This window comes from Leptodactylus fuscus, chromosome 1 (assembly GCF_031893055.1).
Source record: "Leptodactylus fuscus isolate aLepFus1 chromosome 1, aLepFus1.hap2, whole genome shotgun sequence".
Taxonomy (NCBI): Eukaryota; Metazoa; Chordata; class Amphibia; order Anura; family Leptodactylidae; genus Leptodactylus; species Leptodactylus fuscus.
Genome location: NC_134265.1, coordinates 281,500,878 through 281,572,966, shown reverse-complemented (window position 1 = coordinate 281,572,966; position 72,089 = coordinate 281,500,878). Strand labels below are relative to the sequence as shown.

At 40.8% G+C, this 72,089-nt stretch overlaps 1 protein-coding gene across 1 annotated transcript; it reads right to left on the bottom strand.

The window, feature by feature from the left end:
- Positions 1–26,771: 26,771 nt before the first annotated feature.
- Positions 26,772–66,127, bottom strand: EDNRA (endothelin receptor type A). Its single transcript, XM_075257632.1, has 8 exons — positions 65,941–66,127; positions 62,096–62,536; positions 42,603–42,730; positions 38,659–38,857; positions 31,862–32,014; positions 31,217–31,350; positions 30,114–30,222; positions 26,772–28,355 (listed from the first exon to the last, which is right to left on the bottom strand). Exons 2-8 carry the CDS (start codon positions 62,474–62,476, stop codon positions 28,218–28,220), a joined length of 1,242 nt encoding a protein of 413 aa, XP_075113733.1. The 5' UTR covers positions 62,477–62,536; positions 65,941–66,127; the 3' UTR covers positions 26,772–28,217.
- Positions 66,128–72,089: the final 5,962 nt, after the last annotated feature.

Here is a 72,089-nt window from a genome sequence, read left to right as displayed (position 1 = left end):
CTGGGGCTCTTCTTTCCTGGCCTCTTCCAGACTCCTAAGTCACATAAGGAGCCCTGGAGGAACCTTTTTTAGGTCTCAATTGTCACAAGGTACATGTCAGTGTCATGAAGCTTTGATGCAAATTTGGTCTAAACGAGAACTTGCGACTAAGCCTTGTGAAGATGAATCTTGTGAAGTTCACTCATCACTAATGACAACCTTCATAAATTAACTGTGGATAATAAGTTGTGCACAACATGGTTGTCTGAAATCACTAATATACAGCCAGTTTTAGTTTCTGGCTTCATGATTGAAGCTTTATTGGATACATTAGCAATAGTGGTGCTCACTGTAGCAGTGGTGGTGTAACAGAGTTGATACAGTGGAGGCTGGTGTAGTGGAGTTGACATAGCACATCTGATATTGGAGATTGGAAAAAACACAATATATAAGGCCACAGTTACTGTGCAGATGGCTGATCCTTGTTTTGGCAGTTTTAAAACAAAAAAGGTTGTATGTTAGGAATATCCTTTTAAAGATAACATTTCATGTCCTCAGGCACACGTGGTTTTATATACACTAGAAAGCTGACTTCAGTGCACTATGGTTTTTCCATTATGTGCCCCTGGTGAAGAGCTATTGGTGCCATTACCATAGCTCTTCAGTGTCAGAAGGGCATTTCTGACAGTCTGTGAGGAACTCCCCTCCTAACAGTAAATTCCATAGCGCTGTACTGTCAGAGAGGGACTTCTTTACCGCCCAGCAATGACGCTGAGCGGTGAGGACCCCCCCCCCCCCGCCTCCTGACAGTACTCGTCCATAGACTAATACTGAAGGGATGTTCCTCATTGCTCAGTATCATCGCTAGGCAGCACTATGGACTCTACTTTCAGGGGGGAGTTCCTGACGTAGTTTTGTTGTCAGGACTGTGGGTTCCTGACGTAGTTTTGTTTCAGTTAACAAAACTAAATGAATTCATAAAAGAGAATTCAAATCAATTTGGCATGACGACCCTTTGGAGGAGTCCTGGAATTAATGTTATGGCCCCCACAGAGCCCTGAGTTCAACATCTTCCAGTCTGCCTGGGATTACATGAAGAGACAGAAGGATGAGCAAACCTACATCTACAGCATTTTTGAAGGCAAAGGATGGTCACACCAAATTTTCATTTGATGTACATTTCTCTTTTTGCTCATTTGCTTCATTTTGTTAATTGCCAAAACTAAAATGTTAACACTTCCCTTTTTGAAAGAATTCTCACCTTGCAGATTTTCCACACCTGCCTAAAACTTTGGCACAGAATTGTATGTCTTAAAGTAATTAGTTACATTTTTGAGTAGTGAAGGAATTATACTCCTGTCATAGGTGATGCATCATCCGAGGCAAACATTGTTGATGAATTATACTGTACACAGCACTTCTAAATTCAATGAGTTATTTCCTGAGTTGCGAGTGTGCCAATCTAAACATGATTTCAAAATAAGCCTACAAGTCTGGCATGGAAGCCCTTCACGTGTTTCCTAATCAGGACGAGGTAGAGCTCATGCTATATATTCATATGGAAAATGAGTAGGTGGGCACAACCATTTATAATGTTACTGCAATTAGCAAACTTCTACAACTTATTACAATAAGTTAATTATATACAACACAAAAGTTGATGCACATCCAAAATATAATTATTGAGTTAAAATGTTGCATACTTTATTGGAAAAACCAAAGCTATACATCAAGGTTGGGGCCTGCTGCGTTTTACATTATCTGCAAAGGGAATGGGTTTCTGGCTAATCCCATCCACACATTGCTGAAAAAATGTGCAGCGAAAATGCTGCTATTTCAAAAATGGTCGTGACACTCAGTCCATGTTTTTGGCCGGATTTACCAGCCTGAACATCATGCCGGGATAGGAACTCCAAGCATAGTTATCTATGATGTCCCAGTGTCAAACTATTCCATACTATAATCACATGTACATGTGGACATATATGGGCTAGTTCACACGGGGATTCCATGTGTGCATATTCCGTCGCGGCTGCCGCGTTGGGATACCAGTGTGGTGCACGGCATCCCATTGTGTCTTTCCACTACGGATTAGGCCCAAATGAATGAGTGAGCTGTCGCGAGGTGGACGCCATGGCTGAATCAGCTGCAGAATCCGCCTGTAGAAAGGGCAGCAGCTTCTTTTCTCCACTAGCGGGAACAAACCGCTAGCGGAAAAAAGAACGCTAGTGATCTACATAGACCTCTATTGTGAGGGGGCAGATTTTGCTGCGAATTCCACGCCAAAATCCGCCCCTCTTTCCCCATGTGAACAAACCCTAAGACCTGTTCGAACAACTGTACCAACTAATAATGACTGAAATGTTGGTGACTGTCACTACAATGATTGTTTGCGACACAATAATTTCTTGAATGGTTGTTCAACCATCAATCTACTTATATCTGATGTGTATGGCCACATTAGTTCTGCATCTTGACATTTTTTATTTTTTTTTTATCTCTTAGTGTCCAATAGTGGCAGTGCCTTTTTTGTAAGACTAAATCACAAATAAGATATATTGGCACTGAGTTCTATAAATATGCAGAAAATGTCAAGACCCTTAGCCATGTGTGGAGGTAATAGCTCTGTGAGAGAGGAAGGCTTAAATTAGGAATGTATAATGTGTTTACTGTTAATTAAAGGAACGCTCGTCTGATTTTTGGGTGTTCCTCTTCCTGATGTCTGATTGGATATCCTGGCAGTGATTCAAATAGCCTGGGTTATTGCAGTAAAGCACAGCTAGCTGGATGCCTGCCAACATATAAACTCTATTAGAAAACTTGGTCTAGGATCGGATTGGCAGGAGTTAGGAATGATGCTGGTCTCTTAATTCCGGCTGTAAAGTTTTACTTCTTGTGTCATCACAGATCCAAAATTTTATGACTTTATGATTACTTTTTATGTTTGTTCTTGGGAGGTAGTTAATAGGAATTAGCAATTTTGTTATTATCTTGTATTTGTTTTACGCCATTTACCATGAGAGGACAAGTGTATTCATTTCAAAGTACTGGTAATAACAGATGCAGAAATACCAATTATTTTTAAATACACTGTCTACCAATAAGCATTTGGACACCTGTGGTAGAATAGAAAAACAACATTTATTCATATTGAATAGTTGGTAGACCCCAGCAGATGCTTCCTTATGGATGGTATTATTTATAAGTAGGGACTATTATTTATAAGGTGGCACTATAATAATTGATGACTGGGTGAAAAAATCTATTAGTCGATACAAAGGTGCTTATTTGAATTGTGTGGGGGGAAATGGCGTTTGTTATTCCATTTTTGTTGGCAGAAAGGAGACATTATTATAGGGGCTGCCACTGGAAGATGATGGTGTTGTCACCATCAGCATATGGGGCCCCGCTTTTAATATGACCTAGGGCCACACTTTGACTAAAACCGACCCTGCTCTTGGATTATAATTTTGTACTGCATTGCTCGAATGTTACCAAACCCTTGGCTAGCTGACCTCTCTTTGTTGCTGATAATCTTGTCTGCATTCTGTGTCATCACATATATCTAGGAAGAGCTTGTGGACCAGTTATCGCCTGCCACTTAGGACAGGACAGATAAGCAGGAAGGGACGGGGGGAAAGGGGTGTTCAGCTTAGGTCTTACTCTCTTTTCGTGCCTTTCCCCCAGGGTTCACCAGCAACTACTAAGGAATTGATCCTCTAGCAATTCCCTTACAATCTCTCTACGTTTCTGGAAATAAGTAATAGAGATGAGCGAACACTAAAATGTTCGAGGTTCGAAATTCGATTCGAACAGCCGCTCAATGTTCGTGTGTTCGAACGGGTTTCGAACCCCATTATAGTCTATGGGGAACAGATACTCGTTAAGGGGGAAACCCAAATCCGTGTCTGGAGGGTCACCAAGTCCACTATGACACCCCAGGAAATGATGCCAACACCTCTGGAATCACACTGGGACAGCAGGGGAAGCATGTCTGGGGGCATCTAACACACCAAAGACCCTCTATTACCCCAACATCACAGCCTAACAACTACACACTTTACACACTCAATACCACCTCTCTGACAGTAGGAAAACACCTTGAAACATGTGTATTTGGCACTTGCAGTGAGGAGAGCTTGTCACCAGCAGTGAATTTGGCCCTTGTAGTAAGTTGAGGTTGGCACCAACATTTGTTTTGAAAATCAGGGTGGATTGAGCCTCTAACCAGCAGAGTTTGGGCAAATTCATGGTGGAGGGAGCCTCTAAAAACCCCAGTTTGGACCAATTCATGGTGGAGGGAGACTCTAAAAACCCCAGTTTGGACCAATTCATGGTGGAGGGAGCCTCTAAAAACCCCAGTTTGGACCAATTCATGGTGGAGGGAGCCTCTAACCAGCCCAGTTTGGGCAAATTCATGGTGGAGGGAGCCTCTAACCAGCCCAGTTTGGACCAATTAATGGTGGAGGGAGCCTCTAACCAGCCCAGTTTGGACCAATTAATGGTGGAGGGAGCCTCTAACCACCCCAGTTTGGACCAATTCATGGTGGAGGGAGCCTCTAACCAGCCCAGTTTGGACCAATTCATGGTGGAGGGAGCCTCTAAAAAACCCAGTTTGGACCAATTCATGGTGGAGGGAGCCTCTAAACAGCCCAGTTTGGGCAAATTCATGGTGGAGGGAGCCTCTAACCACCCCAGTTTGGACCAATTCATGGTGGAGGGAGCCTCTAAACAGCCAAGTTTGGACCAATTCATGGTGAAGGGAGCCTCTAAAAACCCGTTTGGACCAATTCATGGTGGAGGGAGCCTCTAACCAGCCCAGTTTGGGCAAATTCATGGTGGAGGGAGCCTCTAAACAGCCCAGTTTGGGCAAATTCATGGTGGAGGGAGCCTCTAACCAGCCCAGTTTGGACCAATTCATGGTGGAGGGAGCCTCTAACCAGCCCAGTTTGGGCAAATTCATGGTGGAGGGAGCCTCTAAACAGCCCAGTTTGGGCAAATTCATGGTGGAGGGAGCCTCTAACCAGCCCAGTTTGGACCAATTCATGGTGGAGGGAGCCTCTAACCAGCCCAGTTTGGGCAAATTCATGGTGGAGGGAGCCTCTAAACAGCCCAGTTTGGGCAAATTCATGGTGGAGGGAGCCTCTAACCAGCCCAGTTTGGACCAATTAATGGTGGAGGGAGCCTCTAAACAGCCAAGTTTTGGGAAATTCATGGTGGAGGGAGCCTCTAACCAGCCCAGTTTGGACCAATTCATGGTGGAGGGAGCCTCTAACCAGCCCAGTTTGGACCAATTCATGGTGGAGGGAGCCTCTAAACAGCCCAGTTTGGGCAAATTCATGGTGGAGGGAGCCTCTAAAAAACCCAGTTTGGACCAATTCATGGTGGAGGGAGCCTCTAATTAGCCCAGTTTGGACCAATTAATTGTGGAGGGAGCCTCTAACCAGCCCAGTTTGGACCAATTAATGGTGGAGGGAGCCTCTAACCACCCCAGTTTGGGCAAATTCATGGTGGAGGGAGCCTCTAACCAGCCCAGTTTGGACCAATTAATGGTGGAGGGAGCCTCTAAACAGCCAAGTTTTGGGAAATTCATGGTGGAGGGAGCCTCTAACCAGCCCAGTTTGGACCAATTCATGGTGGAGGGAGCCTCTAAACAGCCCAGTTTGGGCAAATTCATGGTGGAGGGAGCCTCTAACCAGCCAAGTTTGGACCAATTCATGGTGAAGGGAGCCTCTAAAAACCCGTTTGGACCAATTCATGGTGGAGGGAGCCTCTAACCAGCCCAGTTTGGGCAAATTCATGGTGGAGGGAGCCTCTAAACAGCCCAGTTTGGGCAAATTCATGGTGGAGGGAGCCTCTAACCAGCACAGTTTGGACCAATTCATGGTGGAGGGAGCCTCTAACCAGCCCAGTTTGGGCAAATTCATGGTGGAGGGAGCCTCTAAACAGCCCAGTTTGGGCAAATTCATGGTGGAGGGAGCCTCTAACCAGCCCAGTTTGGACCAATTAATGGTGGAGGGAGCCTCTAACCAGCCCAGTTTGGGCAAATTCATGGTGGAGGGAGCCTCTAAACAGCCCAGTTTGGGCAAATTCATGGTGGAGGGAGCCTCTAACCAGCCCAGTTTGGACCAATTCATGGTGGAGGGAGCCTCTAACCAGCCCAGTTTGGGCAAATTCATGGTGGAGGGAGCCTCTAAACAGCCCAGTTTGGGCAAATTCATGGTGGAGGGAGCCTCTAACCAGCCCAGTTTGGACCAATTAATGGTGGAGGGAGCCTCTAAACAGCCAAGTTTTGGGAAATTCATGGTGGAGGGAGCCTCTAACCAGCCCAGTTTGGACCAATTCATGGTGGAGGGAGCCTCTAAACAGCCCAGTTTGGGCAAATTCATGGTGGAGGGAGCCTCTAAACAGCCAAGTTTGGACCAATTCATGGTGAAGGGAGCCTCTAAAAACCCGTTTGGACCAATTCATGGTGGAGGGAGCCTCTAACCAGCCCAGTTTGGGCAAATTCATGGTGGAGGGAGCCTCTAAACAGCCCAGTTTGGGCAAATTCATGGTGGAGGGAGCCTCTAACCAGCCCAGTTTGGACCAATTCATGGTGGAGGGAGCCTCTAACCAGCCCAGTTTGGGCAAATTCATGGTGGAGGGAGCCTCTAAACAGCCCAGTTTGGGCAAATTCATGGTGGAGGGAGCCTCTAACCAGCCCAGTTTGGACCAATTAATGGTGGAGGGAGCCTCTAAACAGCCAAGTTTTGGGAAATTCATGGTGGAGGGAGCCTCTAACCAGCCCAGTTTGGACCAATTCATGGTGGAGGGAGCCTCTAACCAGCCCAGTTTGGACCAATTCATGGTGGAGGGAGCCTCTAAACAGCCCAGTTTGGGCAAATTCATGGTGGAGGGAGCCTCTAAAAAACCCAGTTTGGACCAATTCATGGTGGAGGGAGCCTCTAATTAGCCCAGTTTGGACCAATTAATTGTGGAGGGAGCCTCTAACCAGCCCAGTTTGGACCAATTAATGGTGGAGGGAGCCTCTAACCACCCCAGTTTGGGCAAATTCATGGTGGAGGGAGCCTCTAACCAGCCCAGTTTGGACCAATTAATGGTGGAGGGAGCCTCTAAACAGCCAAGTTTTGGGAAATTCATGGTGGAGGGAGCCTCTAACCAGCCCAGTTTGGACCAATTCATGGTGGAGGGAGCCTCTAAACAGCCCAGTTTGGGCAAATTCATGGTGGAGGGAGCCTCTAAAAAACCCAGTTTGGACCAATTCATGGTGGAGGGAGCCTCTAATTAGCCCAGTTTGGACCAATTAATTGTGGAGGGAGCCTCTAACCAGCCCAGTTTGGACCAATTCATGGTGGAGGGAGCCTCTAACCAGCCCAGTTTGGGCAAATTCATGGTGGAGGGAGCCTCTAAACAGCCCAGTTTGGGCAAATTCATGGTGGAGGGAGCCTCTAACCAGCCCAGTTTGGACCAATTAATGGTGGAGGGAGCCTCTAAACAGCCAAGTTTTGGGAAATTCATGGTGGAGGGAGCCTCTAACCAGCCCAGTTTGGACCAATTCATGGTGGAGGGAGCCTCTAAACAGCCCAGTTTGGGCAAATTCATGGTGGAGGGAGCCTCTAAACAGCCAAGTTTGGACCAATTCATGGTGAAGGGAGCCTCTAAAAACCCGTTTGGACCAATTCATGGTGGAGGGAGCCTCTAACCAGCCCAGTTTGGGCAAATTCATGGTGGAGGGAGCCTCTAAACAGCCCAGTTTGGGCAAATTCATGGTGGAGGGAGCCTCTAACCAGCCCAGTTTGGACCAATTCATGGTGGAGGGAGCCTCTAACCAGCCCAGTTTGGGCAAATTCATGGTGGAGGGAGCCTCTAAACAGCCCAGTTTGGGCAAATTCATGGTGGAGGGAGCCTCTAACCAGCCCAGTTTGGACCAATTAATGGTGGAGGGAGCCTCTAAACAGCCAAGTTTTGGGAAATTCATGGTGGAGGGAGCCTCTAACCAGCCCAGTTTGGACCAATTCATGGTGGAGGGAGCCTCTAACCAGCCCAGTTTGGACCAATTCATGGTGGAGGGAGCCTCTAAACAGCCCAGTTTGGGCAAATTCATGGTGGAGGGAGCCTCTAAAAAACCCAGTTTGGACCAATTCATGGTGGAGGGAGCCTCTAATTAGCCCAGTTTGGACCAATTAATTGTGGAGGGAGCCTCTAACCAGCCCAGTTTGGACCAATTAATGGTGGAGGGAGCCTCTAACCACCCCAGTTTGGGCAAATTCATGGTGGAGGGAGCCTCTAACCAGCCCAGTTTGGACCAATTAATGGTGGAGGGAGCCTCTAAACAGCCAAGTTTTGGGAAATTCATGGTGGAGGGAGCCTCTAACCAGCCCAGTTTGGACCAATTCATGGTGGAGGGAGCCTCTAAACAGCCCAGTTTGGGCAAATTCATGGTGGAGGGAGCCTCTAAAAAACCCAGTTTGGACCAATTCATGGTGGAGGGAGCCTCTAATTAGCCCAGTTTGGACCAATTAATTGTGGAGGGAGCCTCTAACCAGCCCAGTTTGGGCAAATTCATGGTGGAGGGAGCCTCTAACCAGCCCAGTTTGGACCAATTCATGGTGGAGGGAGCCTCTAACCAGCCCAGTTTGGACCAATTCATGGTGGAGGGAGCCTCTAAAAAACCCAGTTTGGACCAATTCATGGTGGAGGGAGCCTCTAAACAGCCCAGTTTGGGCAAATTCATGGTGGAAGGAGCCTCTAACCAGCAGAGTTGTGGGAAAGCAGGGTGGAGGGAGCCTCTAACCAGCAGAGTTGGTGGAAATCAGGGTGGAGGGAGCCTCTAACCAGCAGAGTTGGGGGAAATCATGTTGGAGGGAGCCTAGTATTAGCAGAATTGTGCAACGCTTATGGTGGATGAGTATGAGGATGCGGAGGAATTGGAGAGGTTGAGTACAGACATGGAGTTTCATGTTGGGGTGCTTTACACAGGTGGGCACAAAAATGAAGGCTCTATCCAGTGGTGGTTCATTTTTATCAAAGTGAGCCGGTCGGCACTCTCAGCTGACAGACGGGTGCGCTTGTCAGTGATGATGCCACCGGCTGCACTGAACACCCTCTCAGATAGGACGCTGGCGGCAGGACAGGACAGCACCTCCAAGGCATATAGGGCAAGTTCAAGCCACAGGTCCAACTTCGACACCCAATACGTGTAGGGCGCAGAGGGGTCGGAGAGGACAGGGCTGTGGTCGGAAAGGTATTCCCGCAACATGCGCCTATACTTCTCACGCCTGGTGACACTAGGACCCTCCGTGGCGGCACTTTGGCGAGGGGGTGCCATCAAGGTGTCCCAGACCTTAGACAGTGTGCCCCTCGTTTGTGTGGACCGGTGAGAACTTGGTTGCCTACTGGAGGAACTGCCCTCCCTGCCGCCAACGTCACATGCTGGAAACATCTCCATCATATTCTGCACCAATTGCCTGTGGCAAGCATTGATGCGATTGGCCCTCCCCTCTACCGGAATAAAAGACGAGATGTTGTTTTTATACCGGGGGTCAAGGATAGCAAAGATCCAGTACTGGTTGTCCTCCATGATTTTGACAATACGCTTGTCGGTTGTAAAGCACCCCAACATGAACTCAGCCATGTCTGCCACAGTGTTAGTTGGCATGACTCCTCTGGCCCCACCGGAAAGTTCAATCTCCATTTCCTCCTCATCCTCCATGTCTACCCATCCGCGCTGCAACAATGGGACGATTCGAAGTTGCCCGGAAGCCTCCTGTATCACCATCACATCATCGGACAACTCTTCTTCCTCCTCCTCCTCCTCCTCCATTAAACGCAGTGAAGCGGACAGATGTGTGGACCTACTCTCCAGCTGTGACGGATCGGATGCTATCCCTAACTCCTCTGTGTGATCTGAGTTATCCCTGATGTCAATCAGGGATTCTCTCAGAACACACAAGAGCGGGATTGTAAGGCTCACCATCGCATCCTCAGAGCTCACCCTCCTTGTGGACTCCTCAAAGACCCGTAGGATGTCACAAAGGTCTCTCATCCATGGCCACTCATGGATGTGAAACTGAGGCAGCTGACTTTGTGGCACCCTAGGGTTTTGTAGCTGGTATTCCATCAAAGGTCTCTGCTGCTCAACCACTCTATTCAACATCTGAAACGTTGAGTTCCAGCGTGTGGGGACGTCGCACAAAAGCCGGTGTTGTGGCACATGCAGGCGTTGCTGGAGAGATTTTAAGCTAGCAGCGGCTACTGTCGACTTGCGAAAGTGGGCGCACATGCGCCGCACTTTCACCAGTAGCTCTGGAACATTGGGGTAGCTCTTTAGGAAACGTTGCACCACTAGGTTGAAGACGTGGGCCAGGCATGGAACATGTTGGAGTCCGGCAAGCTCCAGAGCTGCTACCAGGTTCCGGCCGTTATCACAAACGACCATGCCTGGGCCCAGGTGCAGCGGCTCAAACCATATTGCCGTCTCATCGAGGAGGGCATCCCTCACCTCGGAGGCAGTGTGCTGTCTGTCCCCCAAGCTGATCAGCTTCAGCACAGCCTGCTGACGTCTACCAACGCCAGTGCTGCAACGTTTCCAACTCGTAGCTGGGGTCAATCTAACAGCGGAGGAGGAGGCGGTGGCGGAGGAGGAGGCGGTGGCGGAGGAGGAGGCGGTAGAGGAGGAGGAGGAGGGGGGTGTTCTTCTCGTGTCCCTGCCAGGAATGTTAGGCGGGGAGACGAGGTACACCGGGCCAGTTTGGGAAGCAGTCCCAGCCTCAACTACATTCACCCAATGTGCCGTCAGTGAAATGTAGCGTCCCTGTCCGCATGCACTTGTCCACGCGTCGGTGGTCAAGTGGACCTTTGTGCAAAGCGCGGAACTAAGGGCCCGCCTGATGTTGAGTGACACGTGCTGGTGCAAGGCGGGGACGGCACACCGGGAGAAGTAGTGACGGCTAGGGACGGCATAGCGAGGTGCCGCAGTTGCCATCAGGTCCAGGAAGGCGGGAGTTTCAACAAGCCGGAACGCCAACATCTCCTGGGCCAGCAGTTTAGCGATGTTGGCGTTCAAGGCTTGCGCGTGTGGGTGGTTAGCAGTGTATTTCTGCCGCCGCTCCAATGTCTGAGAGATGGTGGGTTGTTGTAAAGAAACGCCTGATGGTGCCTTTGATGGTGCAGGAGAAGGAGATAAGACAGGACCAGGGGAGGATGAGGTAGAAGTCAACAAAGTGGCGGAGGCAGATGAAGTGGTGTCCTGGCTCGTCCTCTGGAGTGCATCGCCAGCACAGTCAGCAGTGGCAGTGGCAGAGGCAGAGGCAGTGGCAGTGGCGTGAACGGCAGGCGGCCTTTGTCCTGCCGTTGCTGCCTGCCACTGATTCCAGTGCTTGGATTCCAAATGACGGCGCATTGAAGTGGTGGACAGGTTGCTCTTCTCAGAGCCCCTAATCAATTTCGAGAGGCAAATTGTGCAGACAACACTATATCTGTCCTCGGCGCATTCCTTGAAAAAACTCCACACCTTCGAGAAACGTGCCCTCGAGGTCGAAGTTTTTCGGGGCTGGGTACGAACTGGAACATCTTGGGAGATTCCGGGTGTGGCCTGGCTTCGCCTAAGCTGCTGACCTCTGCCTCTGCCTCTAGCTACCCTTTTTGGTGCTGCACCTGCCTCAACATCCACACTACTTTCCCCGCTTGACATCCCCCCTGTCCAGGTCGGGTCAGTGTCCTCATCATCCACCACTTCCTCTTCCAACTCCTGTCTCATCTCCTCCTCCCGCACAATGCGCCGGTCAACTGGATGCCCTGACGGCAACTGCGTCACATCATCGTCGATGAGGGTGGGTTGCTGGTCATCCACCACCAAATCGAACGGAGATGGAGGAGACTCTAGTGTTTGAGCATCTGGACACAGATGCTCCTCTGTTAGGTTCGTGGAATCGTGACGTGGAGAGGCAGGTTGAGGGACAATGAAAGGAGCGGAGAACAGCTCTGGGGAGCAGGGACAGTTTGGGTTATTGTTCTGTAAAGCTTCGGAATTTTGGGAGGAAGGAAGACAAGACTGTTGGGTAATAGGAGGAGAGGAGGCAGAGTCTGACTGGCTGCTGGACAATGTGCTGTAAGCGTTCTCTGACAGCCATTGCAAGACCTGTTCCTGGTTCTCGGGCCTACTAAGGTTTGTACCCTGCAGTTTAGTTAATGTGGCAAGCAACCCTGGCACTGTGGAGTGGCGCAATGCTTGCTGCCCCACAGGAGTAGGCACGGGACGCCCTGTGGCTTCACTGCTACCTTGCTCCCCAGAACCATTCCCCCGACCTCGCCCACGGCCTCGTCCACGTCCCTTTCCGGGAGCCTTGCGCATTTTGAATTCCTAGTTAGAAATTGGCACTGTATACCAGTAGTAAAAATTGTGGGTGCACGTAACCCCAATATATTCTTTGAATTCCCAGTCAGAAACTGGCACTATATGGCAGTAGCAAGAAATGAGGGTATTTGTATTCCCAATATACTCTTTGAATTCCCAGTCAGACAATGGCACTGTATACCAGTAGTAAAAATTGTGGGTGCACGTAACCCCAATATATTCTTTGAATTCCCAGTCAGAAACTGGCACTATATGGCAGTAGCAAGAAATGAGGGTATTTGTATTCCCAATATACTCTTTGAATTCCCAGTCAGACAATGGCACTGTATACCAGTAGTAAAAATTGTGGGTGCACGTAACCCCAATATATTCTTTGAATTCCCAGTCAGAAACTGGCACTATATGGCAGTAGCAAGAAATGAGGGTATTTGTATTCCCAATATACTCTTTGAATTCCCAGTCAGACAATGGCACTGTATACCAGTAGTAAAAATTGTGGGTGCACGTAACCCCAATATATTCTTTGAATTCCCAGTCAGAAACTGGCACTATATGGCAGTAGCAAGAAATGAGGGTATTTGTATTCCCAATATACTCTTTGAATTCCCAGTCAGACAATGGCACTGTATACCAGTAGTAAAAATTGTGGGTGCACGTAACCCCAATATATTCTTTGAATTCCCAGTCAGAAACTGGCACTATATGGCAGTAGCAAGAAATGAGGGTATTTGTATTCCCAATATACTCTTTGAATTCCCAGTCAGACAATGGCACTGTATACCAGTAGTAAAAATTGTGGGTGCACGTAACCCCAATATATTCTTTGAATTCCCAGTCAGAAACTGGCACTATATGGCAGTAGCAAGAAATGAGGGTATTTGTATTCCCAATATACTCTTTGAATTCCCAGTCAGACAATGGCACTGTATACCAGTAGTAAAAATTGTGGGTGCACGTAACCCCAATATATTCTTTGAATTCCCAGTCAGAAACTGGCACTATATGGCAGTAGCAAGAAATGAGGGTATTTGTATTCCCAATATACTCTTTGAATTCCCAGTCAGACAATGGCACTGTATACCAGTAGTAAAAATTGTGGGTGCACGTAACCCCAATATATTCTTTGAATTACCAGTCAGAAACTGGCACTATATGGCAGTAGCAAGAAATGAGGGTATTTGTATTCCCAATATACTCTTTGAATTCCCAGTCAGACAATGGCACTGTATACCAGTAGTAAAAATTGTGGGTGCACGTAACCCCAATATATTCTTTGAATTCCCAGTCAGAAACTGGCACTATATGGCAGTAGCAAGAAATGAGGGTATTTGTATTCCCAATATACTCTTTGAATTCCCAGTCAGACAATGGCACTGTATACCAGTAGTAAAAATTGTGGGTGCACGTAACCCCAATATATTCTTTGAATTCCCAGTCAGAAACTGGCACTATATGGCAGTAGCAAGAAATGAGGGTATTTGTATTCCCAATATACTCTTTGAATTCCCAGTCAGACAATGGCACTGTATACCAGTAGTAAAAATTGTGGGTGCACGTAACCCCAATATATTCTTTGAATTCCCAGTCAGAAACTGGCACTATATGGCAGTAGCAAGAAATGAGGGTATTTGTATTCCCAATATACTCTTTGAATTCCCAGTCAGACAATGGCACTGTATACCAGTAGTAAAAATTGTGGGTGCACGTAACCCCAATATATTCTTTGAATTCCCAGTCAGAAACTGGCACTATATGGCAGTAGCAAGAAATGAGGGTATTTGTATTCCCAATATACTCTTTGAATTCCCAGTCAGACAATGGCACTGTATACCAGTAGTAAAAATTGTGGGTGCACGTAACCCCAATATATTCTTTGAATTCCCAGTCAGAAACTGGCACTATATGGCAGTAGCAAGAAATGAGGGTATTTGTATTCCCAATATACTCTTTGAATTCCCAGTCAGACAATGGCACTGTATACCAGTAGTAAAAAATGTGGGTGCACGTAACCCCAATATATTCTTTGAATTACCAGTCAGAAACTGGCACTATATGGCAGTAGCAAGAAATGAGGGTATTTATAACCCCAATATATTCTTTGAATTCCCAGTCAGACAATGGCACTGTATACCAGTAGTAAAAATTGTGGGTGCACGTAACCCCAATATATTCTTTGAATTCCCAGTCAGAAACTGGCACTATATGGCAGTAGCAAGAAATGAGGGTATTTGTATTCCCAATATACTCTTTGAATTCCCAGTCAGACAATGGCACTGTATACCAGTAGTAAAAATTGTGGGTGCACGTAACCCCAATATATTCTTTGAATTCCCAGTCAGAAACTGGCACTATATGGCAGTAGCAAGAAATGAGGGTATTTGTATTCCCAATATACTCTTTGAATTCCCAGTCAGACAATGGCACTGTATACCAGTAGTAAAAATTGTGGGTGCACGTAACCCCAATATATTCTTTGAATTCCCAGTCAGAAACTGGCACTATATGGCAGTAGCAAGAAATGAGGGTATTTGTATTCCCAATATACTCTTTGAATTCCCAGTCAGACAATGGCACTGTATACCAGTAGTAAAAATTGTGGGTGCACGTAACCCCAATATATTCTTTGAATTACCAGTCAGAAACTGGCACTATATGGCAGTAGCAAGAAATGAGGGTATTTATAACCCCAATATATTCTTTGAATTCCCAGTCAGACAATGGCACTGTATACCAGTAGTAAAAATTGTGGGTGCACGTAACCCCAATATATTCTTTGAATTCCCAGTCAGAAACTGGCACTATATGGCAGTAGCAAGAAATGAGGGTATTTGTATTCCCAATATACTCTTTGAATTCCCAGTCAGACAATGGCACTGTATACCAGTAGTAAAAATTGTGGGTGCACGTAACCCCAATATATTCTTTGAATTCCCAGTCAGAAACTGGCACTATATGGCAGTAGCAAGAAATGAGGGTATTTGTATTCCCAATATACTCTTTGAATTCCCAGTCAGACAATGGCACTGTATACCAGTAGTAAAAATTGTGGGTGCACGTAACCCCAATATATTCTTTGAATTCCCAGTCAGAAACTGGCACTATATGGCAGTAGCAAGAAATGAGGGTATTTGTATTCCCAATATACTCTTTGAATTCCCAGTCAGACAATGGCACTGTATACCAGTAGTAAAAATTGTGGGTGCACGTAACCCCAATATATTCTTTGAATTCCCAGTCAGAAACTGGCACTATATGGCAGTAGCAAGAAATGAGGGTATTTGTATTCCCAATATACTCTTTGAATTCCCAGTCAGACAATGGCACTGTATACCAGTAGTAAAAATTGTGGGTGCACGTAACCCCAATATATTCTTTGAATTCCCAGTCAGAAACTGGCACTATATGGCAGTAGCAAGAAATGAGGGTATTTGTATTCCCAATATACTCTTTGAATTCCCAGTCAGACAATGGCACTGTATACCAGTAGTAAAAATTGTGGGTGCACGTAACCCCAATATATTCTTTGAATTACCAGTCAGAAACTGGCACTATATGGCAGTAGCAAGAAATGAGGGTATTTATAACCCCAATATATTCTTTGAATTCCCAGTCAGACAATGGCACTGTATACCAGTAGTAAAAATTGTGGGTGCACGTAACCCCAATATATTCTTTGAATTCCCAGTCAGAAACTGGCACTATATGGCAGTAGCAAGAAATGAGGGTATTTGTATTCCCAATATACTCTTTGAATTCCCAGTCAGACAATGGCACTGTATACCAGTAGTAAAAATTGTGGGTGCACGTAACCCCAATATATTCTTTGAATTACCAGTCAGAAACTGGCACTATATGGCAGTAGCAAGAAATGAGGGTATTTGTATTCCCAATATACTCTTTGAATTCCCAGTCAGACAATGGCACTGTATACCAGTAGTAAAAATTGTGGGTGCACGTAACCCCAATATATTCTTTGAATTCCCAGTCAGAAACTGGCACTATATGGCAGTAGCAAGAAATGAGGGTATTTGTATTCCCAATATACTCTTTGAATTCCCAGTCAGACAATGGCACTGTATACCAGTAGTAAAAATTGTGGGTGCACGTAACCCCAATATATTCTTTGAATTCCCAGTCAGAAACTGGCACTATATGGCAGTAGCAAGAAATGAGGGTATTTGTATTCCCAATATACTCTTTGAATTCCCAGTCAGACAATGGCACTGTATACCAGTAGTAAAAATTGTGGGTGCACGTAACCCCAATATATTCTTTGAATTCCCAGTCAGAAACTGGCATTATATGGCAGTAGCAAGAAATGAGGGTATTTGTATTCCCAATATACTCTTTGAATTCCCAGTCAGACAATGGCACTGTATACCAGTAGTAAAAATTGTGGGTGCACGTAACCCCAATATATTCTTTGAATTACCAGTCAGAAACTGGCACTATATGGCAGTAGCAAGAAATGAGGGTATTTATAACCCCAATATATTCTTTGAATTCCCAGTCAGACAATGGCACTGTATACCAGTAGTAAAAATTGTGGGTGCACGTAACCCCAATATATTCTTTGAATTCCCAGTCAGAAACTGGCACTATATGGCAGTAGCAAGAAATGAGGGTATTTGTATTCCCAATATACTCTTTGAATTCCCAGTCAGACAATGGCACTGTATACCAGTAGTAAAAATTGTGGGTGCACGTAACCCCAATATATTCTTTGAATTCCCAGTCAGACACTGGCACTATATGGCAGTAGCAAGAAATGAGGGTATTTGTATTCCCAATATATTCTTTGAATTCCCAGTCAGACAATGGCACTGTATACCAGTAGTAAAAATTGTGGGTGCACGTAACCCCAATATATTCTTTGAATTACCAGTCAGAAACTGGCACTATATGGCAGTAGCAAGAAATGAGGGTATTTGTATTCCCAATATATTCTTTGAATTCCCAGTCAGACAATGGCACTGTATACCAGTAGTAAAAATTGTGGGTGTATATAGCCCCAATTCTATTGCTAGGGGACTTGCAGGGTATTTCTGGGGTGAAGGTGGGGGGGCACACCGTTGGAACGGGTATCGGGGTATATATCGGGTATACGGGAATACACTGACAGTGTATTCCATTCAGGATCCTGGGAAAGCTGGGTTGCGGCGATTGAGCCCGTCAGTGCCACGTTACACTGACAAGCTTCTCCCTGGAATTTAGCTCTTACAAGAGCTGTTGGTTGTCTTCTCCTTCCTATCCTAGCCTGTCCCTGCCTACCCAGAATCTAAGCCCTAGCTAGCTGGACGGAAACCTCCGTCCTCGGTGAATTGCAAGCTCAGAATGACGCGAAGCTGGGCGTCGCTGTTCTTTTAAATTAGAGGTCACATGTTTTCGGCAGCCAATGGGTTTTGCCTACTTTTTTCAACGTCACCGGTGTCGTAGTTCCTGTCCCACCTACCCTGCGCTGTTATTGGAGCAAAAAAGGCGCCAGGGAAGGTGGGAGGGGAATCGAGTAATGGCGCACTTTACCACGCGGTGTTCGATTCGATTCGAACATGCCGAACAGCCTAATATCCGATCGAACATGAGTTCGATAGAACACTGTTCGCTCATCTCTAATAAGTAACCAAATATGTGACAATTAGAGACTATGTTCTGTAATTCATAATGTAGATGTTGCCCTTTCCCATGGGGACATCTAGATTTTACAGGCAAAGAAGGATGGTGTCACGGGATGGTTAGAGTCCGGCAATAGGCAATGTGTAATATATATTTCATGTGGAATGTATTCTCTAACCTGTTGTAAACATCAGTGTGTAGTTGGCTGATTCGGGTCTAGTGTGTTAGCACATTGTATGCAAATACCTCTAACTAGTGAGGACCAGTGAGGACAATGGGTGGAGATAATCTGATCAGTGTCTCCAAGAAGATGTTGGATGGTGCATTGTCCATAGTAGACAGGGAGTCTGCTCTCCTTGGTATAGGTGAGGGGGGAAGGATCTGTGACTCAGCCCTTCCCACCCACAGATATAGGTGTAACAGTTTTAGTATATAGTTGTAGCTGGAGTTAGTATGTGTTAGCCGGCCTGTGCACAGCTCTGCAGAGAGCCAGGATATAGTTACAGGACCAAGGAACCAAAGTTATCATTGGATTGTGACTTCTGTGGACTTATTGTTATTACGGTTGATGTGACCGCTGCCGGCTACTAACTTTGTGGATTACAATAAATTGCTGTTGTCTCCCGACCTCTTGCGTCCGTGTTGATTCAAAAGACCATCCGGAGGAAGACGTATACCTTTGCTCCGTGACAACTGGTTGGCAGCAGTGGGATCAACAGCGGACAGCGAGATGGACTACAGCAGCTCAGCGATTAATGGAGCCACAACCTCAGAATACAGGAACTGGACTATGGCAAGTCTACAAGTAAGGGCCCGGGAACTAAACCTGAGTTACCAGGGAAGAACGAAAGATCAACTGATCGAGGCACTGGAGGAGATGACCCTGCAAAGCGACCATGAGGAGGGCTGCCCCCAGGAGACTGGAGAGATACGGGAGTGGCAGGTACAGACCCAAAAGAGCAGATGGGTTGTTTTGTATGAGGAGGAATTGGCAGTGCTGGGGCTAGGAGCAACTGCAGAGCAAAGGAGTAGAGCATTACAGAGGGCTCAGGAAACGGAGAAGGAGGAACAGAGAATGGCGCATGAAAAGGAAAGAATGGCGCATGAAAGGCGAATGGCTGAGATAACTACGAGGAATTATAATCAAACGCCGACCCCCAGCCCAACAGTGAGAGAACCACCATATGTCTCCCATAAACACTTCAAGACCTTTGATGAAGCGGCTGGGGATGTTGATGGATATTTTCAGGACTTCGAACACCAGTGCCACCTGATGGAAGTCCCAGAGAAGGATTGGGTCCGGTATCTGGTGGGGCACCTACGAGATGGGGCTGCGGAAGCTCTCAGAGCTATGGACCCTAGTGATCAGCGGGACTATGAGGCCATTAAAAGAGCGGTGCAGAAGTATTATGCAGTCACTCCAGAGACCTACCGAGTTCAGTTCCGCTCTTTGTCTTACAATGGGGGAAGCTCCTTCCACATGTTCGCCCACAAGTTGAAGCAAGCATGCAAGCGCTGGCTAGAAGGAGAGGAGGCTGTCACAGTCGATAAGATCCTCCAAGTCATACTTAAGGAACAGTTCTTTTCCCAGTGCCCCGCTGAGATCCGTGAGTGGGTGCTGGAACGGAACCCAGCCACAGTTGAGCAAGCTGCTTCTCTTGCAGATGAGGGCCTGACCATCAAGCCGCAGTGGAAGAGGTTGTTTGCAGAGGAGCGGAAAACTACCACAGTCCGCCAGACACCCTTCAGCCAGCCACCCACCTTTCGTGTCCGGCCTCAGGATTACAATTCCCCCTCTACCCCTGCCCCAGCCCATCGGCCTCCAGCTATGAACAACCCTGTCCCTAGACAACGACCCACTGGAAGAATGCTAGAGCGCAGATGTTTTGGGTGCGGGCGGCCTGGACATTTGCAAGCTAGTTGCCCTGCTAACATGGGGGCACGGGCCACCGTGGCATCCCGGCCTATTCACTACCTGGGAACCACCCCTAGGACAGAAAGTTTGGCCCCATTTCCAGATGACTCCATGAATGACCCATCTGTTCCACCTCCAGGGGTCTATGGGATTCAGCCTTCCGCCACACATCCCGCAAACCTTCAGAGGAAGCACTTGCAGGAGGTCCTACTGGATGGCCGAACAGTTGTTGGATTCCGGGACTCGGGAGCTTTCCTAACGGTAGCGGACCCCCGAGTTGTGCGACCCGAGGCCCTAGAGGAGGGCCCTGGCATTTCTATCAAGTTGGCAGGGGGTACTCAAAGACGTATTCCTAAAGCTACCGTGGAACTCGACTATGGTTATGGACCAAAACGATGCACAATTGGTGTGATGAGCGGGCTGCCGGCCGATGTTCTGTTAGGCAACGATGTTGGAAATCTACAGTGCCACTTTGTGGGAGCAGTGACCAGAAGCCAAGCTCAGAGAGACGCCAACATGGATCGACCGGATTTTCTGCCAGATGCCAGCCCTTCAAACCTACAACTTTACCATTCAGTACCGCCGAGGGAACCAACACCAGAACGCAGATGGGTTATCCCGGCAGGAGGACATATGAGCTATAGAGACTGATGTGCATTCCCCAATTTACCTGTGTAGGCCAATTGTGTCATGCACATGTTTTGAGAGGGGGAGGGGTTGTCACGGGATGGTTAGAGTCGGCAATAGGCAATGTGTAATATATATTTCATGTGGAATGTATTCTCTAACCTGTTGTAAACATCAGTGTGTAGTTGGCTGATTCGGGTCTAGTGTGTTAGCACATTGTATGCAAATACCTCTAACTAGTGAGGACCAGTGAGGACAATGGGTGGAGATAATCTGATCAGTGTCTCCAAGAAGATGTTGGATGGTGCATTGTCCATAGTAGACAGGGAGTCTGCTCTCCTTGGTATAGGTGAGGGGGGAAGGATCTGTGACTCAGCCCTTCCCACCCACAGATATAGGTGTAACAGTTTTAGTATATAGTTGTAGCTGGAGTTAGTATGTGTTAGCCGGCCTGTGCACAGCTCTGCAGAGAGCCAGGATATAGTTACAGGACCAAGGAACCAAAGTTATCATTGGATTGTGACTTCTGTGGACTTATTGTTATTACGGTTGATGTGACCGCTGCCGGCTACTAACTTTGTGGATTACAATAAATTGCTGTTGTCTCCCGACCTCTTGCGTCCGTGTTGATTCAAAAGACCATCCGGAGGAAGACGTATACCTTTGCTCCGTGACAGATGGTCTCAGATATTCCTCCATACCCTGCACACCCTTGCCACCAGGTCCCCTCCTCACCGAAGTAGACTGCAGTGCGAGCTTTGAGTAGAGTATTTGTAGCTCAACAACCTTTATTGCTGCAATCCAGCTACAATTAGAAGCCTTTAGTAGTGGAGCTTCTGTAGTCAATGTCCCATTACCCAGTGCACACTGTGTAGTAGCAGGTCCTCATCTGGTTAAACCAGCACAATTTGGGACATTCAGTAGGGCAATGAGTAGCTCAATTCAGTCGTCTATTTTGCCTTCAGAATAGCTGACATGCAGAATGGCATGTACTCCACGTGTACTCAGAATTTTATAGCAGGGATGTTCTAGCATGCCAACATGATAGCACAGGACTGCTACTGAAACTGTGATAATGGCAAGAAAAAATATGCACATCTCATTCACCTTGAACCGCCATGGTCATAGAGATCTAAAAGTGGACATTCCATCATGACTTGGCCAAGAGGGGCCATAAATGGATGAACCATAGTAATAGCAATTTTAGATCCTGTGTAATTCAGAAATAAATTGATATTAGAGATGCTTAAACAACAGAAAACCATTTTTTACCAACACTACCACTACCTTTTCTTCAGAAAGAAAGAATATGATATATATTTGATCCAAATGCTGGCCATCCTTCAGCAAAAAACAGTAACTATACCCATGCATTCATCCTTTCTCATCTGCTGGCACAATGCATTTGTAGACACCTTGTATATTTGTTTCTGTATGTAAAACTTTATAGAATTTCAATAAAAATTCAGTTTATTAAGAAAAAAAACATTATTTATGATGGTCAGTATGTGGTCTAAATAAAAAAGAATGCAATTTTCTGTTGTAGCATTTAAATAAATCTAAAGTAAACACTTGCTTATGTATATAACAAAATGGTGCCTAAAAATATAGCTCACGTCAGAGAGCAAAACCTAATATAACTATGTTGCTGTGAAAATCAAAACATGTGGCTTTTATAGCTGGAAATGTGGAAAGTCAGAAACAAAAAAAAAACCTTCTATTTGTAAAAGGATTAAATTACTAATCTTGATCGATATTTTGGCCTCTCTCATATTTACTGGTTTTATTTAGCGATTATGTAATTTTTACAAAACCCACCATCAAAAAATGCAGCAAATCCATTACAAAAACATAAAACTGGTACCATTACTGGCATATAGTATGCACGATGAATGAAAGAATCCGCCTGCAAAAATGCCTCCCATTCATTTCAATGGGAGTTACTCGCAGTTTTCTTCCGCTAGCAATTTTTATCAGCTAGCGGAAAAAAAATATGACATGCACTATTTTCACATGGATTCCTCGGATAAGTCAGCTGCGGTGTCTGCAGACCGGCGTAATCAGGAGTGGTATGCCGCGATGGGATGTCAGTGCACTGCATTAGCATCCCGTCGCGGCTGGCAACACGAAAAAGCCAGCAGGGGAATGTGATCTTCTTCACTTTCCACCATGTGAACTTACCCTAACTCTATGACCCAAGGGCCCATGTATGCTTGGAACTGGCCCTGCATTGGTGCCTGTATTTTACCACCTTCTGTCACACAATATAAACTTTGTGAATATTAAACCGAAAATATATGACTAATAAATGTTTGGGTACTGCTTTTCCTAAATATGTTCTGCCTCAAAAAATCCTATTTTCCTTGAAGAATGTGAATCTTTAAGGAGTTATTGAATTGCAGACTATGCATTGCTAAGCAGACCAAACATAATGTAATAATACAAAGCAGACCCTGGAATCGCATTACTGTAACACATAGAACTGAAAAATAACATACCACAGGCTATAGTTTCATTTTATTATTGAAGCAAAATACTTTCTAAAAGGCCACAGATCCATGGAAACATACACAATCGTGTATCAAACTGGACATCTTAAAATTGTGCTGTTTTTCATTTGGAGAAAAGATATTGCATATATTTTCTAATCCACTGGAAACGTGTAACACTGGATTCATGGAAGAACAACCACATGTTCAAACCTACATCACTGTATACCATGCTGTAAGGAAATATATGAGAATCAAGTGAAAAAAGTAACAAAAGAAAATTAGAAAAAATCTGAAATCTGAAAGGAAACATCTTGTTCTGTCTTTCTGTGGTGTTGGTACCAGGAACCATGCGTAGGGTGGTCACATATCGATAAGCCCCCAGCTTTGTACCTCCCGTTCCACAGCCAGAATACTTGTCAAATCTTAAGGAACATTTTGCCTGTGTGAACTCTACGCCTATTTTGGTGCAGTCAGCTTTCAGCCACACTAAAGATGGCCATACAGATTATCTGACTGCAACCTAATATGTATTGGGTGAAATTTATCAAAGAATAACCTTAGTAATGACACGCCCGTCATGTCTAGAAAAAAAATAAAAATCAACCAAGTTTTACATTTTCATCCAATAGTTGGATGGTCTTTCGCCCATGAATAATCTGTCCATGAAAGAATGTTCCAACACAATTCCCAGAAATATTCTTGTCTATTACCCAGCAACATTCAAAATATATGACCAGTTTGAAGAGTTGGGAAAGCCAATATGGACTAAACTGAGTAACTGTGAACGGATTATTCACAAGATAATCATTTGTTCAATAAGTTGTTCAGCCATCAGTCTTCTGTATAGCCATGGCCAAAGGTTTTAAGACTGACACAAAAGTTGCTTTTCACAAAGTTTGATGCTTTATTATTGTATAATATGTCCACCTTAAGGTCTCATGAACTTGGCAGGAGTCATAGAGAAGTACTCAGTGATTATGTGCGTGAATGATAAGTGCAGTGTTTCTAATATACACTAGTAGATTTATTGAATACAGATATAAAACCGTGCTGCCCCAATAATATGACGATGATTATTGACTGCACACCATTTCATACATTATAAAGTACACAAAATTATTTAAGCTTAACTAGACACCAAGAAACTTTATTCCAATAATCAAATACAATGGAAAAGCTTGGAAAGGTTCAGGAAATATTGCAAGCATCTCTTTCAGCTTAGTGGTTGTGTATGGAAACAATCCTCCTAATTTTACAAAGAGTGTGTTGTTTGCCCAAATGTAGCAACACTGTAAACAATCATAATTCAATATTCAAAGTATGTTTAGAAGGTAATATGCCTACTAGACAATTAACCAAGGGGCAGGCCACTAATGGGGTTTTTGACTTTGAAGAGGAGATGGGAGACTATTTTCTGAGAATGTTCTTCGTTGATGATACAATTACAAAATTTCATCTGTAAAGTCTCTGTCATATAGCTTGCGTATATACTAGGTTTAATAAGAAACACATGGGAAAGCATTTACATACCACAAGATGGGGCTATTGTGAGTTGTACGGACTGTATAAAAATATTGACTATGGTATATAACATAATCTTATGACTGTAAGAAAACAATATACTTTTTATGTTACTTAAAATAATAAGAAAAGAAACAATGTACAGAGAAATAAAGAAAACACAAGTGCCCACCTAACAATTTATACAATACATTCAGAAATTTGCATTTTTCTTCCAATTGACTAAAAGTGCATTTTTTATGTCAAGAAAGTGAAAGAATTGTTATTGTTAATAACCTAAATGACAAACAGGAGACTGTCCAATCAGTTTCAAGGTCTGAAAGATTTTCTGCATGATCCAGAAATAAACAGTCTGGTGGAAACTTGCAGAGAACACGGGGTTAATTTTCCCGATCCCCTAATTTTCTAGAGGGGAGGGACCTAATGGTGAGGGTGGTACTTAGCATTCCTGATGTCATAGAGCAGTGGGGAGTAGGAATGAAATGGGATGACCTTTGAAACGTTGTAATCTGGCATCATTATTAGTTAGCCATTAAAAAAGGTATCAACTACTGAAGACTCTCAAGTTTTTAGTTTTTTTATATTTCACACCCACTGGCTAACACGGTACAAAAACAAACATTTTCCTTATATGGGATGACCTTGTGAGATACAGATAGAATGACTCATATATTTCTCACAGTCTAAGAGGAAAGTAAGGGAGGAAATGCTGAAATGTGGTTTCTTTTTCATATAGGTCCATTCTCTTGCACATAAAGGTTTTAACCATCTTGTTTTCCATCAGAGCTCTGTGAAATTGAAGTTTGGGTTTTACATAAGGCCACCAAGGGGTTAGTATCCAAAATGTAAGGTATGTAGACAGAACTAAGGATAACATGGCCTACTCAGTACCACAATCTTATAGCAAAGTGTATTCTACTACGAACGTTCTACATCTACTTAAAAGCAATTTCTAATTATAATAAATGTACTTAATAGGGCCATATGAACATAACAACCACCGGGTCTTCAGGTTGTACGAGTCCCTATTAAACGCTGTGATTTTCTTGATGGGTATTTTGGAGCATTTCCTGTGCATGTTGGGAACACATCATGGACTGTGGAATGAAGCAGCAGGCGACTGTAGGAGAGGAATCTTTTATGTTACTATACCCCTATTAAGCACTTATAATTAACTTTTTCTGCAGCTGGGAAATCCCTTTAACAGATACACACAGCAGCATAGGGTTCATATATGAAGCTGAGTGTATAAGAAGGGCCCATAGCAACCACTAGATACTGTTACTGGTGGTCTTAATACATAGAGCTTGCTTACCTTCTGACCATATTTCAATACTATGGAACTGTAGCTTCATTTATTTATTATACTTACTTATATAGCGCCATCATATTCCGCAGCACTGTCCAGAGATTGCCAGTCACTGTCCCATACAGGGCTCACAATCTACATTCCCTATCAGTATATCTTTGGAGTGTGGGAGAGAACCTAAGTACCCGGAGGAAACCCACGCAAACACAAGGAGAACATACAAACTCCTTACAGATGTTGTCCTTGGCAGGATTCAAGCCCAGATCTCCAGGACTTCATTTCCTAATTAATTGATATGATATTGCTTTGTAGGTCACTGGCTGTGTTATTTGACTATGTTATTATTGTATTATTTGGGTACTGTGTGGTGTAATATAAGGAGTGGAGGCATCAATAGAAGCTACTGCTTAAAGGGGTTGTCCAGGAATTGGAGCAACCCATGTGTAAAACAGGGGAGGTATAAAATAATAATAAAAAAGCATACTCTACTGTCTCCAGTGCTAAGTTGTCCACTGCTGGTGTGCGTTCAGGATCTTGCCAGGGCCTCATTGTGATAAGTCCTGCTCCTCATATGACTGCTGAGACCAATCAGTGTCCTTAGCGGTTGCTGTAGAGGGACCGGTGACGTCTCTCACATATGTCACCATGTCCTTGCTAACAACTGCTGAGGCCACTGACTAGTCTCATCAGTCACATGTGGCGCTAGACTTCCAGCAAACAGGCCCTGCCACAAGTCTAAAAGAACATCAGCGGTGGAAAACAGATTGCCAGGAACAGGGGTATATGCTTTTTTTTTATTATATATCCCCCATCCCCGGCCTTCACATGATTGCTCCAATTCCTGGCTACACTTTTGTGTAGTGCTACTAATCCATTTTAACTATTAAAATACACCTGCAGTGCAAATGAAGAAATGGGGAAGGTTAATTATAATGATCTAAAAGCAAATTTGTCTTAGTTGCCCATAGCAACCAATCACAGTGCAGCTTTCATTTTGTATTCCGCTCCTGAGAAATGAAAGCTGCAGTGTGATTGGTTGCTATGAGTTTTGCTTTTAGACAATTTTAGCTTACCGAGTTGTATCAATCGTGTGGCCGCAGTGGGGGCTCAATAATTATAATAATATTAGTAATGCTACAAAAAGTTGCAGTGTAGCCCTGGCCTTAGGGTAGTGTTGGGCAAAACTTTCAGATCATCACTTGTCTAGATTTGAAAAGTGCTATAAATGACTCTTTCTATAGGGCATTCATTCTTTGGAGGTTCGTTCTTCACTATATGCAGTACACGGTAATTACATTTAATGAGAACTAACATCTATATATTAAGATGTGAATAAAATACATTTAGATAGAATATTTTCATTCGTAAACACACTTTAATGTGTCTTATTGTCATGCACATAAAAATGCCACTGTCTATAGTAGGACTTTGTACAATGAAGTGCTACAAAATGTATCTTCTTCCTATTACTGTATATTACTTCCCTGAAAAAATGCACAACTCAAAAGTACAACTCATGCGATAATACAATATTTCACAATCCTGTATGATTTCAGATTAAAAAATATATTTTTCAAGATACAATGTTAAATAAAAATTGTTATATACAATGTAATTATAGTTATATTTATATATAATAACAATAGAAATACTGTTGGTTATTTCACTCTCCTAGGCGTCATACCCAAAGCCGTATTGTGGTTTTGTTTTGCATGAAGCTGTAAGAGGGTACCCATAGAAGTGCTTGGGGCCTTTACTGTACCTCAATATGCTTCTGATTCCATATGGAGACATTTCCAATAAATGCCACAAATTGCGGCATGCTCTATTGAATGCCATATTTATGTAGCTTTTAGGTCTTTGGGTTAGAATAGCACCAAACATATAGCATCAGACAGAGGACTATATGGAGGCATATGGAGTCATGTACATCATTCTAGTACAGAGCCATAGGGGACCACATGTGCTGTCACACATCCTTCATGCTCTATGCATGAAGCCTTACACACTGCAGGGCTAATATAACATTAATTAGAATCTGGGATCTCCATAAGTGAAATATAGTGGAAGTTGCTGTAACAGCTTTCTTTATCATTGCATCATGCCAGTTTTAATACATGCTTATATCTGATTTTTCTCTGGCTCATATGTGGGACAATATTGGCCCACCTGCAAACATCACCAAGAAAAAAACTGGAAGACTGTATTACAGTCAATAAAAACCATGTGCTTGTAGCTCTGATTCAACAGGGCTCCAGCTAGTCTTTAAAACCGAACGGCAGATTCCTCAATGTCTGTTCATACCATTCTTCACTTTCTGTAGAAATTAAAAAAGAGCGTATCTTGAAGAAAGCCATTCATTTTGAGTAGGTTTCCTTATACCATGGTAGTTGGAGGATGTGGTTAGTTGAGGCTGTCCTTGTGGATGCTCCTGTCAACTATGTAATAATTTTGGTCATGATTTTTCCACTGAATACTGGTGACAATCATTGGCGACGTACTTGTTATAGTCTTCGATTGGCAACAGCAACACAGACACGACTAGAATGAAAAATGTATATGCATGTTAGTAAATGAGTTGCATCGAAGACTAACCATAACAGTGAGAGCAAGGAAGACTCTACAGAGGCTACGAATTTGCCAATGCTTCATGGGAAACGGAATGTAATGTAACAATTCTATGTAATGGTATAGAAAATCTACAGCAAAAGGTGGCAATTGTGAATTTGGAGGCGATATTTACATCTCCGTCCTCGCTATCTGAAGAACATATATGGATCTGATGAATCCTGATTAATTCAATAAAATTTAAAACACAGCAATCCACAGTTTAAAGGGAAGCTTAAAGGGAACCCTACAGTCCTCTTTTGCCCATTGTGACCCCTTAAGGTTAATGCACATAGGGCTTTTTATGCTTTTAAACATTTACAACTTTGCTGCAACAGAAAGATCACAAAGTAGCTCCAATGGAAACGTAAGTACTTGCAGTGTTGGAATCTTCTTCTGTAAAACTATAGTAAAGTGCTAGAAGGAGGCTTCAGTAAACAGACCGACAACTTTCCTGCTGTGGCTCCATATTAAATGGAGTCTATCACTGCCCCCAGCTAATTTAAACCGCTCCATAGTGCTGTAGATGCTGTTAGCAGAATAAAAACCATACCTTTCCTATGTTTCAGAGCCCCAGGGAGGCAGAGAAAAAACACTTTTATTCTTTATACAAATGACGATCTTGGAACACAGGGGGAGTTTTCTTCTATTACTGAGCACTGGTGCATCATCGATAAACATGCCCATCCTGCATTCAGCTCCTCCCATTGGGCAATATGCCTGTCTTGGTTATTGTCATGGCTAAATCTTCTCCTATTCAAGTTTGAATTGGTTTATACATTAAAGGGAGTCTACCAGAGCCCCCAAGCATACTCATCTGACACCACAGAACACATTACAGGGATGAGCATTGTACCTCTGTTAGGTATGGCAATTTTACAGATTGGAAGAAAAACAGCTCTAAAGTCTTTTACAAATAAGGCAGTTGGTGCACTTACGCTGGGTCTTCAGCTCTCCGGAGCAGCGTTTTTGCCACTCAGACCCTTACTATCTCCTCCTTGTGTCACCCTATATAGTGAGAGAAGATCCTCCCACTGCTATTACATCACCAATACTACTTGAGCAACAAGGGCAGTGTTCTAGAAGCTGAAGATCTGCCCCATTGCCCCATCTGACCCATACTTTAAAGTTGTTTTTCTCTAAATCTACCAAATTGTCATAATAAAAAAGTTGTGTTGTTTACCACTGTAATCTGCTCTGTAACCTGGCAATAACAGTTTAATATGATTAGGGGAGGTGCTAGACCCTCCTTTAAGTAAGATGTCATGCACATGTCCATATGCCTGATGCCGTGACTGAATGGCATGGGCAGCACACAGATGGAACTGGTCCTGCTTTTGTGGCCCCATTCATTAGGACCTGTCCTGAGTTTTACAGCACAGGCTGTCGGCCCCCAAATGGAGCCGTGAAAATCATGAAAGGGCCATAAAAGCCAGGTTTAATGTCTAGGGTGTATCTACATCTAGTCTAATAGGATAGATGGAGACACATTTCAGTTTTTCATGTTGACTGTATAAAGCAGTTAGTTTGATTCCTAGAAATACTCTCTATTGTATATTCAGTAATGATAGTTCCTGTATAGAACAGATTAGAAGTCATATTTAGGTGAGGGAGCTGTAGATGAGAATCTTTCTTATCAGCCATATGTTTAGCTAAAGAAAAAGTGTAAAGATGAGAAATACATTTTCTTACCTGAAAACAGTTTTTAAACTTCTTGCTGACAAAGTAGAGGGCTATTGGATTTATGCATGAGTTTAGGGCCGCCAAGTTCATACTGATGAAATCCATCACCAACAGAAAACTAGACATGATAAGAACATGACGACATGAATGTTTTATGTACTTAAATGCTATATACAGACTATTAGTACAAACTATTATCTGGACCTCAGTATCTCAGTATGAATTGAGACTGACATTGAGAGAAACCATGCACAGCAGTACAAGAGACTGGAATAAGATGCATCATCCTCTGAAACATCCTATCTCAGCCTGACTTTTGCAGCGGAGGCAAGTAAACATAAAGGTTCCAGAAACTCGGTTCATTAAACTGAAACTTCTGCTTGGAGCAAGTGTAAATAATATATTAGGGAAGTGTATAAATAATTCTATTTATAATGTCATTATTATAATTTATGTCCTTTAGCCATAGAAGGGTTTCACCACATGTTGGGCAACGGGGATAATATAAATGGCAGTCTGTAATCTGCAAATCATTCCAATGGATGAAGGATAAAGGCCAAAATTTAGTCTTACACGACCGTAGTGGTTTATGCGGTCCGCAATTTGCGGATCCGCAACACAAATTTCACTTTAAAAATTAATTTCGCAGACATCCGCAAAGTGCATCCGCAACGTTCCGTGTGTATCAGTATTATATGGATCCGCAAAAAACAAAACATACCACAAAACACATATGTTGACATCCACAATTGCGGATATACACTGATGTATGTTCAGTGTATATCTGCAAAAATGCACGTGCCCATAGACTTCTATTGGACCTTCCGTGCCATGCCATAAAAGCACGGCCATTACGGACATGCGGTATACTGTCCGGACCACGGTTGCGGCATGCCACACCACTGACAAAATCTACGGTTGTGTAAAAGGTCTCATGGAAAACTATGGGACCGTAAATGGTCTGCAATTTTGAACCCGCAATTGCGGACCATTTGCGGTGCAAAACTACGGTCGTGTAAGACCAGCCTAAGACCAACAGGTCATCACTATTCTGTTAAAAATGATCTCATCAATATTATAATGCAAAACAGGATTTAATCCATGTATATTACCTGAGAAGCTCACATCGTGCAGGATCCCGTTGATTGTATAGTGTTTTCTTAATGATTCTACTCAGATGCATGGGGAACCAGCACAAGGCAAATATCACAACCAAGCAGAAAACAGTCTTTGCCACCTCACGTCGCTGTGTGAACAAGATATTACATAGTATTTATGTATCAATAATAGCTTTATATGGATTAGGCTGAGTTCACATCTTTGTCAGGCTTTCCATTTTTCTGTTTCGGTATAGCGAAAGAAAAATAGCAATCTGTACAGGAATGGCTCTATCAAATCTCGATGGACTATGTTATATGTCCATCATTTTCCGGGAAGAAATAGTAGAGCTTCTGATGTAGATATTAACAGAACCTTAGTTGACATTGTCTAATGCTATTAAGGTGAACCTATAAGTATTATAGGATTCACTGTGTTATTTCTCATACAGCATATTACTTGCTGGAATTCAAGTGAACTCTGTCCTTGGATTTAACCACTTAAATAATACACTTGCTATTACTAGAATATATGTAGCAAACTAAACTATAATCTTAATTGTAGGTTTTACTTTTTTTTTTTTATATATTTTGATCTCTTCATTTATAGACAAATCACCTTCCAAACATTAAAATATGAATAACGTAATGTTATATTACCTGCTTAAGATGTTCACTCAGGGCTATCCTCAGGCTTCCTTTTCTTTGGTGTAGCATCTCACATGTCATTAGTGTATAAAATATTCCAGTACATGCCAGGGGTACACAAAAGTAAAAGCCAAAAAGCCACCAATCTTTTGCAACCTTGTAAAACTAGAAGAAAATACCATAATTAAAAATTATATATATATATGTTATATTAAAGAGGACCTTTCACCATATCCGGGCACATGCAGTGTTATATACTGCCAGAAAGCTGACAGTGCGCTGAATTCAGCACACTGTCGGCTTTCCCGATCTGTGCCCGGTGTGAAGAGCTTACGGTCCGGTACCGTAGCTCTTCTATGGTCAGAAGGGCGTTTCTGACCATTAGCCAGGAACGTCCTTCTGCCTCGCGGCGCCAATCGCGCTGTGCTGTGGAGCGGGGAGGAACGCCCCCTCCCTCTCCTGATAATACTTGTCTATGGACAAGCTGTGTGAGCAGAGGGAGGGGGCGTTCCTCCCCGCTCACACTCTACAGCGCGATAGGCGCCGCGAGGCAGAAGGACGTCTCTGGCTAATGGTCAGAAACGCCCTTCTGACCATAGAAGAGCTACGGTACCGGGCCGTAAGCTCTTCACACCGGGCACAGATCGGGAAAGCCGACAGTGTGCTGAATTCAGCACACTGTCAGCTTTCTGGCAGTATATAACACTGCCTGTGCCCGGATATGGTGAAAGGTCCTCTTTAAGTATCACTCCTAATCATTTATTGTATTAGTTAGTGGTAGTCATCCTCATAGGTTAGGTAATGCTTTCAGATAAACTAAATGCTCACTTCCAAGATGAAAATTTAGTTACAGCCTAAGCTAAAGAGTTTACAGTGTGCATCAAACACCAAACGTCACCATTTGCTTCCCAATGTAAAGAAGCTTTTACTATTTTTTGTGGGATCCTCTTGTATTATACCCTTTGCCTGTTAATATAGTAAATACTTGCCAAATAAATCTTTTTTTTTCTCCTATCAGTATGTTGTTGGAGTGTTGGAGGAAACCTACACAAACACGGGGAGAACATACAAACTCCTTGCAGACATTGTCCTTGGCAGGATTCAAACCCAGGACTCCAGTGCTGCAATGCTAACCACTGAGCCACCGTTCTGCCCTTACCAAACATATCTTCTGCCATTCCAGCACTGCCACTCTGGTCCTATCTGTTGGTTTTATTTAGTTGGCTGCAGTGATGATGTCATGTCTACAACATGTGACTGCAGCCAATAACCTGTCTCAGCAATGCATAGTGATGCTGGATGGGGGACAATCCCCTGTCATTTATCCAGGATAGCTTTATCACATATCGTGCTATGTATATTATTATTCTGTAGATAGAATTTGGCTGATCTTTTGGTCTTGCTAGAAAAATGATGAGTGCTTATTTACAACAAATGCTTCCTATACTATCATTAATCTTTGTCAGCTTATTAATAGTTTCATAACAAACATTCTTAGTTAAACACGCATAAGAACATAGACAGTAAAGAAAATAAAAAGTGAAAAAAGGGATATGTAATGTAAATGGTAAATGTCATATGTAATATGAAATATAGAACTGTAATGGGTTTTTATTTTCCTGCCCTCGAAACTAAAGTAATACATTTCTGTGAAGGGCCTGTGACTGATTAAATATGGGTACTGAACAGGGCGTCCCTCTCATCTTACATCAGGGCTCGACTGAGAAGAATAAAAGTGCTTTTGTTTTCCCCGCAGGTCCAGATGGTAACAATTTTCAACAGGAAGAGTGCATTTAAAGCAGGCTTCCTTGTGCACCATGATACTCCTGGAGGCTTAGCATGCCGATTTCAAAGAGAGATAAGCAAAGCTCAACAACAGCTCTTGTTAAAGCTGTATTCTACTCAATACAGTCAACTAACAATATGACCCTTTAAGCATCTGGTCCAAAGCAAGTGCAATGCTTATTTCTGTAATTCTAGTGCAGTTTTCTGACAGAACTCATTAATCAATGCACACATTGCATTAAATGGATACATTATACTCTTTGATCATAAACATGGCACAATTAAATATGCAAAAATCTACTCCTCATATGGTTATGTCAAGAGAAACAAAAAGTTAAGGCTCTGGAATGTAACTGAAAATATATATAAAAAATATCATTGTTGCTATGTATATGTACCTCTTGGAAGAAATAAGGGTGAATGGCACCCCCTCAGCTGCTGAGCAGGTGCCATAGCTGCTGGTTCTCTGTTGTTTTGCACAGCATGAACCTGGCAGCAGGGTCGCTGATCTAAAACAGCGCTAATCATGGACCACTAATCCGTAAAATGCCAGGATCAGATGTGACTATGCTATGTTAAAAGCAATGGAAGGGCTCTTCCATGGGAAGACTACAGGGGCTGCAGGGAGCCTTCTGATATCCCCCAGATTGGCCAAAGACCTGCCAAAGATATAGTACTATTGAGCGCTGACTGTAATAGGGCTTTGTAGTATTAGGCTGAGGTCACACATTGTTAGCTATTGTGGGAACACAATGGAAAAATGCAGCATTTTAAAGTCCAAGTAAAGTGAATGAAGTTTGATTTAATTTATCTTCGCCACTCATTGCATGTGTTTTTTTCTGCAGTGTATATAAGTTGCCTTCACTGCATAGGCCTTAGCCTCCGATGCTGCAGTCAATAGTTGCACTGACAATGACCTACAACCCCCTGCAGTCAGATTGGGAGGTGCCGATGACTTGTTATGGCAACCAGGGGCCTAAAAAATTAACAAAGACTGCCATCATAGACTTTCTATTAGGACCTGCTAGAGGCAGGTCCTAATAGAATGCCTGTTACAATTTAGTAACAGGCACAATATACTGCAATGCACATGTATTATAGTATATTCTACATGTAATCGAGCCCCCTAGTGGTATTTTACCGTACGGCGATATGAAATCAAGTAAAAATAAAATTAATATTAATTAAAAATATATTTAAAAAGGAAAAAAAGAAAAGAAAAAACCCCAAAGAAACCCATTTGTCCCCATTAAAATGTTTTAAAAAATAAAAGGGAAAAAAATATCTGCATATTTGGTGTTGCCACATTTGTAACAACCTGGCATGTAATATTATTACACTATTTTACCTTCATGATGAATGGCATAAAAAATAAAGGAATTTTTTTATCCTGCCATCCAACCCCCCCCCCCAAAAAAAAAAAACAGAATACAAAGTGATTAATTTAATAAGTCTCTTGAATCCTAAAGTGATACCAATGAATACTTTACTTTATCTGACAAACAGCCATCACATTTTAGAATATGAAAACCCAAAAATAAATGCTTTTGTTAAAAAAAGAGTTTTAGTGTCAAAGTAATAAGACATTAAAAAAACCTAATGCTTTGATCTAACGACGAAAATAAACTGTGTCCTTTGAGAGTTAAAAAAAAGTTTTCACATTATAAAAATCAAAAAAGTATAATAATTACCCCCGTTTCCTTAGAAAACATATAAAAATAAACAAAAACCCATCAGGTATCCCCATGTCGGTTTAACCTTCCAAAAAAGTTCAATAAAAAAGAAATACCGAAGCTTGGTATCCCTAATGGTACTGACCCACAGAATTAAGGTAGCCTATATTTTTTTTACTGTAATTGGAAACTAACTGGTAAATGGCCAAACTGCACTTTTTTCTGCTTTCACATCATTCTGAATTATTTTCAGCTTCCCAGTACATTATATGGGATATTAAATAGTGTAATTTAAAAAGTGCAGAAAAATAAAAAAGTTATTGCTCCTGAGGCCAGGGGGGGAAAGAAAAGATCACAAAAGCAAAAATGGTTCTGAAGAGGTTATGGTGAATCTAGGACAGATACTTAAGGACTTTAAAAAAAACCTAAAATCTTGGGGCAGCACAGTGGCTCAGTGGTTAGCAAGGAGTTTCTATGCTCTCCCTGTGTATTTCCTCCAATACTCCAAGGACATACTGATATGGAAATATGTACATTGTGAGCCCTATATGGGGCTCACAATCTACATTAATAAAATCCAAAATCTTGAAATACACTTTTCCAGTTTTCACACTGGCACGAGAACAGACACCATAAACTTGTACTTTCTGTTCTCTGAAGTTTAATTCTCAGCTTTGCTGTTTAGACTGGGACAGATTGAGTAGAGTCATCCCATTATCACTGTACATGATAATGAGAGTTCTGTTGTTCTGCAGAAGGACTAGTCTCTGCACATATAACCCTATGTCACTTCCTGGCTGTATTTTAACAATGACATATCTCTATCAATTTTTTCGCATTTATTTCAACTTTGGTAAAGCTTCCAAGTTGTTGAATTAGCGAAGACCAGCTGGGAAAACTGTTATCACACAAGTATCATAAGTATCATCACTGCAGTTCAGTGCCCTTTCTCTGGCTCCACCCACCTCTGCTTTGGCAACATACAGTTTTACCAGGTTCAGGACACATGGTAGATAAACTGAGTAATATTTTTAAGCTTTAGACTATGAGCACTGGTGCTGAGGCCCAGGCATCAACATGTTTTGGCTTGTGAGACTCCAGAGTAAATTCTCATAGGTGAAGTGCATTTCAGGCCATGAAGCTCATGTCCACCATCCATCACATTTATAGAGCCGCTATCCATTTGTGATGCCTATTATCGAATGTCTCTAAATGAGATACACCGTTATATGTAGTGTAGGATCTCCACTGAGACACACTGTACTGTATATGACTCACACAATCCAATATAAAATGAATTAGTCATCCTTTTTTACAATGGGTGTTACAATGCATTAAACATAACAATGAGACTTATTCTTACTAAAATTTCAAAGTAAACTTTGTTGAATTAACACTTTGTCCTTTCAGGTATAAACTACCTTTCATGTTCCTAATAAATTGTTACAATTATACTAGTGTCATCCATGATGTGTATTGTGCATTTCCTAACTTAGCTTCTAAAGCTTATACTTCATTTTAAAAGGAGACTTGAAAGACTGTTGCGCTAGTGATATTCTACGTAAGCTCCATTATCGCAGTCAATGGAACATCACTGGATACTTTCAAGGAAGTGTCATACATTTAAAGTATACAGCACATGAATCTGCATTGTACTGATATGTCATACTGTTTGTATATTTAACATGCAGTGTTATAAGAAAAATAGATTTTCTCTGGGAATTTCTCTTGCTCTTTGTTCCCACAACACAAGATCAGATCACACTATCTTAATTCTTTGTGACCGTTTCGTAAGTACATGAGCTCTAGCGATATGACTCAGGCTCATAGAAAGAGTACATGTCAGAAGATGTGCAATATTCATTAGCTAGTGAGTGTTCTTGACTTCCATATTTCAACCTTCAATTTGTATCCCTATCCCTATTCCTGCTTTTAGCACAGTTAAGGGGACGTTCACCATTGGTGACCAACAGCAGCGTCCGTAGCTATTGTCTGTTACTAGATTTTAGCAATGGACGTTAGCTGAACCGTCACAAATCCATTAAAATTTCCATTCATTTCAATGGGAATTTACCTTGTCCATTAGTATCCGTTTGTGTCCGTTTACACCCAATCCGTCAGAAGTCCGTTTTTTTCAGCGGACAAAAAATCCTATATGCAGGACTTTTCTGTCTGTTAAAAAAACGGACTGTAAGTGTCTGGTTTTTTTTTTACCATTGAAGTCTACGGGCAACGGACTTAAAACAGACAGTACCTGATAGCTAAAAAAACCAAAACACTAACTGACACTAATTGATGCTAACTGATGCTAGTTTGTTGGTATTTTTTAATTGATCCATTAAATGGATTACTTTTTTGTCTTGTGGCCGTAAATATATGATTCTGCTTCTATTATAAGCCCTTATTATTGGTTTGGGAGGCATATTACACCAGACAGACTCCCTTAATTCAATGAATCACCTGTAAAAACCAATAACTCACATTTACAGTACATTCCAGATCAGGATTGCTGTGTTTTTCAAAGCCAAAGGTTGCTTTAACAGGAAGCATATAGGAAACACTTATACGACTCCCTGCCTGGAAAGAATTTAGCAACTCCCATCCCCACTATGCGGGAAAATACACGGTGAATACACGCTACGATTTCCAAAACCGTTGCAGTTTTGGATATCACAGCATGTCAATTTATCTACGGAAACACTGGTGGTTTCCCTATAGATATAATTAAAGCAAAAAGTTCACAAAGGAAACCTCGGCGTTGCCGACGTGGCTTTTCTCGCAGCGCTTTTTTGCCTTAACCTAAAATGGTTTTCTTACAAACATAAGTACATTTAGATTGGTAGACTATTAAAAGTTAAAATCTATGTACCGTAAATACAAATTTAAAAAAAGAAAAAGAAAAGTTTTAACAATTTTTTTGTATCTATCTTACTAGTGATTAAATGGTGTTTAGGTTACCATTGGATATGACCGTGAATACAGGAGCTTTTTATGGTTTGGGACTTATTAGAAACCCAGCCATGATTTCTTTACTGTAAACAGATTATCTTCTCATACGTGTAGTGTCCCTGCTTGATAACCTGTCCACAATAAGGAAATCATATCCCAGAACATAGAAAGTTCCTACATTCATTGTGGTATCCATTGGCGACCACTTAAACCAAAGACTGTCACTACCAAGATGGTTAGAGAAATATTTAAAACTGCAAAATTCTTAATTAATTATTTTTGCAAAAAGGTTTAACTTTTATTTCAATACAAATATATGGTTATGTTCCTGGGTAAACCTTTTTTATGGATTACATGTAAGTCTGTAAATGTAGCATCACATTTCATGCTATACACACATACCTCCATAAACGGTGATGTAGCATTGAACATGCATGTTCGAAAATGTTCTCCTCGATATTCAAACGGTATCATGACAAATCCAATTGCCTCAGGAATTGCAAGGACAAATGAAAGAACCCAGATGGAGACAATTTCAATCGCTGTGATGAGAGGTATTCCATTGCCTTGAACTCGGCTCCAGGATGCAACTGCTCTGTACCTAAGTAAACATATATACAAGTAGATATAGAATTTAACAGTATAGAACACATACTCAAACTTGAAGATGCTGGGTCCAATGCAAAATATGTTACAGGGTCTCCACTTGCATGTGCTGTCTAGAATACTAATATGATGGTAATAGTATAGCATGGTCCTCAATGTATTTCAATAAATCCTTAAAAGGCTAGTATCAAGTTGTAAGATTATCTCCTTTCAATAGGATATAGAATAACTTTATGATTGTTGGGGATCCGACCATCCAGTGAACAACGGTCTAGATCCTCTATTCTGATGGAGCAGTAGACCAAGCATGTTGCTCCATTCACTCTCTATGGTATGTCAGTCATCCCATTCATAAAGAATGAATAAAGTTTACCAATAGGATGAGATTAAGGCCATGGTGGGGACCAAAAATAATGGGGCCATCTTGAACTAGGAAATGTGCAGGTAGTAGGAAAGAGTTTGGGGCCCCTATTGTTGTATGTGTGGGTTGGAGTGTCTTGTGTATTATTAGAAGGTTTTATGAGATATCCTCCATAAACTTAAATTTTTTGAAATATAGATGATTTAATGTCCAGAAAGAAGAATAGTCAAGGTTACGTATAGTATGTTGAAACATTTGCAGAACTTTACATTTATCTTTCGTTAAGTCTGCATTTTGTAGCGGTGTACCTGCTGCTTTACATTACAGAAGATTAGTGAAGATTATGCCATTGCCTTTGATGGTAATTTACTATTCGAGTCTTCTGAGAAGTGAGGTCACTAGTAGCTGTGTAGGATGCTCTGTCTGGTGCTGATCCACATCTGGCTGTTTTTATTAACAGAGCAGTCATACACATTCTCCATGCAGATGTTGTCTGCGTTGCAGTGTAAGCAGAGGAAGATCACAGAAGTGTTGTTGGATTCATGTTTCTTACAGACTGGTTTTAGTTAGCGTCCAAGAACTGCGGTTACCGGTTTAATTAAGAATCTTAAATGAGTGAAATTCTTAACAAATGTATCAGATGGGAATGTTTACATTATTTACATGTACCATACAATAATACACTATGGACATTAGAAAATAGGGAAGTCAATGGTAATTGTACTGTGTGGTGTGCCTTAATTAAATACAGGCAAAATAAGTGATAGTTACTTTGCATGAAAGATGCGAGAGAAGGCAGAATTGGACATAAACAGAAAACTCAATTTCCGTGCTGGCAGGAAGACATTCTGGAAAAATCAGTTTTATACACGATATCTTTGAAAAATTGGGTTGAAATACTTTACATGGTAAAGCTGCTCAGGATACACTAATATACATTTATAAATCATGGTATATAATTTTTTACATGAATGGTTCATTTTCCACTGTGTGATATTGAAGTAATATATATTTTTTTAATATGCATGAGTATTTCATCATGAACATAAATGCATGAAAAAAATTAAAAGATAAAGCCAACAAAATAAAAGTGGAGAGTGAGCAATATGGCTGCCTTCATGTTAACAGTCTATCTCCATGGTATCAGACTACAAACAAACCCTGTGTAATCTAATGTCATGACATTTTCCATATGTCCTCTAGAGCTTTACTCTTTACATACACTAAGAAGAAGGAAAGGGATAGAAAACAATATGACTGCAAGGATTGTATGTAGTCTGTTACCATGTTTCTCCAAAGGAGCTGTAGACAAACATCCAAGTATTCTAAGACATTGAATTTAAATTTTTAGTTGAATTGAAAAGCTAAAATTAGGGAATTTTATTTTTACATGTTCTGGACATTTATAATGTAATAAATATCAAGTGACAACTGTCATCCATGAGCAACCCACCCCATTCAAGTCCTTTCTTAGTTCATTTAGGGCCCCTTCACACAGAGTAAACGCGCGAGTATTTTGGCAAAATACACGTTTAAAAATACACGTGTAAAAATCAGACTCCCATTGACTTCAAAGGCATTTTTTTTTTACACGTGTAAAAAAACACGTCAAAATACACGTATAAAATGTCATTGAAGTCAATGGGAGTCTTATTTTTACACGTGTATCTTGCCAAAATACACGCGCGTTTACTCCGTGTGAAGGGGCCCTAATATTTGCTATATAGTTACACAGTAGATGAGGTTGGATAAAAACATCAGTCCATCAAGTCCAACCTATAACCCTACAATCCCCTACAGTGTTGATCTATGGGAAGGCAAAAAACCCCATGAGGCTCATGCCAATTACCCCATTTCAGGGGGAAAAATTCCTTCCCGACTCCAATCTGGCAGTCAGTATAAAAACGCTGGATCAACGTGTCCTTAAAATCTAGAGTCCATAACCTGTAATATTGTTCTCATCAGTTGATACGTATAGTTATTATGTATTTTTTTTATTTGTGCAGGTGCTATAGTTGTTCATGAACTGGCACACATATGAAACAAAAAAACTATTATGAGAAAAAAGGAAAAACCTTGATGTGGTTATAGCTTGAGGAGTGCAAGGATTTTAGGATATAATTATATGTTCGCTCTGAATCTACTGTATGCTTTGATTGATTAATGTAAATGTGATTTAATTAAGTTAAATCCAACAGACAAAACTATCTGAGAGATTGGCACCATTTATTTCTGCTCATTGCCATTATGCATGTCACACTGCCAATTCATCTCTACTTATGTTTATTCACTCTTGAAAGTCATGTTAAAAGTTGTTGTCTGAGTGTTAACAGATGGTCGGAAATGTTCTGGTAAAAACTTGTTCTATTGAAACCCCTGTAAAAAGCCATCATGAATCCTCTTCAGAAGAAGTAATAAAGAATAACACATTATGGTAAGTAAAGCATCATGCTGTTATCATCTTGCATCTGGAGTAAATAGACATCTGTCAAGAGTTTATGGAGCATTACCCAGAATTCTGCAAGCCAATAAAGGAAATTGGGACATCCCAGCCAATGTTCTGCCAACACTGTATTAGAGGGGAACCTACCCTTTGAAAATACTGCCACGTCTAAAAGTAGCAGGAATTCTGCTTCCAGGTTGTGGGAAAGGAATCTGAAAAACTACACATGTCCTGAAACAAGTAGTTAAACTAGTGGATGGTAAGAGCTCCCTCTATACCAGTGGTTCTTATCCAGGGTTTGATCGAACCCTAGGCCATATGCGCGGCTCATTTTGTGTACCAGTAAAAACACATATACCTATGTCTTGAATTTGGAAAAAAAATCATATTTGATTTATCACTAAAGAAGGGTTCGGTGAATGTGCATATGAAACTGGTGGGAACGGTACCTCAAACAAGGTTAAGAACCACTGCTCTATACTGAGAGATTGAGGGATTTATACTGTTTCTCCATATAACCACAGTAGCAGGACAGCATACGTCATGTTTTTACTTCTTCAATAAATCATTTCATTTCATCCTCTAGTTCTAGCCTTGATCAGAGCTAAGACATAGTTTGGTTTTATATAATTGAGATCTGCAGGTGCATCAAGATTTTACTGTCAAAAATCTAGCTCTTGAGGGACCTTTACATAGCTGAAGTCTCAGGCTAATGAGTGCCCATCAATAAATCAACATATTGATTGTTTGCAATGGCCTTTTATCCCAAAGAGCCTTTAGGCTATTAGGCTTGTTCACCTATTTTTAGAATGTTTTGGCAGCAGATGACACTTTCCCATCACTCTCAGTAGATTTTATACAGGAATTTGTATTCCAAAGAAATATTCTGATTGATGGCTGACTTTCCTTGGAATATATGAAAAGTGGTAAACATACCTGTCTACGCTTAGAGCACACAAGTTAAGCACTGTGATTCCAACGGAAGCCTTCTGTATGAATGGCAGCAGCTTGCAAAGACACTCTCCAAACGGTGACTGGTCAAAAGGAAATCGCTGTGTAAGAAGCTGGAGAACAAATACCATTGTTAGCGTTTCTATTTAGTATACATTTCAGATAAAAACTATATATATATATATATATATATATATATACACACTGTATATATATATATCAATCACTGTGGAGAGTGAATGAGCAAAACATAAATCTAAACCACATCAATATTAGTTCTAGCGCCTTTTGCCAGAGGAGTCCTAGAAGTGATGATATGGCCCCACTGATATGGTTGGGTTTGCATGAAGAGAAGCATAGATCAAATCTACTAGTATGTCCAAGATGTCTGGAATACTAGTGCCGAGTTCCTTTAATAATTGTGTACAGCTGTATATAGAATTGATTTTGCTTTGAAGGCAAAGAGTGGTCACACCAAATATTGATGTCATTCAGATTTCTCCTTTGTTTATTCAATTACATTTGTTAATGGTAAAATAAACAATTTGCAACATTTTTCCACACCTACCTAAAAATTATGCACAGTACTGTACATCTTTCGATCCATCTATCTACACACATATACACGCTCTGTGTTACTGTGTTATTTCAGTCTGTGCAGCATAATAACCGTACATTATATCCCGTACTACCACACAAATAATATTCTGTCGTAGAAGAAATTTCCTGTCTTGAATATTCTCTAAAGCCAGGCTTTCACATTAATTATACTAGAAGCACATAGCTTGTATAATATATGTAAAATACTATACATTATTATGTTGATAACCCTGTGCATGTTTTATGTTGTCTTATTTATATCTTTACAGCAGGTACTTAGAATAACTAATGTCTCAGGAAGTAAAGAACCTTAATAATGGAGATGCAAATGGTAGAAAATGTATCTAATGCTTCCTCAAGGTACTTTTGCCATTTATTATGCACATACCGGTCTTCTTAAGAGCCTATTCAGCATGTTACAAAACTGGACCCTTTAACATTTTCCGCTCAATTTGGGTGTTTATTAATGTATTGAATTATCCTATAATAAATCTTCATTATTAAGAATATTTGAGTTTTTGTAGAAAGAATTTATCATAAGATGACCTCCTCAGACTCTAAATAATATGTAGAGGGTTATTCAGTTGTTTGTATTCAGTACTAGAACCATATACCAACCTTTTTAGAAATGGCTGGTCTTTAGCTCACAAACCTCAGATTTATTTACGCGTATTGCCAATGACATATATTATGCCAACATATTCTGCAGCAGTGCACAGAGATTATCATCATTCACGTCTATCTGTCCTCAAGGGATTCTCAATCTAATTTCACTATCTTATACATACATATAGCAGTGCTTGAAAGTTTGTGAATGCTTCAAAATTTCTATATTTCTATGTGAATTTGACCAATTTTAACAAAAGTCCAAAAAGTACATAAATAATTAATTAATAACACAACTGGGTAAAAAAAATAGACTTCAGTCAATTATTAAAAAAATGAGCTAATATAACATCTGTGAGTCAAAAATATGTGAATCTTTGCTTTCAGTATCTCATGTGACCCCTTGTGCAGCAATAACTGCATCTTAGGGTTTCTGATAATTGTTCAATAGTCCTGCACCTGCATCAACATGGAGGAATATTAGCCTAGTCCTCTGTACAAAACAGCTTCAACTCTGTTATGTTGGTGGATTCTTCCCATGAACTGTTTGCTTCAGGTCCTTCCACATTTGTATTGGATTAAAGGTCAAGACTTTGACTTGGCCATTCCAATACTTTAACTTTATTCTTCTATAATGGTTCTTTGGTGGTACAACTTGTATATTTAGGATTGATGAATGACACATGTTTATCTGAGTTTCAGATCATGACATTTTCCTGCTGGTACAATTCAAAATGTATTGCTCCATTAACGATGGCAAGTCTTGCCCAAGATGCAGCAAAATAGGCCCAAACCATGATCCTACCACCACAGTATTTCATAGATGATATGAGGGTTATATGTTGGAATGCAGTGTTTTTCATTCCCCAAACATAACCCTACTCATTTGACATAAAAACAACTCTATTTTGGTCTCCTCTATCCACAACACTCTAATAATCGTTTGGCTTGTCCAAGTGATCTTTAGCAAACTGCAGACAGATAGCAATGATCTTTTTGGAGAACAGCGGCTTTCTCCTTGCAATCCCATCTAATTCACCTTCAATGACCTACTAGATCTAATGGTCTATATACTTTTCACTCACAGATATGTCCTATGACAAGTATAATAGTTGTGACTCATTTGTTTAATTTGATGTTATTTATCACCTTTTAGGATTTGTGTATCAAACTCTGATGTAATTTTAGGTCACGTTTATGCAGAAATATAGAAAATTAACAAGGGTTCACAAATATTCAAGCACCACTGTACATGTTAGACCTAATTTCATAAGAAGCCAAACAACTTAGCATTTGGATTGTGGAACCTGAATAAAACCCATGCAAGTACAAGAAGAACATACAACCTCTGCGTAGACGTTGCCTTTGGTTAGATTTGAGCCCTTAATCCCTAGAAAACTGTGCTGCCTTGTACCTATTCATTTTTTGTTGTATGTCTTTGGAGGGCATTGTTATCTTGTAGCCCTGGGTCTGTGGACCAGAATCTATTCAGAGCAATACATCTATATAGTGTTTATAGTTTTCCATGTGTCATTAACTGACTACCAATACATCAGTGTGCGACTAAAGTGGGGAAGTCTATGGAAGCGAATGAAACAAGATTTGTTCCCTATATAAAAATTTGATTATAAATAATATTTTGGGACTACTGAAAGCACAGAAGCCAACAATGACAAACCTTTGCAACACAACTTTCTGATATAAAGTACTTAAAGTGCAGGGAGGGTTGTGGAGTAGGTGTAGTGGCTGACAATTTTTTTTCAGTATATTTTTGCAATGTTGGAGAAAATCAACGCAAATGTGGGGAGATCTGAACCCGGGATCTCAGTTCTACAAGGTAACAGTGCAACCCAGTCTTCATAAGGGGTGTGGGGAAGTTAGCTCGGTAGAAACATTGGTACGGACCCAAACAGTCAAGACAGGGACACAAAATATGCAGCAAACTGATTTATTAACCCCCCCCCCCAAAAAAAAAAAAAAAAAAAAACTAAAACAAAAGAAGACAGGAAAATAGATAAACCTTGACTTCAGGCACAAAATAAACAAAACAAAATACAGCCTTAACTTCGGCAAAAACAAAATAAATACCTGCTCGTCTGAGCCACAGAATGAGCTAAACAGAATGGATAACCTAACTATACATGTGACTTACTTCTAGCCGCATGAACAAAACAGGCACAATATATCTCACCGGACTCAGGGTTACAGGACAGAGCCATCCACCTCCTTTCACCTCATGGAACTGCCCTACAATTCAAGAGCTGCAGCTTTTTCTGCCCCAGTAATGAGCCACATCTACACCTGGGCTGAGACCTACTCCAGATCCGCCCTGGACCAGACATATGTCAGAAAGCTGGGGCTGATATATCTGGACTTCAGAACTCTGCCTGTCACCTTCTCACAGGGGTTAGAGTAAAACAAATTCTATATATCAATAAGAAAAATCATCATCTATAGATGTCCTTATTTATATTATGTATTTTATTTTCCTTTTTTTTTTTTGGTCCTTTCATCAAAAATAAGAAAACTTTGGCTGATCTTTGTAAGCAAAGTAGAGACATCTGGGCAGCAGCTTTGGCCCCACAGAATGCTCCAAGGTAGATACAGATATCTCTTACACAGAGCAGAGACGCAGCAGGGGAGACATGTGTCCTCAGAATCATTTTTAAAGTATAAATAAGACTTGTTTGTAGAAATCAACAAAGCGGAAACCATATTAGAGACAAACTACTATGGCAGTCAGTGGCATCTGAGAACATGATCAGAGACACATACACAAAGGACTTCTTTAGTAAACATTTCAGTCACAGTTTACAAATGCACAAGACGATTATTCTTGGGAAAAGACTTTCAAGATATGTAGAAAGTACTCCATGAATATTTATCCTTATAAAAATTACAATGACAGTCTTTATGGACGTAATGACAATGAGAGTTTCTATGGACCCTTGTCCTTGTTTATAATGTTTTATGGATCTCTTTGACTAGTAGACCAGAATGGAGACATGATTCCCATGAATATTCAGTAACCTTGGATAATGTTTAGTGAGGTCAGAATATAAAGGTCTCTCTTATCAACCTTTTAACCTACTTAACTGAAGGTCTTCACCTATGCCCTGAAGCAATAGCTTCATCAATTCCTGCCACTCTTGTAGAATACACAAAGACTACTTTGTAAATTCCGCGGGAATTATATATCTAGAGATTATATGTCTAGAGAGAAGGAAATTGTATCCCCATCCACACTGTACAAACAAACACATTCAATGATGTCAAATATTTAGGAAAAGTTGTCAGAACAATGGATAAAATTGACCGCCATAAATTATACCATATAATTATAATATGTGACAATAGACACTAGTATTTAGTCATACTGGCATACATATCTTTGATAATGCTGATAATAATAGAATCTGTTCAGCTTGGAGGATTCTAATTGACTTATAGTATAAAGCTGATATCACGATTGTTATCCAAATGTATTGGAGAAAATATGCATATCAAAACTCTGAGCTCTGTTTATAGGGGTTTTGTAGCCTAAAGCATGTCTAACCCATCCAGTGGATAGTTGTGAAATGCTAGATCACTATTCCCTACAGTGCTACAGACTTTAAGTGGACCGGCAGGGCATGTGCTTGACCTCTGCTCCATTTATACACCACCTCTTAGCAGTAAAAGTCCTTCAATCTATTATTTATTACCTCTCCAATGGATTACCCCTTTAAAGTTTGTGTTTGCGGATCACTATCTGAACATGTTTTTCTTTTTCTGTGTTTCATAATGTGTTGTGTTGAATGACATCACTAACATCAGTTTCTATATCTACTTTGGTTGACAATCCAATTTCCCTATTTTAGAGAGCTACTCATGTCAATGCTTGGTTTTTTAAACCTCAGCAAGTAGTTTTGTTGCCATAGATAGCCCTACAGAGCTGAGAGCTGTGCTGAATGTGTGTGTTTTTGAGGCTAAGAATATAAAGTCCTGGCTAAAGGACTCCCTTATGTTATAAGATGGCTGGAGAATGGTTTATTTCTTTAATTACCCTTTTTTTGGCCTAGTTTTTGCAACTGTAAAATTACTGGAGAAATACAGGATGGGCCATAAGTATGGATACACCCAGGTAGGCCATAAGTATGGATACACCCAGATATGGATACACTCAAGGTTTCTGGATCTCACTCCCTTGGACTTCTATCTCTGGGGCCATTTGTAGGCTATGGTGTGCTCCGTGAAGATCCAGGATGTGTGGTACCTGAAACAACGGATACAGGATACAATGATAATGAATATTGCTACATTAAAAATGAGCACACCATTGTTTTTCTTGTGCAATTCTCCATGCGTTTGATGTGTCACATGAACCCCTTCCCATTGAAAAAAAGTAAAGTTGAATCCAAAATGGTGGCATCACCTGGCCTCAAATGTTACCTCCCTCAATGTACTGATATGTCACAAACGTAAGGTGATAACCACTTCCATTTTATCTGGGTGTATCCATACTTATGGCCTACCCTGTAGTGTTGAATATTGGGGCATAAGCTTATAAGCAACCAAAAATACCATTTTAAAACCTTATAAAGGAACAAAAATTTATACATTAAAGAATATTACAAAAATAAGAAAAGATAATAGCAAACATTAACATAGGGAGTAGACATTGCACTTTCTGGGCTTATATAGATTAGACGCTGTTCTCAGTTCTAAGGAAAACAAATATTTTGTATACTTATGCAATACATCTTTAAGAAATGAATTGAAGTATTATCAAGTTTTGCCTTTACTAGTAGAATACCATAATGTAGAATGAGAAGTAGTAGTCAGTGATTTTCTTTGCAAAGTTTGTAATAGTTTACTCTGTCTTCATCTTTGATAAATAGAATATTGGCATTATTCAGACCTCATGTTCCACTGATTTGCCTGGACCATGACAATAGGATTAACATCACTGTGTTGCCTACTGAATTTCACCCAACAATGAACAATATGTTCTTCTCATCCATTATCAGTAAGAACCAAGCCTGCGTCTTTAATCTTGAACTCTAAATCGTGAGAATATAGTATTAGCAAAATGCACTTCCCATTTACGTTTCCTTAGTGGGTAGTTATACGTAACCAGACAGTATCATCATTTCACAGAAAGTCAAATAAACTTGGAAGCTATCCGAAAAACTTCTATTAGTCAGACTACAGTCAGTTGTACAACTGTGAGTAATGTGATGTACTGTAGATATGAAGGTTGTGAATTGTTAAGTCGTTCACACCATTCATTTTATCTGTTTTCAATAGTCTGCCAATAATAGAATCGTACTATGTCCAAATAAGACTTATGTTTCATATGCCAGTTTTTAATCCAGATTTATTTGGAGTTAAATATGCTAAATTTATGAAGAGGTGAACAACTCTTAAATCTTTCACTTTCCTTCCATCAAATTCCTTGCAGAGTGGCTTGTTGGAGTCACTTCTCATCCCAAGTACTTGGGACACATGCCTATAAATTGCAGTAATGGGGAGCACGATATACGTTATAATATATCTCCAGTTCCACAATCCACATTTTATCTGCACAGGAGAAAAAAATTGCTTAGACAGTCTATATTAATTTACGTTTTGGGGTTGGAAAAAAAAGTCACCCCCTTTCTGTAAGCGTATGAGCTGGCACTAAGTTCCAGTAAGAGTATGCTGTAAGCCTTTGCTGAAAGGCAGTTGCTGGGATTCATCAAAGTTCAATTCCCGCAAATATCTGTTAGGAATTTATGACAAGAACACTTGTCTGCATATCAGAAGTATTTATTTCTGAGCAGCAGACATGAGGTAATTTGTTCTGCCAAATATGTCTTCATCCCAAAAGGTAATTGTTTTTGTGTTTAATACAGTATTATCATTTAGGATATAGCTATCACATAAGAATGATCCTTGTTGTTGTAGAGTGACTTCTTGAGTGATCCTGTTATTACAACAGAGGACTCCTGAGCGCCCTGAGCTGAGGTTTGGGGCTAACGTTAGTAAGCACTCCAAGAAAGATTAGTCAATGACAATCAGGATAAAACTGTATGTAGACATACATACCTGTCAAAAATTCTCAGGACTATAACTACAGCCTCCTGAAGAAAGACATTGCCACCACTTTTTTCAATTTTATTATGTACAAATGTGGACTAAAAGAAAAAAAAAGTCTGCATAATCTAGTACTGAACTGAAGCATTTTCACTGTTTTCTGCTGAGAAATGGTAAGGTTCGTGCAAGAGTCATGCCATAACGAATAGCTTCACAGAGGAAATCCGAAATCATAATATCCTTGGCTATTGAGATGATGATAGAAGAGTGGGAAGAGTAGACATTTTAAGGCACGGCAGTACATGTACACATGAAGTCTCAGTAAAGGTGAAAGGCAGCCCATATAAAGGCTAGAACAAAGTCTACACACGCAAGAAACATACCGAGATTTTGCTTTTTATAATTAATAAGCAAATAAGACCTTTCTCTTTCCTAGTTGTATCCAATGAGTCAGTAAAATATCAGCTCCAACTTCTCATCTTTCTTCTTTGGCCAGTAGTATGTCAATATCACTAAATAATGTCATTTCCAGACACTAGTAAAACATTTTTTGGTTTTATATCATGATGGAAAAGAAAACATTGTATCAAAACTGTAATAATTACCAGGAAAAAGGATTAGAATTAGGAGCTGTACATATAGCAGACAGCTTTGTACTGGGCAGAAGTAGAGTCTTTCCTATAGAGTTTATCTTTAAGAAGGCTTAAAATGTAACCAACTCGTTCAGAATCAGTAAATGAACTACAGTATATATACAGAGAGTAAAGTATAAAGGCTTTACAAAATAGAAGTGATAACAAACGGAAGGAAATGAACAAAAGGGAAATGTAAGTCATATAAATATTTGGTATGACCAGCCTTTGGAGGAGGAGCCCTGGAAGTGATGATACGGCCCCCACAGAGCCCTGATCTCAACATCATCCAGTCTGTCTGGGATTACATGAAGAGACAGAAGGATTTAAGCAAGCCTACATCCTCAGAAGATCTGTTTGTAACACCCTCCTTGCTAAATTGCTTCAAAAGCTGTGTGCAAGTGTATCTAAAAGAACTGATATGTTTCTGAAGGCAAAGGGAGGTCACACCAAATATTGATATGATTTAAATTTCTCTTTTGTTCATTCATTTAAAGGGATTTTTTTTTAAGTCAACACACGTTGGAATAGCCCTTAGTCCTTTAGTTCTAGGCATTCCTCCTGTACTCCAAGCAATGCATCGTCATACTGTTGCCATCCTGGGACGTTTGTTCACACCCCTTTCATGCAGATTATCTCTTCTCGTCATCTTCACACGCAGCCGCCTCTGTCTTCAGGGGGATCCGAATCCCGGTCATGCGCTATTCACTTGTGTAGGAATATAATTAAAATGGCCAGTAGAGCACGTGCTATATGTTCGGCGCAAAGCCAAAGTGGATTTGGATTCCGCTGAAGACAGAGCAGGTGCCTACGCAGTGAAGAGGATGACGAGAACTAATCTGTATGAAGGAACGGCACAGGAGGTGGAATCAATGGTATGACAATGCTCTGCTCGGAGCACAGGGGGAACGTCCTCTGTGCTCCCTGAGCTTCATTTATTTATTATTAGAGATGAGCGAGTAGTACTCGATCGAGTAGTACTCGATCGAGTAGAGATTCGATTGAATACTACGGTATTTGAAATACTCGTACTCGATCGAGTACCACTCGCTATTTGAATGTAAAAGTTCGATGCAGAACCAGCATTGATTGGCCGAATGCTATACAGTTGGCCAATCAACGCTGGTTCTTCTCCTACCTTTAGAAGTCTTCTCCGTGCAGCTTCCCTGCGGCGTCTTCTGGCGCTTCATTCACTCTGCCAGGCATCGGGCGCTTGTAGTGCGGGCATGCGCAGTCGGCTCTGCCCAGGTCCGATGCCTGGCAGAGTGAATTCACAGCCGGAAGATGCCGCAGGGACACTGCAAGGAGAAGACTTCTCGGAGGATCCAGCCCGACCCTCACTCATGGACTTGGTAAGTATAATTTGATCGAACGTTGCCTACCCTTGAAACGAGCATTTTCCCCCCATAGACTATAATAGGGTTCGATATTCGATTCGAGTAGTCGAATATTGAGGGGCTACTCGAAACGAATATCTAACCTCGAACATTTTACTGTTCGCTCATCTCTATTTATTATCCAAAAATGATATATTTCAAAAACGGCTGTGAGCAGGAGAGAAAGAGAGGGTAGGACTAAAGGACTAAAATAGCCTTTCTAAAGGCTATTCCTATGTGTGTTTACTTAAAAAAATGAAATCCCTAATGATAGACTCCCTTTAATTTTATTACTTGACAAAAATAAACTAACAACATTTTTGAAAGCATTTTATAAGCCCCATTTATCAGCAGGTTACTTTATATTCTATAGGGAGGTGGTAACTTGTCGTAACTGAAGAATCCTTTTAAATCATGGCAGACAAAACAGAAATGGTATGAAAATAATAGGTATAAAAATATCTATTCTACTACTATGATCAATGTGAAGCTTTATGAATAACCACCACACTGGTGATAAGTAATTTATGAATCCATTTTCCTCAGTTTTCCCCCCAAGTACCATTTCCTCCCTGCTACACATATTACTGCATTATCAATATTATGGAAAGTCAATTAGTCACTATGAATTTTCTGACTAATGTGGGGAAGTTTATGTCTAAGAGTAGTGCAGCGAGATTTTAACATAGTATACATACTTCATATATATGTAATGGTCTGGTGAGAAGAAAGCTTACGGCACTATTGCAACAGACCATTAGTGGTGACCACAGAGTTTCCAAGATAACTTTTCAGATGATCTAAGCACAGTATATCTTCACTTCCTAGTGTACGTGTCTTAACAAAAAACAAGCATTTTTTTTTTATTATTATCAATAATAAATTAGAATCAAATGTGAGTAAATTGTCAGCTTAAGGTAAGTAACTTCTTACATCTCTGTCTTGGAGATACTGTGAACATGTATTATTCACCGTTTTATGGCAAATGTTCATGATGTAGGAAAGCTGGGTTAACAAGTGCCTCATTCTTATGGGTACTGGTGTTAAAGACCTAAGATATTACAATAGACAGTTTCACAGATCAAACATGGGAACCCGCTCTGGAGGATCATGAAGATAAGCTTTATCATTACATGTCAGCTATGTTATGGACACATATAATACATGAGTGACTTCAGTAATGGCGTTTCATCTTGGCATGGTTATGCCAACTCACATTCATGCTAAACAACAGTTCTTTCATTCAGTATAGTATTTAGTATAAGTGACAAACAAGAGCCTGTTCAGATGGTAAGTAGAGTGGAATTGAAGCAGATTTCTGCCGCAGATTCTTTTTCATTTTCTGGACCTCTGACTCCCCATGGCGGAAAGCTAAAAGGCAAAAGCTTTGACCTTTCACCGCAGCTTTCAGTGACTGATCTGTGAAGAATAGGGTTGGTCAGCTGACTGTCTCGCACATTGGGCTGATCAGTCTTGAAATTTGCAACAAGATTGAGCTGGCTGCTTATTTTTTCAGTATTCTGCTCCAATGTTAGGGAGCCTTCACATGGAGTAAACGCTCGCTCATTCTGAATGTAAAACTCGTTCAGAGTGAGCGGCATTAAAAACACATCCCATTGATTTCTATTGGTGCCGGCATACGCGCGCTCCCGTTGAAATCAATGGGAGGCTTTTTTACCTATTGCTTTCAATGTGATACACCTTCACACAGAGTTTATGCTCGCTCATTCTGAACGTAAAACTCGTTCAGAGTGAGCGGTGTAAAAAACAGATCCCATTGACTTGTATGGGTGCCGACATACACGCGATACCCATTGAAATCAATGGGAGGCTTTTTTACCTTTTGCTTTCAATGTGACACGCGCGTCAATGGGATCTGTTTTTTACGCTGCTCACTCTGAACGAGTTTTACGTTCAGAATGAGCGAGCATAAACTCTGTGTGAAGGCTCCCTTAGAGTGAAATTTGTTGTTGAAGCAGAACCCACCTCCAAAACAGCACCAAATTTTGCCATTGGAACATACCCTAAGAGTAAAGAAAAACATGCAGTTATCCTCATTGTTTAATCTCAGATTTTTGCACATTTCTAACATTTGCAAAACTGGAAATTTTTATCTATTGTAGATTTTTATCTAATATATATATATATATATATATATATATATATATATATATATATATATATTAAATCTCAGCCTTGGTTTATGGAATATAGGCAATACATGCAAGATTCCTGTTCATTTTAGCAGTTTTGTTTTCTGACTTTCTATGTAAGGATTCATTTATATAAAATCAGTTAAAGGTCTTGTCTGTTTTCACAATCTGCATATGCTAGTTAGTTCATTTCAATGTAATAAAGGGGAGTTCTTCTGCTTGGGACACCAAGGTGCAGGTTTGGCCAGAGTTCAGGGTAGTTCAGTAGCTGTGGTTGTGGCAGCAGTGGCTGATATTTTACTAACCTGTTTCCATTCCTGTTCAGGTCCGCTCTGTTTTGGTCTCCAGGGGGCATTACATTGTCACGTTGTGATGTTGTTTAATGTCCAGACATTAAATGCATGGCATCCCCTGTATGCCGAAGCAGAGGCTGTCCTAGGTAGGAGTAGGGGTGTGCAGCCTAATATAGCAGGCGTAAAAGAGGGCAATGTATTGTGCAGGGGGCCATAAAACTGGGCACTGTACCATGTGGGGACCATAGAAAGGGGCAATGTACCATGTGGGGGCTATAAAAGAGGATAATGTACCATGTGGTTGCCCTAAAACAATATACTGTGTGGGGACCAGTTAAGAGAGCAATGTACCCTGTGGACCAGTTAAAGGGTGGGCAGTTCTGGTAAAGAAGGGGGAGTGGCGTAAAAAATTTGATTCAAGAGGCTTTCCAGACATAATATTGCTTGGGCCCTCCAAATGACAGGATACTCTTCTATGAACAAGAGTAAGCACAAAGGCAAAACACTATGTGAATATAGCCTAAGTCTGACTTCATTCTGCCCACAGGCACTGACTAAAGCTTACCCTGTATGGGCTTGGCACATAAACTTTGTAAATCACTTGAAGTATAGTAACTACATCATCATCATGAGCGAGGATGGGCTGCCTGTCAAGAAGATATAACCATTTTATCAGAAAGTGAAATGTGCTGAGAAAACTGTATAGAAAAAAGCTATGTAAATCTATTCTCCAAGATGTTTTTAGGAGAACAGAATAGATTTGCATATTTTTACCCAGAATCCCTAGCGGAGCAGTAATGACTTGTAAGTCTCTATACGCCTATGTAGGCACGCACTCTCCCTAATGTGTATGATTATCTCCTGACCCTAGAAAAAAAGCTGGTAGTCAAAGAAGCTTCATAAAGACATGAGGCCCAATGGTAGAAAAGTATCGTTCTCAGGAGAAGTGTGCCTGGGGTATACATTACTGTAACTTCCTATGCATATGTGGTCTTACCTAACTTGTTTGTCCTTGATACATTGTTTGTATATTGTTTGTACTTGTATGAAACCGAAGGAAGAGAAAAGGAGGTGGAAGATAATCAGAATGCTTGGAAAAAAAAAGATTTTCAAAAAGGTAAACCTTTAGAATAATACTTGGCCATCCTTTCCTTATATTCACAGTAGATAATGTTCTAATAAATGTCTATTCTACTCTATACCTATGTTATCGTGCTGTCCAAACTTCAGGTTACCATACACTAGTCAGCTATAACATTAAAGTGCAAAGTGATGCCATGTTGCTAGCATAGGTCATTGTTTTATGACTGTTGGGAATCTAACCATTTGAGCACAAAGCTATCCTGGGAATGAAGGGGCTACAGTGTTACCCCAGTGCTTGACCTGTGCAGGAAAAGACTGTGAAGGGGATGCCATGTTACTCCAGGATTGTGTTTGCTTCACTCTCAGGATTGGTGGCAGTCCCAGAGGTCAGACACTCGACAGTTACAGAGTGGCACAATTGTGATGCTAGGTGATTTTGTCAGAGCATGTCCAGAAAAATGGTTTTTTTGAGGTATTTATGGGATGTAGTGGTTAGCACTTACTAAAAGGTATCCAAGGTAGCATAACCAGTGAGCTGGTGACTGGATTTGGATGCAGGACAATCAACGGGCCTGTGACAGGGCTATGGGCATAAAGACTAGCTTATCTGGTCTGATCCCACAGACAAACTTCTGTAGTACAAGTTGCTGAAAACAGTAATGTTGGTTATGATACAAAGGTATGAGAATATACAGTGCATTGCAGCTTACAGCATATGGAACTGTGTAGCTGCAGACTACTCATACTGATCCATATCCACCTTAAAAATTTCCTATAATAGTGCATGTGAGCATCAGAACTGGTCTTTGGAGCAATGGATGAAGCACTGGAAGAGGATGACCTGCTCTGATAATAGTGTTCTCTTGTAGATGTCCTGTTGGCATGTGTGTTTCTTACTTTTTGGGTGACACCCTACTCAGGAATGAGTTGAGAAATATGATAATTAAATTAAGAATCTGTGGGATCAGTTGGAAGAACAACTCTGATCCATGAAGGTCCCAGTTAGCAACTGTTACGGTTCTGTATATATATATAATTATTTTGACAGAAACTCTTGACTGCGGTAGTGGCTGCAGTCAAGGTCCACAAGCCCCAGAAGGGAGGCCGTCTGCCTGAGCGAAGCAGCAGTATGTTCGCGTGGCTCAAGTGTGAACAGGGACCCACGCACGTTCACCAGTTAACTTCACTGGGTGAAGGCGTTCGTGCAGCTCCACTGTGAACCGGCTGCAAAGGAGGATTATACCAGTTAACTTCACTGGGCAGGTGTTTTGTGCAGCTTTAATGGGAATTGACTGCAATGAGGCTTACACCAGTTGGCTTCACTGGGCAAGTGTTTTTTGTGCAGCTTGAATGTGAACAGGCGGCAACACTGGTTCACCAGTAACTTACTGGGGAACTGCACCTGAGTATAGGCTGCAACTAAGGCTACCAAGGGTTAAATGTCAACCCTGGTCAGAATCACATAGGGCTCCATAACAGCTTTGAAGCTACAATATTACTGGACAGACCCAACAGGCTATATAGTTCCCTACCGGCAGTATCCAGGAATCCTACACTAGAATACCTGCATAACCTGGTGCATATACCTGGTAATCTGGCATTGACAGGAACCTAGCCCTGAACCTCTCTGTCTCAACGTAATAGTCAAAGTGTGAGCACCTGGTGGGCGTCGGCTCACACCATATAAAGGCAAGTCCCCGCCCACAGGGCAGTGGCCATAACCTCACTGGGAATGCCCAGTATGGGTGGAATGGGACTTAGCCTCAGAACGTCTCCAAAAAGTCTGAGTATGCTCAGTAGGGTGAGAATGAGACTTAGCCTCAGAGCGTCTCCAAAAAGTCCGAGCATGCTCAGTAGGCCAAATGCTGGACTTAGACTCCACAAACCTCACCGTCCGACGCAGAGGGCGAAAACTGGATTGACCCGCAGGTGGCGCTGTGCGCCAGAAGGAAAACCTGCGGGACCCCATCCTAACAGCAACTCAAAGGACTTAATTGATCTGCTGATAGATACCACAGGACACTGTCAGAGGTCTTGTGGATTTCAGGCCTCAACTGGTCAAGGCAGTTTTGATAACACAAGAGGAACCTCCAATATTAAGCAGGACTTTTTAATGTTATGTAAAATGTTTCCCAAGCTTATATCAGTTGAAGATCTGTGCTCAAGATAGGTCATCAATTGAAGATCCTTGGGGGGTCTGATACAAGGGACTCCCAAACATCAGCTGTGCGGAGAGATCACATCATTTGGGTAAGCACTGCGGACTCTTCGCAGAAAACCAAACACAGAGCTGTACTTTGGATATTTTTGGTACTGCAGAACTTGAATGGGCAATGTGATTGATGAACATGACGTCACATGGCCTGTGAAGTGAAAGTCCGCTGTATATGTTAATATTATACAGGTCTCCTTTTTTATCAGAGAGTTGGTCACCCACATGCCACTCACCCACTCCCATTGCTTTAAAAAAATCTTTTCGGAAACTTGTCATGCATGGATTGATAGTTTGGTGAAAAACATGTATTTGTATAATTTTAAGTATACACTAACTGTACATTGAATCTTGACCCTAAATGGACAAAATAAATAGTTCCATGTTTGATGAGTATGTTGGCTTTACTTCCTAAAACTAGAGTCATAATCAAATAACTTGTAGACGGTAGACTAGGTGGGACTGTGCAAAAGATTGTGTATCCATATTGAAAATGAAACAGATTCTGCATTATATACAACAAGCTTTAATAGAATGTGATCTTCAAGCTTTCTAGTAATGATATCTGACCTACCACTTGTACAGAGTTCAAGAGAACTTCCTCAATCAAAGCAATCCGTAGGTCAAACACTAGTTACATACTAATGAAAATAGTTCCTACGGCTGCAAGTAACAGGGTAAACCTATGTGAAAAGCTTTATGTATCTTTCTAGGGATTCTCAGTCCTGACAGATGGTCCACATGTTTGGTCCAAGATGACCTTCTATTTCTATAAAAAAGGATGAATTAAGGTTTTAGCATTTGAAGTCTTTTTAATGAATACCAAAATGAATGTATCCTATTTGGCAGTGTTCAGATGAAATGTCCACTGGATCAGGTCATTGCTAAGAATTCAGTCAAGTCTTTCAACTATGTTCAAAATAAGACTAACCTCCGAGGGCTGGAGTCTTTGCACATTCCCTATTTTGGAAGGACTGATACATGGAAAACATCTTGTTACTTACGTCATTTCTAATAACTTTACAGCTATTTAAGTTTGTCAGATTTTCAGTAGATTTAAATACTTATTGTCTTCTCTATGAAGCAGTCCATAGTGAATTATGAAGCAACATTATGTAAGTGCTGTAATATATACTGCAAATGTCTGATTCGGGAACATGAGAAGCTATATTGTGTGGTTTGGTTGATGGACTGCATTAGAAATAGATAATTAATGAAATTATAGAACTATAAAAATTCTAAGGTTTCTTACTTTCAGATAACTTTGGTCAATTGCCTTGTAATACCCTCATGCAACTCTATTAACTATAGTGCTTTACCTTTCACCATCCTAATGGCCTAATAAAGTAAGTTCTACAAATTATTCCCGTCTCTGGTTGCGATACACATGTGCTCTATGTGATCACTGGAATGGAAGTGAATAGATCTGGATGATATAAAACTGTTTGGTAAACAAAGTTTCCTTTCGATAACTTTCAGTAAACATATGGACACATGAAGACCCTTGGGTAAGCAAGGAATCCGATACTGGCAACAACATGGTTGAGATAATATAAACGATCATAAATATTATATACATGCTGCTAAATAACTCGAAAAAGGGAACATTGCTGAAGATGAGGGGTTGTAATAAATCTGAGCCTGACATTTCAGCTGATGCCCTGTGAAAATGATCTCCATATGTTAGGTGAATGTTAACCTAATACAGATGTGACCTCCAGGACCTCTTACACTGACATGATGTTTTGTCATATAGTCAGATGTGAACTGATACTGCGATGGCCAAAATCAGGATTACAAGAAACACTCTGACTGAACTCATACAGAAACAGGACCATGCAAGGAAAATGAATGACGTACTTAACTATAGTACAGCCTCCATGTTACTCCAGTCATGATTGATAACCTAATGTGTGGTCCGTGGCAATTTCAGCCTATAACTATTATTATTATTATAGTATGGAGGATTTAATTATCATTAAAACAACTTAAACTGAAAACTTAAGCACATTAATGTATTTCACACGAGCTCCTGCCCATACACACACATACATACACAATACAGCAGCGCTTAACAAGGTTGGTTACGTAGGAAGGTTTTCTGTCCACCAATGGACACCAGTCGGCGATATAACTGGAGAATCTGTGGTTATTACCTGTCATCTACATGCATATAGTTTGCATTTGTTGGCTGTACATCATCTGTTTACATGGTGAGATGTGCTGCTGACCTACTTTGATGGTCACACAAATGACACAATTACCAAGTGTTATATTCGGGGCACCCCTACACGCAGCAATAACCAGAAAGAAATATTTATAGGTACATTCATTTGCCTGTGTAAAATGTCTATAAGGCAATGCCTTACTGCATGATCTATGATAGAATGCTGCACTACTTTGAGAGGATTTTAGCCCCTTTAAGCTAATTTACATACCTTCCAACTTTTTGGACTATCAAAGAGAGACAATTTTAGTTTACTAGGTGCAAGTTTAAGATTGGTTTGCATATCTATGTGACTGAATGGGTTTTTATTACAATATTTGCAGACACATTATCTGAATGCAGAAATGATATGGTCTAAAATGCACCAATTACTTTTCTGGAGCAATACAGATACGTGTATTAATGCATATATTTCCAATATTAAAAAGAGGGACATTTAAAAGGCAAAGTAGGACAGGAGGACTTAGGTCAAAAGTAGGGACTCTCCGTCTAAAAGAGGGAGACTTGTAAGGTAATAATATGGCAGTGTCCATAGTACTCAATGGAAGCCATGCCGGTTATGTAATTCTTTTTTTTTTTTTTTTTTTTTTTTGTTATAATCCCTTTTTTTCCCAAAAATATATGATTTCCTAAGGAAGACTATACTTTAACAGATGGCTGACCTCTCACCTCATGTTTGGGCAGTCTTAAGGATCTGGCCACTTTTTAAGACAAAACAAATATAGCACTTTTATGAATTCACACATATTGCTTGCTCATAACAACCATAGTAGATTTTATCTGAAGCCCTTTTTGCCCTCATCAGAGGCACATATGGTATTTATCAACATCGCTTTCTTCAAAATGTCAAGACAGTATAAAGAGAAGGAAAAAAAAAAAGCCCTCATTGTTGCCAATAACTGTAAAGCGCTGCAGAATATGATGCCGCTATTACATAAGTAAAATAAATACTTAAGTACAAAAATTCTACTATAACCACAAACTTACATTTAATCATCTCGTAGTCTATGTACATGTAAGGAATCCTTTCAGCATGGAATTATCATGTAATTTTAATGTTAAAAGGCACTGAAAAAAGACATGTGAATGTAATCTGAAGTCGGTATGGTTTGCATGGCTCCCTAGCAGCAAAGGAATTTTACCAGGCCTTATTTCCCATTGATTTAAACTAGGTCAATGTCTTAGTAATGGTTCGATTATGGTTGAAGCTTTTGATTGTAAATCCATATGGTTTTATGGGGGTTTCCTGGCCCCCAGTTTTTTACCATATTGATGACTTATTCACATCTGATTGTTGAGGTCCAACACCTTGACCCTACACCGATCATCCAGATGCCTCTGGGTCCTGAAAGCTATAGAGATGGACAGTCAGAAGCAGCTCTGCTTCTATTCATATAGGCGGCACCTTCCATACGATTATTTGAGTAGGAGCAGAGCTGCTTCTGACTGGCAATCTCTATAGGTTTTGGCACCTGTAGGCACATGCATCAGATGGTTATTGCAGGGTCTGGGTGCTGATCAAATACTAATGATCAATCCTGAGTAATAGTCATCAGTATGAAAAATGACTTGAGGGGTGCAGGAAACTACTTTAAGATTACCAGCAAATCATTTAATGTGTATGAAGGCATCCCAACTCTCCCAACTCTCCTCCAATGGCAGATGTCAGTGGACAGAAGGGTTGGGCATGTTGGATTTTTATCATGCCCAATACTTTTGTTCTCAGTTAGATAGGAGGTGTCTGACAGTGTTTGACACCCTTTTTAAGATCACATGCTCACACAGTTCTTATGAAGACAGCCTCTGCCAAAATGCCCAATTAAACCATGCAGATGTCATATAGAGGGGGTTCCCTGTTCAGGATCTCCTAAATGTGTCACAATGAAGTGTTGCTCTGTAAAAGTGGCTCCAGCTCTGCACTACATAGACAGATTCATTGAATGACTGCCATGTAATGCTGCTTCCTCTGGTGATAGTTGATCACGTGGGCTAGAGACCTGCAAAAATCAGTTAGAGGCTGTCTTCATGGTAGAAATAGTCAATAGTGAATATCTTTGGGGGATCTTGCAATTAAACAATAGCTTTTTCTTTATGTATTATTTTTTCTTTATTTTTTTTAAGAGAATCTCAGGGTCAGCCTGCTTAGCAAAATTCCCAACTCGTTCTATTTGTGAGAGCCGTCAAGGAAGCTCCCACTTAAAATCATGCCTAAGAGAAGATAAAAAAAAAATTCTCTTACCTTAAACACAATAATGGGCATGTCAATGACAATGTAGATAAGGTCTCCAAGTGCTAGGCTGGCTATCAGAGCATTTGGTCCATTCCTCATACACTTGTTATGGTAGATTATTCGTAGAAGTGTTGCATTCCCAACCATCCCAATGATGAAAATAGCACAAGATAATGTAGTGTTTATGTACTTGAAGACATTGCTGATTTTAGTCCTCTCAGGGCAAAAAATGCTTCTATTTGGCCTCATGAAAGGATGATATAAGGTGTCGTTCCTAGTAAAGTTGGCCGTGTAGTCGGTCTGATTATAAAGGTAATTTCCAGCATTTTTACTGATAGCAAACCCAGTTAATGCCAGCAGAACAATAACTCTCAGGATAACACAGCCCATGTCTCTTTACTGTCCAGAATCCCACAGAGAATCTCTTGTATAGGACCTCTTACTGCTTACCTGGAACAATAAATACAATAATGTTATATACTGCACATGGTTACGCAATACACAGAAAATGATTTTCAATTGAATGCAAGTCATAATATGCCCTCAGTCAAATCGAGGCCTACTACACCATTGTTTTTAGATGTAAGTCATGGTTTTACCTTACTATAAACTAGATACAGAGTAAAAACAAAATATGCACACACAATGGATGCCTAGAAACACGTCTCAAATAAGTAAGCACATGTAAACAATCTCCATGGCTGCTGCTCTAAGCACACTAACACAAATGTATATGAAATATAGGGTAACCTTTACCATGCCTTTTTAGGGCTCAAGTAAATGACCTTATCCTTGTGTGAATCAATAATATAAAGTATTAAGTATAAACCTTTTCACGTTTACACTAGCAGGGGGAATGAAATGTCCAGATCTGTGAGAACTGCCATATGTTCTCTGGCTAACCTAGAGGTGTCCCTATGTCATCTATATGCCATGTGAAATAGGTTTTTGATGAGCCGACTCCTTTTATTTCGCAAGAATAGTGAGAACATATATGGGAAATACAACATGACATTCCTGCACTTACCCTGCTCTGCCCTAGTTCTGTTCCAAACCACTTTACTGGATTAACCCCAATCCATCATGTAGGGTTCCTTTGACATCTGTTTACAGTTTATTGCTATGATAGCATTTCTGTGCCCATTATTTAGACATAGCACTAGATATTCTAATACCTGATGGCTTTAATAAGTCTATACCTATAACATTTTAATAAAATAATTCTTAGACATTGGATACATTTCTGATTCACATTGACACTGAGAAGTGTTTAATGGAAGCTCTTATAGAATAAATAGTGGATAAAGTCTATGTCATGATTGATATGATTGATGATTGCCTGAAGTATGAAAGCCCTTAACCATCAGCTCCATTATCCCTGTCTTATGTCAGACATACATGTACACAAATAACCCTAAAACGCAATTTCACTACCTGAAACAGCAGAGAATTAACAAAGACCCAAGTGTATTATCTCACTGTCAGATATCTGCTTTTAGGAGAAGTGGGTTTGTGTATATACTAAATACCAGTCTAAAGTGTTTTATCTTAGCATGAAGTATATCTCAGACAGAGAGATCTTAGCTTTCACGAATGATAGAGAATATAGTGCACTTGAGTAGGGCAGCGGACAATATGAGATGTTAAATGTTGTAGGCCAAGGATCTGGATGGGGAGCGCAATTAGTATACATGTATGGTTTGTATGTATAGTTTCTACATGTCCCTCCATACAGTTATACATCCTATGTACAAACCTGTGGGATACATCATCATTATATACGCTGTGTGGATGGTATGTCATGGTACACATTATTGGTTAAAGTGTAGGACTCTTTAGTGTAGGAGCAAGGATAGGTATGAACCAGGGTTAAACCAAATGAGGAAAAAGAGTCCCATATAGGGATTAAGGATCAATTTCTGCTCCTAGAAAATCTAACTTTTAATAAACAAATGTTTCAATGTGATAAGATTAAAAGATTTTAAAGGGGGGGATATTCTACACCTTATCCTCCATAGAATTATTTGTACAGACCTGTTGGATATATCATCATTATATTCTCTGCTATAATAGGTGTTGTACAGATGGTTTCTGTATTTAATCCTCCAGAAAAATAATATATACTATGTACAGACCTATGGTATATATCATCAATATATACTCCAATATAATAGATGTTGTATGGATGGTTTCTACTCATGATCCACCATACCGTGACACAGGTAATGGGTTAAAAAAAAAGGATCTTAACTAATTCCAGAACAAACTTGGGGAGACATTGCAAGTTCCAAAATGATGAGAGCCATATTGTGATCATTTAGATTAGCTTTTTCCTAAATTTCTATTACAGTAAGCTCTTGTTTATATGGAACTATTTCAATGGATGCAAATATTTACTCTCCATATAGAATCCACTTGTAAATCACACACTTATACATGTAGCTTGTCTTGTGCTCTGCATGTGTCAAATCCCACAGAAGGAAAGACCAAGGGCTCTATAGTATCCAGAATCCCACAAGGAACACGTTATGGCTACTTTATTGCTCTCCTTTGCCCTCTCCTGAAGATTGAATTGTAAAGTACAAACTAAATATTTGGATTGTGACTCTGGGAAGCACGTTCTTTTCGGGTTAAACCATATTCACATGGCTATTTATATTCTGCACTCCAGAGAAAAGTTGTATGAGAAAGCAGCTCCCCATGGGATGGATATGTCTGGAACACCAATGGAATGTCGTACAATCAGGTACTCTCATTTCTCTCTACGTTCTCTGTTTGTATCTCAATGTACTAGCATGGAATGTATTATTCACACAAACCACTTTGAATGGAACTTTTGTGTTATTTGCTACCATCACTGTACTGATGCTGTATCTATGGTATTGTACTAGATTTGCCTGTAGTCTCATGTAATAGAAATCATTGCTATAGCATTTATTGTATTAATGACTAATTCAGTAGCGCTGCACATGACACACTAAACTCTGCTGCATCTGCACTAAGGGACAACACAGCAGTTTACATCTCCAATGCACTGTAGGACACAGAATTGTACAATCTAATAGAACAAAGCAATACTTAGACTATTAGAAATAATGGACTGCCAGCACCAAATCCCACATCAGGAGATATCAGGGTTAATCTAATTCCTGAATACCAACAAATTAGCTATAGACTATATAATATGTCACTTTAATAATTTACTATCTTTTATGTGGATAAGGAAAGGAAAAATGCAGATAAAAGAACAAAAGGGACACATAAAAGCAAGCAGCACAAAGATATCCTCAACAGGGAACAGATGGGCACTTTGGGGGCTTTTTCCAATCGTATTGATGTTAGGGACATTAACCTATGAGAGGATAGAAACATGAAAGCTGTGCTTATTTTTTCCTTGATTTTAATAGGAAAATGCATGTTCTTTGCATGGCATTTATGCCTATTACATATAATTCTCTATGTGTGAACAAGGACTTAGAGTGATGACGGGTTCATTCATAAGAATTATTTTCTAGAACTTGCAAAAAGAGTCAGAAACAAAGAGTGTGAAAGGTTTCCAGCTGGATCCCAATGAATGTAGATTTTCTGCCTCCCTTCACATCCGCACACATGTATTTTACCAGCTATGACTTAATTACAGCAATTATGAGATTAGTTATTTTTACTTAACCAGAAATTAAAGATAGATCACCTGATAGTAATGACTTCCTCAGATTAAACTCCAGATACAATATTCACAAGGAGCAAAGAAGGCAAAACTATGCTCAGCATTAACCTCTTCAGCACTGAACGGAGGAAATGTAAAGATACTACAAAGAACATATATACAGATAGATCTAATAAATCCTCTTTACCAGGTATTCCAGCTGATGATGATGATGGAGGTCTGAGATGTTTCCTGTGAGTGCAGAGATCCCAGATCATGAGGAAGTGTACACTTGAGAGCTGCAGCAGCCAAACTTCTCCACAGCACCTCCAAGTAGTGAACTTTCAGTCTGAGATCACAACTTCATCTGTGCTATCCTGTCACAGACCGTGGCTGGGTGGGATGGATAATCTCCTCCTCCTTCTCAAGACAAAAGAGGCAGAACAGAGAAACATAAAACACAGAGCAAGCTGATCCACTGCCAACCTCAAGCACATACATCAAAAAGACTCTGCCTTGGGGGCAAAGGAAGGACTCAGCTTTTTAACCATTTCCTCTCTGTAGCTATCTTTCTTCTGCAGTTTGTTCATTCTCTCAAATCCTGACAACCTCTCCTTTCTCCCATGTAGGGAACAGGATTACTTCTGGAGAACCGATGGCCAGAGGAGTGGGATAAGAGGCAGGATAGAAGTTGAAACAAATATGTTTGATCTTAGGTTTCATAAGTTCCAGTGTTTGTGTAAGTAAGCGTGGGGCAGGTACAAGGAGAGCCCCAATCCAGATGTGTGCATTCAGTAAAGCTATGTGCTCCGCGAATAATTTCCATAAAAAAAGTGTCCATTTCTTAACATGAAAGAAGCAATGTAGAGTCTGCTGTGAAGAAATCTATGAAGACTACTATCACTGTGATCTCTCCTGGATGGAACAGACATTTACTGACTGCTAAAATCTGACATGTGGTTTGCAAAAAATGGACTGCTGAGAATTGTGGAACGTTCTGTACCTGCAATAAAAAGGTATACAAAACATAAAAAACAAGCAAATACATTACCATTATTGCCTTAGATACAGTGTTCAGCTCTGAATCAAGGAAAGCATATGACCCTGCCCATTCGTGACTACTGATATGAGGCCCTCATATGATGGTTAATGGATGTGTCATAGGTGGTGAAATACCTTATTGTATGACGATTCACTCTATGCAGACACAGTAGAAAAACTACTTTGTAATTTCTGCCAAATGGTCTACAGAGGTACTGCACCACTTTAGTTTATTAACAACATCAACCAACAAAAAAATATGCAAGAAATGCATAAAAACACCAGTGCTTTGGCCACTAGGACCTTAGTCAAGTGGTTTTTAGGTGGTGCTTTTCTGGGCACACTATAGTTTATTTCTGGTTGCTACACATAGCTATTCATGCATTGACTGGTAACAGATATGGATATTGCAGGTTCTCACAGCCTCAGGGGTGTACTGAAAGCTTACAGGGGGTGCAGAGAAACATGCAGCCTGGCTATGGAGTCCGGGGGACCACAAGATACCACCCTGCTACATAGAGACCCCAGTACAGGGGTGAACCTGCCTTTTTCGCCGCCTGAGGCGGACGACAGAAAGCCCCCCCCCCCCTGGGAGGAAGGGGCGGAGCTGAGGGGGCGGAGTGAAGGGAGCGTGGCGGAGCGGCGTTAGCAGGCAGAGAGCAGGCACGGAGAGGACCTGCTCTCTGCCTGAGCGTAAGCGGAGGCCGCTGGAGTCACCGCTTGGTGACGCTAAGCCAGTCCAGGACAGCTTGCCCTGGAATGGCTTAGGTAAGCAAAAATGCCGCCCTCCCCGTGGCCCTGTTATAATGAATGGCACATGGTAGACGAGTGATCCTGTTACATATTATACATCATTACCGCTTTGTTCACTGTTATTTTGTCAAACATCTCCATATTGTAGTTGTGATCAGTAATCACTTGTCTTTCAATGTTCAGATGCATGCATTTGGTAGTTCATCCCAAGGAGAACAAGAAAAGGAAACCCACTGTGCATTTTGATATTATGTCTTCTTTCATCTACAAATCTATGAATTACAAGAATGCCAAACCCCTATGATAAGAATGTTTTCTCCAATGTTCTAAAGTCCATGTTTTCTAGAGCACCACCTAGAGAACTAAAACCTGTATAAAACCTCCTGATTTATATAGAATGCCAAAATTGGTGAAAATTTTCCAGTCCTGTGGCTGTGCATAAAGAACAGAGTTGTTCCGTTGTTACTGACACGGTTTTACAGGTTATCTGCACTCTTTGGACTTTACAAAGCTACTCCTTCTTGTCTGGATATTTTACAAGCATTTGTTCATTTGGCACAAATCTATTATTAGGTCTTCGTTATTCTGCATCAAAAAAAGGTGCAACTTACACCAGACTTTTGGCACAAGGACCTTAGTAAATGGGGGCCAAATCACATGGGAATAGTTTGAGAAAATCCCAAACATGAAAGGTTAGGGTATAAAGAGTTTGCTATAGCTATAATTGTACAAATATAATACAGTTTGTGTAATACCAATGTAATGGGTTGTATTTAAAGAGTTTATATGCTTAAAAAAATTCCAGTGACTGATGTGTAATTTTTAATACTAAAAATATGGCTTAAAACAGTTGCAGTCATTTAAAGGATTACAACATCCTCAGATGTTCCTTCATGTTTGCGCTGATGTCTCACATGTAAGGCACCTGTGTCCTCTTCTGTGCCCCCCTCCACACACCCATTAAGGTTACAAGAAGCTTTGATGCTCGTTCTGCCTCTCTGTTTTTGTACTGTATGTGCTATCATTTTCGTTACTATCCCTCCTCCCTCTTTTGTATAGAGAATTAATAAGAAGCAGTGAAGTACCTTATAAAATTATCACATCTGAGACATCTTTCACATTTTATTTGGGAGATCTTTTTTCTTGTTCATCTTTTATGATCAAAAAGAGGATCATATCTTGACACAAGGGAGATGGCGAAATTGTTCTTCTATCTTAGGGTATTTTTCCCTTCTCCCTTGGCATGATATTGATATGCAAGACATATGTGAGAATGGTTCTCCTGAAAGTAATCTGTAAGGAGTTTAGCATTTGCAGAAATGCAACAAAATCATCTAAATGATCCCAAGCCACTGAAATAACTGGAGACAGTGGACACTGCAGAATGAGGCTACTCTGTTAACTCTTATTAAATTTAATGGAGAGTGACTCTACCTGGTCCTCACCAATAGGCGAAAACAAAATCTGTCTGTCTACTCACTAGGGGGTCCCAGTAAGATGCCCACCAACCAGTGCTCATGACAAATCCTGTTGATATTGATATGAAAACGAAACAAAAAAAAAATATTATAGTTTTCAACTCTAGATACAATGGTGGTATTGTATTACATGGATTTTACATTTGCAGTAATAGGTTCACTCACGTTTGTCTAAGGGGCCATTCACACGGCGGATACGAAATGAATGGAAAAAGCAGCCCATTCATTTCTATGGCGAGCGCGCGTCTGCTGGCTCCCATAGAAAACAATGCGATCTGCTTTTAGACGCCGCTGTTACGGAACGTTTACACGCTCCAAAGCAGTGAGCGTATCCACCGTGTGAAGGGGCCCTAAGGGGCCATTCACACGGAGTTTTTTGGTGAGGAGTTTGACGCTGAAAATCCACGTGGAAAAACAGCCTCCCTTTGGCGTCAATGAGAGGCTTTTTTTCCACTCGGATTCAGCGTCAAAATCAGCGCCAAAAAACTCTGTGTGCATTGACCCTAATATTATATATTTGTGTAGACGTCAGAAACCATTCAGTGTGACAGATGTAATAGACAACATTTGGAATTAAACAAATTCTTTGAAAATACAATTTTTTTTGTTATGACAATCATTTATAATGAATGACATCAGGTAAAAGCAACCTAATGCAGTCCCGCCACACACTTAAGACACATTAACTAGATATGGGATCAATATTGTAACCTTATTAATTTTACATAAGACAAAATATTTTTTTCTAAAGGATATGGATTACAGATATAGCAAAGTTTAGCATTACAAAAAACACCTTATCTAAACTGTGGCACAAAGTGTTAAATAAAAACAATAGATTTCAATGGCTTTTGCAGCGTTCTGTGACAAGATATCACAGTGCAGCACTTACTACATGTAATGAACCACTGGAAATATTTCTCTTTATATATTAGATGAGGGTTTTTGTACACTACAGTCTTGAGTAATTTTGTCACACACTAGACAATTCTATATTAATTTTTTTAATAACCAAAGTTCTTCTGTTTCTTGTCTGTATTCAGATGACTTTCTGCTTTCTACATAAGACAGGTCCACCATGGACATCTACAAGACTTCCTGCCAAACAGTTTCCAGAACCAGCGTTTGGTTTACTATATACTATATTTGGCATCTACCTGAAAAGGACATTTGGGAGAGTCATTGTGAGGAAAGCCAAATGTACATGCCAATGGAGAAGCTCTGCCAACAGCTACCTTAGGTGTGAGGTTACGCTTAGACTCAGCAACAGAACATGGCAGACAAATAACATACATGTGCAATGGCTGCTGGTAAAAGATGGTGTCCTAAGTCATATACATGTGATGCATCTATGACCTGGGTTATCCTGGGATAGGAAAAAATTAAGAGATATGCACATTACTGTGCAAAATATGATATGCACTGCACCAGCATTCAGTCGCAGCTACTCTTTTTTACTTGGAGGCCGCCTCAGGTTCTGGACCAAAAAACCCTGTGTGAACTTACCCTAAGGGTTATTTGAGACTAAACATTAATGGCATATGCTATCAATGTTTGATGACCCACAGCAGCTATCAGTGCGGGGTTATTCACAGTGACCCTTCAGTGTATATCCAGGAACAGGGTTATCCATATGTGCAGCTATATATGGTACTTGCAGCCTCATTACTAAGTATCACAATTGAGACTAAGGGCGCGTTCACACTACCTTTGGTGTCCGACAGCTAGTGTCTGCTGCTAATGTCCATTCAAAATCTTGCACGGACATTAGTATTGGACACTAGCTGCGTCCATGACATTTTGTATTGATTTAAATGGAGATCAGGTGCGTTCTTTTACTGTCCGTGTCTGTCCTTAACTGTCCATTCCCAAAGATGTCCGACTTTTCAAGTGGACAGCAAAACCTACATGTTGGGTTTTGCTGTCCCCTTGAAAAGTCGGACATCTTTGGGAACGGACAGTTAAGGACAGGCACAGATAGTAAAAGAACGTACCCGATGTCCATTTAAATCAATGCAAAATGTCACGGACACAGCTAGTGTCCAATACTAATGTCCGTGCAAGATTTTGAACAGACATTAGCAGCGGACACTAGCTGACGGACACCGACGGTAGTGTGAACGCCCCCTAAGAAGTAAGTTTTTTCTGTTTTTTTGCAAAAACTGCAGCGTTTTACACTACCTACAAAATGAATGGGATTCCGGCTATTCCCATCCACACATTGCAGAAAAATATCCACAGCGGAAATGCTGCGATTTCAAAAGCTGTTGCATTTTTGTAAATCATGGCAGGTCAATTCTGCCTACGGAAATGCGTTCGTTTTCCATGTAAGTATAATTGAAGCAGAAAGTTCACAGAGGAAAACTCTACTTACTTTTTGTGAGAAGCGCTGTGGGAAAAACCGCGATACCTTTCTGCCTCCGTTTTTCCCAAAGCGTTTTTTTCGCTGAGGTTTTTATATTTTCCTTAAAATGTAATATAATAATCTATTTATGAATTCTCTTTTTCGCTTTCACTATTTTATGTCTGAACGACTTGTAGTTTTCGTGCACGTACTTTTCCTCCCGATCTTATTTACAAGCATCTTGAGAGCATCACAGTTTACACAAATGTGGCTGCCATAACAGGAAACATCAGTCTGCCTTATTTCCACTGAGTAACATTATCTGAGCGTCTCCTGTACCTCAGCATTAGGACTGAAAGAAAATGCAAATAGACACCTTAGGGATGGATAGGAAAATGTTGCTGTTCCATGATATTTGTCCTGAAGGTTTGTTCTACTGAGTATTAGAGTGTTTGTTTCATGCATATAGGAAATGAAAAGGTCTTTGCTAATCTGTCACCATGACTTTATATATAGCTATTATGAGCAATGCAAAGGCTTGAATAGGAGCCAAAATTACCATTCTGACTCTTACTATCAGGCAAATAAAGGGCTTATCTCACTGCACTAGACTGATAAAGGTGAGAGAGTAAATGAGCCCATAATCTATGATGTGATTGGAGGTGTTAAGTATATGAAGTGTACGCTTGTCAGACAAGGACTGAGTAAGAAACATGCCATGTCCTTGCCCCGAAAAACCTT

Excerpts from the sequence above, each read along its gene's own strand:
- EDNRA (XM_075257632.1), bottom strand. The coding sequence starts at position 62,476 with ATGGGCTGTGTTATCCTGAGAGTTATTGTTCTGCTGGCATTAACTGGG. Across the intron at positions 42,731-62,095 it reads TGCCCATTATTGTGTTTAAG|CTTCTTACACAGCGATTTCC; the intron begins GTAAGAGAATTT and ends TTTGTTCTCCAG. Across the intron at positions 30,223-31,216 it reads GCACGATGTGAGCTTCTCAG|TTTTCTGTTGGTGATGGATT; the intron begins GTAATATACATG and ends TATCATGTCTAG.